Consider the following 71,921-nt stretch of genomic DNA (forward strand, 5'->3'; position numbering starts at 1 on the left):
GTTCCTTCCCCCAAGATGATGAGCACCTTCAGACTAGGGACTGTGCCTTGTTCATCTTTATCCTCAATATCTGGCACATAAAAAAGTGCCTAATAAATGTTTGCTAGATGTAAATAATCCCAAAATGGCTTTATTTTTTAAATTTTCTCAGCTTTCCATGAGAGAAGCGATCGAGCTCCTGGAAAGAAGCGGTGGGCTTTCAGCTCAGATACACCGTAGACGTGACTTTGGGGAGGCTGCTGACTTCTCTGAGGCTTGGTTTCCTCATTTGTAAAATGAGGATAATTATGACTTCGTGGAGTTTTACGAATATTAGAAATAATGTCCGTGAGAGATGTAGCACATTCCTGGATGGAAAGGCTGAATGTGGTAAAGGCGGCGATTCTGTCAAATTAATTTAGTCAAAAATCTCCATGGGATTTTTTCTTAGATCTTGACAAAATGATTCTAAGTTTATTTGGAAGAATAGCAAAAGAAGACTTTTTTTTCTTTAAAGATTGGCACCTGAGCTAACATCTGTTGCCAATCTTTTCTTCTTCTTCTTCTTCTTTTTCTCCCCAAATCCCCCGGTATATAGTGGTATGTTTTAGTTGTGGGTCCCTCTAGTTGTGGCATGTAGGATGCCACCTCAGCATGGCCTGATGAGCGGTGCCATGTCTGTGCCCAGGATCCGAACCAGCGAAACCCTGAGCCGCCGAAGTGGAGCGCGAGAACTCAGCCACTTGGCCGCAGGGCGGCGGCTGCAAAAGGAGATTTTGTAAAAGAAGAATAACCGAGTGAGAATTCTCATCAGACGTTAAAACACGCACATGAGTCACGGTCGCTGAAACGGTGCCGCGTTTGAACCGGTTGTTGGACCAGAGCAGGCCGTCAGACAGCGGTTCCCGGCCGGGGAAAGCTGCTCTGTGGTGAGGAAGCGCCACACCGCATGGGAGACTCGGGCTTCATCCATAAAAGGCATCGGGCAAACTGGGTGTTTGAGAAAAAAAGAGAGATCTTAACCTCACACTATACCTCCAAATAAATTCCAGATGGATTATTCAGTTAAATGGAACAAACAGCATACAGGGAAGTGACAAAGAGAAAAGCTAGAAGGGCAATGAGTACTTGTGCTTGTTTCTCATATTTAACTCTATAATCCATCTGGATTGTTCTCTCCTCAGAATAGGAAATAACTTTTTTAAGACAACGACAATGGAAAAATCTACACATCAAAATATGATTTAATGTGACTATATAAAATTCAAAACTATCTTTTACTTTAAAAATAGAAAATTATAAAGAAGACAAATGAGGGACATTACCAAAAAATAAAAAGGGACTAAAAGCCTTCTATGTCTAAGGTTATTACAAATCAACAAGAGAAACAGAAAAAATTCAAATAGCAAACATGGAAAAACAGTTCAATCTCCGTAATCAAGTAACAATGAAATGAAACCATCCTTAGCCAGATTGCTCCCGGGTTACTCCCCTGGTCAAAATCCTTCGACGACGACTCATTGTCTCAGAGAGAAAGTCCAGGCTCAGTAACCCCACACACAAGGCCCCTGCCGTTTTGGGGTCTGCTTGTTCTCTCCCCAGCCACGTGCCTGGACATCCGAGGCTGCCATCGCGTGCTCATCTCTATTTTCCTGCACACGACGCCCCCGTGCACAGTCCTGAGGTTTTGCACACACTGTTCCGTTTGTCTGGACCGGCCTTCCCAGCCCTCTTCTTGGTAAAGTTCTATCTACGTTTTCGTACCTGGCTGAGTCCAGATTCCACTTTGGTTTGTTTTGAAAAAGCGTTTGTAAGTGCCTGGCAATTCCTGGATTTATCACTCCTCTTAGAGGGAAGGGAAGCAGAGAGAAGGATGATTTCTCTCAAACTGAGTCATTCACTTCTATTTCCTCTTGGGAAGCGGTGGTCAACCCCGCAGTGGCCCCCAGAGCTGGGACAAAGAGACTAGCCGTGAAGGTTAAACTCCTGAGGGCCTTGCCTAAAGGTTCTCAGGGCCTGGTTCCATGATGCCCCCCTACCAGCCTTAACCCAGCTCTCCTCAGAGGTCAGCTCAGAGTGGGGTTCTCAGATAAATTCAGATCAGGTTGTCCCCACACATTGCGTGGGACACACTCATGCTAAAATCATTCTTCTTCTTTCCGTGTAAAATTGAAAGTGAACTGGATGGCCCGTGTTTTCATTTGCTATATCTACCACCACAGCTCAGAAGGAAGCTGAAGGGCATCGAGACTTCGGGAAGGACCCTTGATGGGGGTGGGGCTGAGACGGGAGAGTGACTCACTGCTTGAACCCCGCGTGCTCACTGGAATCCAGGCTGGGAGGCCTGCTCTGCACTCGTGGCCGTTGCACTCCGTGTGAATGACTCTTGCAGAGGGCTGCTGCTTCTCTTTTCTTTTTTAAAGCAGCAGAAAGGGCATGTACAGCACCTGTGTGCTGTCAGGACATATAGGGGCAGGTGCAGGGTCTTTCGAACCAAACAGATTTGGTTCTAATCCCAACTTGCTAGCTGTGTAACCTTGGGCAGGCTCTGTAACTTCTCTGAGCCACTGTTTTACCATGTGCAAAACAGGGATCATGACCACGCAGAGAGGACGAAATAAGGAATCATGCGAGTGCACTGAGCAGAGTGCTGGGCACGCCACAGGGGTTTTCCCTGGACTAGTGCAAGGAGAGGATCAGAGTCCCCTGTTACAGTTGAAAGGAGCTTGGCCTCCTATCGTTTCGTTTCCCTATAATGAGATATGTGTTATATGCTTATTGTCTATCCACTTCAAATATCATCATTATTCAAAATCCCTTTTGCAAATATATCTTCTTTGATCCTTCTATGAAAGCTCGTTAGATTTGGTTATCACCATTTTAGGGCTCAGGCAGTGGGGCTGTGGAGTGGTTGAGGTCAGGCAGTTGCCAAGATGAAACACCATCCACAGCAGCAGCCGCAGCGGGGCCACACTGTGGGGCATCCCTGAACCAGCGTCTCCACAGACCTTACCCCAGGGCACCTGTCCAGAACCCTGTGAGGTCAGAACGGTTTTCTCCATTAAGAGAAGGCAACCATCCGCGAGGGAATGGGTGTTCCCCAAGTTCACAGAGCAGGAAATGGTGGAAGTAAGGTTCAAACCTACATCTTTTGTGGTAAAAAGCCCAGCAAGCTGTGGTTGGAAGTCAGGTCCTCAGCTCCTGCCTGTTGTAACTGCCCCACAACATCTGGATTGTGCATGTGACAGGCTGTGGGGGCTGCCAGTCCAGCATGGGCACCATTTCCCCTTCCCGCCTACGGTCCACTTGCAGCCTGGTACATCATAAGCGCTCAGGATCAACAGGCATCGGCTGAAGGAGTGAATGGATCGATGGAGACGTAGGGAAATCCCTTCCACGTACAAAGCAAGGGTTTTCTGAGCCTTTGGCCATTCCAAGAAGAAAGTCAACATGGGAGAAATAAGACTATTTCATCAAAGGTGCTGTTTTAAATGTTTGATGCCAAAATAGAAATCTCCTGCCCTGGGTCTCAGAGAGCTGGGCTCGGGCATATGTGTGCCCAAACCCAGCTTCCCTGGAGAACACTGTCTGTTCCCTTGGACTCTGGCCCAGGCCCATGGGATGCTTGAGTTAACTCAGGATGCCCTAACACACGTTCCTTGGATAGTGGTCAGGACCGGGAGCAGGGGCCACATGGCCAGATGCCCCTGCAAGGTGCAGGATTTGGGGCCGGAGTGGCTGGTGGAGGTGGCAGTGTTGGGAAAGCTCTGGACGGCCTGTGCCAGCGACACGTTGCGATTGGCCAGTCCTTCAGGATTCCCCCGCTTCCTGGAGAGAATAAACACAACCAGAAAGGCCTAGGCCATGCAGACAGGAGGGTGGCAGAGTAACCAACTGTGACTCTTGTCCCTGGAGGAGCCCCAGGCCTGGCTTCTTGTCCTGACCCCTCCTGGGCCACCTGGGATGGGGCACTCATCACCTGCCAGGGGCAAAGCTGGGCCAGGTTGGGGGGAAATTTCGGAGCAGTTGATCCCTGATATATCCAGGTCAAACACTGTCACCCCAACGAAGGCCCCTCAGAGGAAGGAAAAGGAGGAAGGAACTGGCATTTAATGAGCGCCAACTGTGTGCCCTGTGATTTAACCTGCAGTCCTTCGGAGGTCCTCCCTGTCCTTCCTTCAGGTGTCCTCAGCTTGGGGCCAGCTGATGGGGGAGGTCAGAGGTAGGACAGATCCTTCTCCCTGGAGGAGGGACGGCAGGAGTCTGCATGCTACGAAAACTCCCCAGGACCCCCAGGCTCTCGGCTTCCTCTTCTAGCGTTCGGATGATGAAGTTGAGGTGCACAGACGACCTGGAGCAACCTCGCCCTGCCCACGGCAGGCCAGAGGCAGCCCTGAGCCTGGCACACAGGCGTCCAGCGACCACCTTCTGCCAGCCTCACTCAGTGCGCCCCCACCTGCTCATTTCCACCCTTTGCTAAACGGACTCCTGGACTGTCCCTATCGCCTGGGCATGCTGTGTGCAACCAGCCCCGGCTCAAGAGAGCTGCTCACCACTGTGGGGAAGTTCTCCCCTGGGCTCAGCTCCGCGGTGGCCCCCAACCTCGCCAAGACTGTCATCCTCTCCTTGATGACCTCACAGTCCCCAAAAAGAGAGTTTTTTCTTTATGACAGTTAAAATATTGTTTGTGTTATCATGAAAGAAAAGACAAACTTGTAAAATTCTCGTCATCAAACTCCAGCATCCCCAGGAGGAAGCCCGCCTGCAGCCAGCGGGCGCACTGCGGCCGTGTTCGCAGACTGTCTCCTGTTCTGGACCCCGCTCCTTGTGGCCAGGCATGAGAGGCACCTTCTTTAGGCTGTCCATCTCCCCGGGTTTCCAGGGCCCCTCGGCACTGACTTTCCAGTGGGGTAATGGATGGTTCTGGCCCGATCAGACCAGCCCCCTCAGAATTCTTTCTTCTCTCTCTCTTTCTTCTTATATTTAATTTTTTTATTTTCCATGACAGCTCACATTATAAACCAAGACTAAATGCACGGAAATGAAAACATACTTTCCACAGCATCACGCATTGCCGTAAAGACCTTTTAATATAGACAGATTAGTTGCTAGATTCAGAAACTGAAGTTACACTTCTGGAAATCTCTGTTGTATTTACAGAATAAAAAAGTTTTAGAATCAGTGAAGACTTTTTACTATAAGCATAGCATTTGCTTTCTCTTGCTAGCAATTACTGTGCCCAGGGGAATGAGAGGCCGAGGGAACAACCAACCGTTTCTGCATACCTGCTGTGTGCTGTGTTTTCACACGTCTCATTGTGTGGCAATGACAAAGGCCCAGAGGTGGGCAACCAGCCTGGTCTGGGCTCAAATGCTGCCTCTGCCACTTCCCAGCCAGGTCATCTTGGCCTACGATCTTATCCCTCTGAACCTGAGTCCATTTGCAGCAGACGGGGAAGACTGTCCCGGCAGCGTTCAGCTTCTGTTGGGAGAATGAATTACAACAAGCTCTGATGCAGGGCTAGGGCACACATGCTCAAAGCGAAATAAATAGTAGCCATTCATAATACTAGTGTTATTAATGCTCATGTCATTCAGCCAAAAGACTATTGGCCAAATTGAAGTTGAACAAATGAGCCATTTGGTCCAAACAATTTGGAAGAAAGCTGAGTGACTAACAGACAACTTGGTCAAAACAAAAGTTTGGTTGAAAATGAATAGCCCCAGTAGTTAGCATCGGAAACATCAATTGCAAATTCCTCTTCATCCGCGGAAAGCCTTTCTGCCCTTTTTTTCCTAGAATTTTTACTGTCTCTCTGTTTTGTTTCTACTTTATTTTCAATAATTTATTCTTGCCCTTCATTGTAATAAGGAAAAGTTGGGACACAATAAATATTCATTAATAAGAGAACAACTTAAATGACCAAGAAAAGAGGAAATTGTCGAGATGACCTCTCCTACTGAGTTGATCTAAATGAATTATGGAATGTTACGAAACAGCGTGCATGGCACGAGCGTACTTTTGCAGAAAGGTGTCGTGTCTGCATAGCAGGTGTGGCTATGTCTGAATCAAGGGGTTGAGGGAGGATGGAAGGAGGTGGACCTGTGGGGGCCCTTATTCCGTGACTTCATTTCTCTCTTTCAACTTTAGTATCTCTGAGATGAGATTACATTACATTTATACAAAGAAAGAAAGTAAAAGAAAAGCTAAACAAAGTTTCAGTCTTTTGATCAAAAATATTTTTAACTTTAAACTGTCTCATTTGTTTCAAGCCAGTTCTGCCCTTTCTGATTTTTTGATATTTTTCAATGCTTGCACACAGCGAGATTGCGGTTGTTCCCCAATCTGTGACACAATTGTGTCTACCTCAAATGGGGATTAGAAGGATTAAGTGAGATCTTTCATATAAAGTTTCTTGCACTGTCTTGGACACATAGTAGGGCCTGAACAAGCGATAATCAACAGTTTCTTCCTTGTGGACACTTGGTGGCTTCTAACAGGTCTCTGCTGTGCCACAGTTGGTCTCTTCCGCCTGCAGACTGTTCTGGGGAATTCCTCCAGGAGGACAGTAAGGGTGTGTGCCCTTGATTAGTCACTGGCATGACTGTGAGGTCCTCCTAACTCATATCTCTCCTCCCACTGAGCTTGCTCCCCTTCCAGGCTGTTCTGCACACAGCAGTCAGAGCTGCTCCTTTTAAAGTTTCAATTGGATCACATTGATTCTCAGAACTCCAGTGGCTTCCCATCCAGCTGGATTGAAACCGAGGCCTGACTGTGGTCCACAGGCCCCTGTGCTGTCAGGCCCTGACTGCTTCGTCAGGCTAATTTCCTCCCTTCTTCTCACTCATTCACTGTGGACCACCTGTTCTGGTCTCCCGGCTGTTCGCAAACACAGCAAGGCTGTTCCGCCTCAGGGCCTTTGCACATCTCCTCCCTTTTGCTGGATGTGTGTGTGTGTCCCTCTCTCAGTGCATTGAGGTCTCTGTTCAGTTGTTGCCCCTCAGCTGGGCTTGCCCTGAGACTTTAGCTTCTCTTTCTTCATGGCTTTTACACATGCTGTTCAACATTTAAACGTCTGTTTATGATGCCTCTTTCTCCCCTCAAAATGTGAGCTTCCCAAAGTGATGGACTTTGTCAACTTTGCTCGCATTTGTATGTCCCCCCAGGCCTGAGTAGAACACCCATCCTATTAGACTCCCAGTACACATTTGTTGAATGGATGAATAAAATAGATAAAAGAGTCCAGTATGACCTTAATATTCATCACAAATAGTATAAGAACAAACGACCTTCTGAAAATGGATTAGAAATAAACACACTCCCCACCCTCCCCCAAAAAAGAGAAAACAAATTCTGAAGCGTAGTTGAAATCCTTAAAGAACCACAACCCATTGCCGAACCCCCCGAGGATGCACCCAAATTAATCACACTTGACAACAGTGAACGAGGATAGTCACTTTTCAACTAGTCGTCATTTTGCCCAGGTATCAGGTTGACTAACTTGCTTATGGCCAAATTCAGCCACGTCACCCGGGATCAGTGTGACGGGTGTGGTGGGAGAAACAGGACAATCTCGGGGGCCCTGGGAGAGTCTATCTCTGCTCACCCCACTAGAGGGGCAAACCCCGCTTCTCCTGTTCTGGGCGTCAGGCTGCGTTTCTATAGCAACACCTCCCCTCCCTCTCCACCTCGCCCTCCCTCCCACCCCAACTAGGGTGTTCCAGCCCAGAATGGTCCCTCTCCTGGAGGTACACAGGGCACCTGCAGGCCCTTAGCTGGGTGTACGTGCTTGTATTCAAGAAGGGTTTGTGGAGTCCGCTTCGAGACTGGCAGGAAAAGTATTCTGTTGGAAGAAGAAAGGAGAGGGCAGGGGGCTGAGCGCCGTGAAAAGCTGATGGGGAGGGGTTGGGGGTCCTCTGATCCAGTTTCCATTGTTTATTTTGGAAGTGTGTGTGTGCATGTGAGGGAGAGACAGAAAGAGAGAGAGGGAGAGACAAAGAGAGAGAGACAGACATACAGAGACAGAAAGAGAGAGGCAGACAGAGAGATAGAGAGAGGTGGGGATGGCGTGTGTGTTTGTGTGTGAGTGTGGCGTGCATGTGTGTTGGGTCTGTTGAGTGTTCCTCTAGGCATCTAACGGTTGTCTGTTTATCATGTCTGTGTGGCTATGTCTGAGTGTGTGTCTGTCTGGCTGGCTGTCTGGCTGTCTGCTTGCTTGTGTGTCCCTTTGCTTGGCTCTGCCTCTCTCCCCATGTGTGAATTTCCACTTGTGTGCGAGTGTGCAGGGGTCACCTCTGCAGACACACAGCTGTGAGCTCACCTTCCTCACCGCTTGCTGGGACCCTTCAGATGCTCGTGCCAGGTTTGGAAGAAGCTGTGAAGGGGGATGAGCCTCCCCCGACATCCAGCGGTGAGGAGGAGAGAGCTGCGGCTTCAGAGTCTGCATCCTAGGCCTTGTCCAACCGGGCCCAGCATGCAGCCGACCACAGGGGCCTCCGGGCCAGCGCCTAGTGACCTCCTACTACCTGCCCTGTGCCTTCCTGGTTCTCCAAACCCCCCGCTCTTCTGGCCTCAGATCAGCACTCCAACCATTCTTTCCTGCAGGACTTTGCTGGAACACCTCCTCCCTGAAGCCTCCACTGACCATCAGGAGACAGTTAGCCTCCGTCCCCTGGATCCACAGAGGTCCTGGACACTCCTCCATTTGAGCACTTCTATCCTTGGATTGTAGGCTGTTTGGTGCTCTCCACGCTCACCTCCAACAGGCCTCGCAGCAACTGGAGTGCAGGGACCGGCTCGTCTGATTTCGTACAGCCAGAGCCGGGCACAGGGCCTGAGCAGTGCGGGGTGAACACGTGGCTCCTGTGGGGTTGAGCCCAGCAGGTCTGGGCCGCCCTGTGCTACCCTGGACTGACTCGGTCCGTCTCTTCCACTCCTTGGGCCTCATGTCCCCCATGGGACAAGGGGATTTGAGAACACAGGAGCAACACACGGCTCACACAGGACCTCAGCAAACGACTCTCATGATTGGACACGCTTAGCTATAACACACGTTCTTTCCTCTCTCTCTTAAAATTACCCCTTAGCAAGGAGGCAGTTGTCTTTCATATTGATCTCTTAGAAAGCGTCTCATTTGACGAGGAACTCTCTCAATTGCTTTATTTTGAACAACAAAGAAATGTTTGGGGAATGTACTTTAGCCTAAAACCACCTCAAACAACATGGGTTTAGAATTCTTAAAGAGATAATCTGACAGAATCTGTAAGAAAAGGAGGCAAGAGACATTTTACACAGATTTAGCAATTCCTCCTCGGGGTATGACCTCAAATTACAAGTGCTGGATGTCATGGCAAATAAGCCTTTTAAAGCTCAGCTTGAAAAAGCAATGCTGAGTGGGGCTTTTGTGCAGAGCACGGACTCACACACACCCAGAGAAAGGATCAAAATCCTGCCTGTGCTCCTGTCATGCAAATGGGATGCAGACCCGTGTTCCCAGCACCAGCCGGCCTCAGACAGAGAACCAGAAAGCACTAGACCTCAGGGTGGTTAGACCGAAGTGAGGAGAAAGGTCTGGAAAACTGGGCTGGATGTCACAAAATGTGGCTCTGGGATGGAGACACTCGTGGAAGAGCGTGGGGAGTGTTGGAGTCAAGCTATTTCATGAGACATGGATATGGAGAAAAGCAATGTTTCTAAATGTGTGTTATTCATTCTGAAGAACAGTCATGAAACAGGCCACTCAGTTCCTTCCTACCGTCACGGCGGCTGTGGGATGGCCATGAAACAAGAATTGTTCCAAGCACATTACCTGAATTATTATTTTTCCCCGTCCTCCTACTTGTAAAGTAGGTATTATAATTTCTTTTTTCACTTTATGCACAAGGAGACTAAGGTTTCAGGACTCGCCCAAAGTCCCATAATGAGGACTTGGAGCCAGGATTAAAATCCAGGCCTGACCTCTTCACCAGGGCCTTGCCCCAGATGTTAGAAACACTTTCTACTGTCTGCACAAAATGATCATATCAGAAGGGCAGGAGAGTGTTCTGGCAAGGAACTGTAACTTCATTCCTCAGGTCACTCCTTGCTTGCTGCCCTCTGTGAGTTTTCCTGCTTATTTCGTTAATGGAGAAATGGGTTCTCAAAGCCAAATGAATAGAGAGGCCAGGAATGTAATGTAGAGGAATGAAGGGGCCCGGGGTAAACAATAGGGAGAAGTGAGGGCTGCAGAAAAACAGAGAGCCTTTGCTTATATAAAGGGGGCAGGACTACTGCTCTGGCCCATTGTTGCCACTAAAACCATGGCCCCACTGTTACCAGATCTTCAATATTTTCAGAAGCCAGAGAGCCAGATTTTGGGATGAAGTCTTATCTTTAAGAGTTGATCACTAGCTCAGATTAATTTTTCAAAATCCATGTAGAGCAAATAAAACCCACTTGGCTGTTAGTGTTGCCGCTTGGGCCACTATGTTGCAACTTCCGGATGTGAACGCTGCTGCAGCCCGGGGCAGCTGGGACAGTGCTGGCTTTGGTGTGCTAAAACGCAGATTCACATCCCAGCTCTGTCTGTTACTAGCTAGGGAACTTCCTGGGCCTCAGTTTTCCTGTGTGTAAATTGGGAGACACTAATAACCTTTACCTTATGGGTTTGCAGAGAAGAGAATGAATGCATTCGAGTGTCTGGCTGACATTACACATCTAACATGCCCAACACTGGACTCTTTTTCCTAGCCCCTGCGCCTTTGCTGTCCCATTGTTTCCCATATCGGGGCACCATTAGCTTCTTGCTCCTCCCTCTGACAGAGATGCTGTCTTCTTCTAGCCCTGTTGTAACAAAAAAGCCTCTGTTTCCAGAACTTTCCATTGGTTGGTTCCCTCTTGTCATTCAGATCTCAGTTCACATATCACCTCCTCAGAAACACCCTCCCTCTCTACCCTATCTAGTGTTGCCATCTGCCTCCCATATCAAGTCACATGACACTGCCACCATGTTGCTTTCTCAATAACCCCATCATGATCTCATGTATTCACTTGTTTAAATTCCCAAGTAGAGCAAGGACCTCACTGGTTGTTGCCTTGGCAGCACCTAGAACAAAGCATGGCACATAGTAGGCACTCTTTGAATGAATGAATAAATGAAGAGAGCTGAAAGAATAGGAGATCCAGTGTGACACAATGGTTCTTAGAAGCTGGGCCTCCAGAGAGGAGAATGGAGAGAGGCTGGGCTACTTAGGGAGGGCGTGGGGTTTGTTTGCAATGTTCCTATGAATCAGCAACAGGTCCTGCCCATTCCTTACTCTTTTACCCAGTAAACTGTTATTGCTTAAGAAGTCATTAGGGAGATAGAGATAATGCCTCCTGGAGCACAGATAGAATCAGAAACACAGAATTGCCCTCTAAGCAAGCGGCACAGCTCAGAGAATCGGGCAGGCCAGCCTGAGAAAGGTAGGGAGGCTCATCCAGCTTTTTACCCAATGCGCAGGGCCTCCTGCCAGGGCAGAAGCATCCAGCAAGACTTAACATTGTTCACTTTGACAATTAGTCTCTACCTACAGCAGGTAGAGTTCCATGTCCATTAATGATAAAAAAGAGCAAACAACAAACTTCCTTTTAGAATAGATGCCCTTTAGTTTAAAAAAAAAAAAAAAGGGATTCATCTTAAAGAAAAATATGAAGTAAATAACTGCACATGCTATGTGGATGTGACGATCTGCGCTGGTGACGGAGAATGAATGAGCGAAGTCCAGCAGGTCCTGACCTGGGCAGTTAAACACAGCTGCTTCGGAGCCGCCCTCAAAGACCTCAAAGATGTGGCCCTGGCCCGACTTGTCAACTGTTTCCTTTTACTCCCCTTCATTCAGGAAACTTTGCCCCAAACTTAACTACTCCTTGCTTTGCCTGCCCCCGCCTCTGGGCTCAGTTCACGCTTCTCCCCCTCCTGGCGTGCTCTTTTCACATACCCATGCCTACAAGATGCGCTGGCTTCTCCCACCAACCTCTTCTCATTCGTTGTTTGTGCTTCTATAATAATAACAGGCATCATTTTAGCGCTTTTTGTGGGTCAGACGCTCTAGGTGCACTCATCTTTAAGGCTCCAGCAATTCTGGGAGGTTTGTACTCACTATCCCCATTTTACCAAGGGGTGAGGTGCTCTGGCCAAGATTCTCCTGCTGGAAGGGGCCAGACAGGCTCTCACCCAGAAGACCTGACCCCAGAGCTCAGGGGCTTAACCTCCCCACTGTCCACCTCCCTGGCCACTTTCTACACAGCCTTAGCCTGAGCTGGGTCTGTGCCTTCTGCCCCCAGGGCTCACAACCTCCTCAAGGGTGCATTTATGAATTACTCTCCAGCTTTGGAGAGCTTGGCGCCTACTGGGGGTTCTGCAGACATCAAGTGAACCTTGAGCCAGCTTAAGTTGACATTCTCCTGAGGGGGTTTCAGGCTGGGTAGGGCTGCAACCCTCACCGGGAATCTGGACAGAGCTGTAAGAAGGAGGGCGAGCACAGTCATGACTTCAGGGGAGAAGGCTGGACCTTCCAGATCCTTGTAAAAACAGGAGTCCCATTTGGGGGAGTGTGCCAGAGTAGTGGAACAGACAGCTCGTGGGTTTGGATCCGTTCATTTTCTCACTGTATGACCCTGGGAAAGCTTCTCAATCTCCCTGAGTCTCCGTTTCCTCATCTATACAAGGCTCCTGGGAGCTTAGGGGAAATGAAGGAAATGCATCTGACACTGGGCCTGGCACGTAGTAGGTCCCCCTAACGCCACCATTGGCTTCCTCTGCTTGCATCAGACAGGCCTGTGTGCAAGGACTGTTTGGGTTTCTAACTCTCCCACTGGTAGGATATCCCTGGGCAATTTACTGTTGAAACCTCAGTTTCCTAATCTATGAAATGGGCTGATAATCTATTTCTCCCCAAGGCTTGTTGTGAGGGTTAATGAGATAACCCGGGGCTCTCAGAAACAAACAGCACCTGGCATGTAGAAAATGCAGACTTAACAGGAGCTTCTCTCTGGCCTCATTCCTTAAGCAGATCTGAACAGTCCAATCCCCTCTTACTTCAATGCTCCGTTTCCCTTTCTTGTTTGCAGCCACAGAAACATTTCGAATTCTACAGTAAGTACCGGGTAGGAAGATGCAGAGATAGAAAAGGAAATACATGTACAGAGTTGCAAACTCCTGACAGTCATGTTGCCTGAAATACCGAACTTGGGGCAAAGACAGGGAAAATATGAGTAAAATTTAGAACCCATCTGAAGATCTCTTCGAAGTTCATTTTTTTTTTTTTTTTTACTTTTCTCTAAATGTTATCAAGGTAAATAGCTGCTCCTAATCTGGAGAAAATCCAGGTTACAGAGAAGAAAGAGAAATGCTCAGCTAAGGTTGGCAGGTAACTAACTCTTCAGCACCCACTGAGGGCCGGCAGACCCAGAGACGAAGGAATATCATTCTGGTGTCCCCAGACTTAACGGGGATGACGGGCCGGGGGGGGGGCGGGGGGGGGGAGGGCACTGGGGCCGCTTGGTAGGCAGGAGAGGCAGTGCTGCAGGGACCGAAAGAGGGCAGCTCAGAGCACTTCCAGAAAAGGCAACGGGCAAGGCAATCAATGAGGCGAAATGGGCATTCCTAGTCAGATCTTCAGCGGCTGGCATTGGAAACCATGCGCCGGGGCATCATCCAGGGTTTGTTCTTTGCACGCAAAGCAACAGACATTCACTGGCTAATTGAATGTCTGCAGAGAAGGAACGTATTGGAAGGATGCTGAGCAGTTCACAAAATGGGTAGGAAGCTAGAATTGGAAAAGGATAGAAACTATGGTTCTCTGGAGGTGGAGAGAGCCAGAACTAGTGGACAGCCTCAGCGGCGGCGGGAGGAAACGTGGTCTAACTGTTCCTTTTTTTTTTTGCTTTCTCCGTGTCACTGGACTTAAGATTCCAAGTCCAGGGAGAGAGAACTTGACTCTCCTAGCCCAGCTCACACGTGCACCCAAGACTACGAGGCCAGCGGCGGGCACTGTGGGTGACAGCCACATTACGACTGTACCTGACGGAGGAGTTGGGGTTCCCAAGTAGAAATGAAAGTGACGTGACGAAGGACGATGGCATCCGTGACGTTGTCCACTACAGTGAGTATAGTGTTACAGAGAAAGACGCTCCCATCCCAGTCAGTCCTGTGTGCATCTGCATTTAGTCTGTCCCAGGCCCTGCGTTAGGTACGAGGAGAAGCGGCGAGTAAGACGGGCCCAGAAGTCATGGAGCCAGGGTTGGGAACAGAGACTCTTTGATGCCAAATTCCCGCCTCTAGCAGTGAGCGGTCTAGAGGGGAGGGAGGCATGAAAGCAGAGATGGCTAGAGGAACAGAGGGACCACCGGGTAGCTTGTGGGGGTGGGAAGAGGGAACAGGTCCTCACTGATGTCCGCTGAAGGAACGGAGGTCAGAACTGCCAGGAAAAGGAGAGCCTTGTTCAGCGCCTGAAACCGCAGGAAGTCGCCCCCTCGTCCCCAAGCCATTTGGATTTCCATTCAAGTCACACTCAAGGCTGGTTTGGCAAAGACATCTCTAGAACCATATCACCAAGCATACACTTTTGGGCCAACACTGGGACAAGTCAGGCACAGGAGGCTGGCCCAAAAGCCCCGTCTGAGGAGGTTGATCACAGATAAGGGGTCTCCTATCTCTTTTCCCAGAAGCCATCTGTCAGGAGCCCCTTGGCCTGATGTCCTGGTGGCCAGGCACCCAGTAGGCACTCAGTAAAGGTCATGGAAGGGAGAAAGAGACAGGAGGACAAGGGAAGGATAGAAGGAATGCATAAAAAGGGGAGATGGAATTTTTCTTTTTCGTGAGGAAGATTGTTGCTGAGCTAGCATCTGTGCCAATCTTCCTCCACTTTGTATGTGGGACCCTGCCACAGCATGGCTTGACGAGCGGTGTGTAGGTCCACACCTGAGATCTGAACCCGCGAACCCCAGGCTGCTGAGGCGGAGCACGTGAACTTAACACCACCAGGCAGGCCCTGGGAGACGGAATTTTAAAATGAACAAGTAATGGGAAAGTAGAAAACTGAATAAATAAGTAAATGAATTCTATAGGGATAAGGAAAAATGGAAAAATGAATGCTTGAAGGTTTAAGAGAAGCCAGACTCTGCCATTTACTAGCTGTGGGATCCTAGGCCAACTACTTAACCTCTCTTGGCCTCGGTTTCCTTATCTGTAAAATGGGGCTGACTTGGGCCCTTCTCCCAGAGGCTCATTGGGAGGATTAAATGGGAGGACGGTTGCAAAGCGCCTGGCTCAGTGAAAGCTCCAGGCAGGTCCGCTAATAGAACGAATGGGCTAAAGGATGGAAGCGAATGCACGAAGAGTGAATGAATGAACAAAGAAAACGAAGAGGAGGGTGAGAGGATGAGAAGACAGCGGGGGGCCTTCATTGGGTCCCCGTCCACCCTTTGGTGGCCAGCGAGGGCCGAGGACCAGACCGTCTGCCTTGCAGACGGGTAACGCTCTCCCTCCTGGCCCCGCACGGCCTGTTTGATTTCAGCAGGAAGATAAGATGCCTGGGCTGCTTTTTCATCTTCTGCATCTCCAGGCCCTCCCCCAGCTCACCGCCCCCTTGGCAATTGGGGCTTTCAAAGTCCCTGCTGGCTCCAGATCTACAGATAATCGTTCACTGTAATCTTACCCAGGAAAGACGCTGATAAAGTCCAGATGGACGGCGAGGTCTTCAAACCCGCTTTCTCTGCCTACATAACCCTGGGGCCTCTCAAGAGACCCCTTTCTCTCAGCCAGAGGGGCAAAGTGGCCAGTGTTCCCACAGCACGTGTGTTGTGGGAATGGATTCTCACTTATTGGGGAGCTCCTTGCTTTCCCTGGGGTGGGGAGGGGAAGGAGTACAAGATTCGGAGTCAGGTCAGCCTGGATCCCAATTCCATCTCTACCCTTAATTAAAATGGTAGCGTGAATCCCCATTTGCCAGGGTGCTGCGAGTGTTGAGATGCCCTGGGTGTGAAAAGACCTGGGCCAGGGGCAGGTTCAGGCCATAGTTTGGTCAGACTTCCCCATGTGGCCCAGGAAGGCTACTCCAGCATCTCAGGCGCAGGATGGAGACCAGCTGGGACCTGCCCTTAGATGGTAGCTGTAGGTCCCTGCCCAGGAGTCAGACAGGCCTGGGTTTGAATTCAGCTGTGTCACTGACCGGCTGTGTGACCACTGGCAGGTTACCAGTCCTCTCTGAGCTTCAGTTTCCTCATCTGTATAGGGTGTGCTAATAATCCCCATCTCACTGGTTGCAAAGGGTGAAATGAAATAGATAAGAAAATGTGCTGTGATTAGAACAGTATGCAAAAGCAAAATGTTACTCTTCTTGCTGAACTGGGCCCATGCTCCCTCAAAGGGGAGGGGCCATGTTGTTGGACCTGATCAGAGAACACTAGGAAGGTTCGCCCCAGGACCTCATTTAGGAGGGATCCGTGTGGGACTCCCCGATCCCTTTACTCAGGATGCAGTGCTCTGGGCCACACTCACCACCTATCTACCAATCTGATCTCTGAGCATCAGGGCCTGAGGGGGTCCCCAGGCCAGACTGCCCAGATTGGGGTGTGGCCCAGGAGTGTGCGCATGATGCAGGCGCAGCCTGGCTCTGGACACGCCCTGCAAGGGGGGCAGGGATCAGGAACGGGCTGGGGCCTGAGGGAGAGGCCTCACACTTAGCCTGATCCCCTCCATGACTTATTTTCATAGACCCATTACGTAAATCCATCTAGATTTAAGATCCGACCCTACCTACTTCTAAGAGGATTTAGGGTATTTTAAGATTAAAACTCAGAGCAAAATAGAGATCGTCTGCTGTTCAATCTCATAATGGGAAAAGCGCAATCAAAACTACAAGAGATGCTCTTGCAGCTATCAGATTGGCAGAGAATTGGAAGACTGATAATTCCTCTTGGGCGAGTTTGTGGGGAAACAGGCAAGCTCGCCTCGGTTTGAGGAAGTGAAACCTACTCACCATCTCTTAGGAAAGCCACCGGGTTCTGGCTGTTAAAATTAAAATGTGCTTGTCTTTTGATCCAACGATTCTAGGAATTTCTCCCCACTTATACTTGCAACCATGAGCAAAGGCATTAATACAAGAAGATTAATGCTAAGATTAAATGTTGAGTAAAATATGGAAACTATCTAAATGTCCATTAATAGGGATCAGGTTGAATAAACGATCTTATAGTTATTCAAAGACAACAGTCTAGGGCTGAACAGCACGGATAGTACTCGCTTTGTGTTTGCACAAAGCAGCCTGGGACTGAGCATGATACCCGCCTTTAGGGAGGGGAACTGGCTGCCTGGGGCTCAGCGGCAAAAGGAAGAGTTGCTCATCACTGTAAAACTGTTTGAACGTTTTACTACATGCATGTATGAATTATAAAAATAATTAAATGTCTAAGGATCGAAAGACTCCCCCATCAAAATAACAAGAAAGCATTAATAACCACACCAAAAAAAAAGTACGCATGGAGAACCCGTGTGAAATTCACCATAGAACTAGCCCAGCAATTTGCCTACCCGGACCCTCAATAAACATTGAAATAAATAACTAACTTTGAATTAGCACAGGAAGGAAGCAGAGCAAGTGCTTTCTGGTACATGAGCTGAATAGGTTTATGATACCTGTGTAACATACTTTGCTGTCAGCTTGCTGATGCAAAGACAAAACGGCAAACAGGTTGCACTACATAGCTTGCATTTTGTGCCGTCAGAAAGCCCTGACAGCAGTGTAAAGAGATAACATTTATCTGAACCAACAAGCAATTAGCAGTTTCCACTGGCTCTCTGGGACCCTCTCGAGAACCTGCACTCCTTGGTCTAGCACACATGTCTGCTCCACTCCAGGGGGAACGTGGCCCTGTGCCTATGAGCCTTATTGCCTCCTCTGGGTGACTTTGACAGAGGTGCTCTGTTGCCAACTTTCAGGGAGGAGAAAGGAGCTACTTGGTGGTGGGATGGGCGCTGGAATAAGAGACCAGGGCTTGAATCCATCCCGGAAAAATCTGCCTCTAGGAACTCAGTGGGTTTTTTTTCGTTTGTCTTTTTTTTTGTTTTAAGGAGCTCAGTGGTTTTGAACAAGTGACATAACATTGCTGAGCTTCAATCAACTCATCTGTGAAATGGAGCTAATGACAGCAAACGGGATAAGGCACCTGGATGTGATCTCTGAACTTCAATGGCCTTAAAATGCTCAATAAGAGGCTCAGGCTCTCCTTGCTGGTGCTTGGGTAGGACATTCTCACTCCACTTCAGGTCTGGGGAGTGCCATCCAGAGGAAACCATCCTGGGCCAATCACGTCCTAAAACAGAGCAACACATTCTGAAAGGACAGAGAATGTATGCTGAGTGGCAGCATGCTCTGACGTGTGTGTGTGTCCTCCTCTGAGCCTGAGGTCCCTCATCAGCAAAACAGGCAAAATAACCTTTGTGTAGTATGGTCAGGAATAACAGAAAGCCTATGTAAGGGTCCCAGCACATAGTAGGTACTTTGTAGGCATTCAATAAGCCTTAGTTTCTCTCCTTTCCTCTTAAGAATGAATGAATTATTTCTGGGCCAGTGACATTTATCTTCATGTCTCACTCAATATAATAAATTTCCAGTGCGGTTACGCTGACTATCCTGCCTCTAGATTAATGGAGAATGATCAGCTCGGAAGGCACAGAAGAGTGCATTCTGCCTGCAAACAGTTGGCCTGACCTGATTATATGCAGGAGCTATAAAGTACCGTAGAGTACTGACATTATTGTCCAGTTCCTGCCCACAAAATATCCCATAAAAATGTAGCCAGGTTAATCTATATCTCACTGATGGAACTGAGGATTTTCCATTCAAATGTTGCTATGGGTCCCATGCTGTTTTGCCCTAGGAGAGTCCTATTGTATTAAGATGCATTTGGCTGCAAGTAACAGCAAACCTAACTCAAGGTTTAACAGATACAGAGTGGGCTTTGGAGATGGTGCATTCAGCAGCCAAATGATGACATCAGAGATCTATGTTCTTTTCACTTTCCATCTTTCCATCCTTAGAGCTAGCTTCACCCTCAGGCTGGCATCAAGATGGTTGCTGCAGATCGAAGGTTTCAACTAAACGCCAAAGCATCCTGAGGAATTAAAGAGAGACCATCACCCTCCCTAGTTCCATTTTAGGAGTAAGGAAATTTTCTGCAGAAATTGCTCAGTAGACTTCTCACATCGTTGTAGCCAGAGTTGGGTCACATGCTCTCTCCCAAACCAGTCATGGCAAAGGGCTGTCTTTGGACTGATCAGACTCACCCCTGGAGTTCAGGGCTGGGATAGCTGCTGGGGAATAACCAATGATGTCTCGTACATTGTCGTGTGCAGACAGACCTGAAGGTGCCTCGCTGTGATCCCTTCCTCCCCTACATCTTTGCGTAATCTCCTCTGCTTGAGTGTGGACAGGACCTGTGGCTTCTTTCTAACCAATAGAATGACAAAAGTGATGGAGCATCACTCCTGTGATCCCATTACACTATGTAAGATTCCATCTTGCTAGCTGACTCGCTCTAGAGGTGCTCCTTGCTGGTTTGATGAGCTAAACAGCCATGTGGGAAAGCCCACATGGCCAGGAACCACAGGGGGCCTCTAGGAGCTGAGGGCAGCTCTCAGCCAACAGCCAACAGCCAGCAAGAGGCTGGGGCCCTCAGCCTTCCAATCAGAAGGAAACAAATCCTGCCAACAACCCAAGTGAGTTTGGAAGCAGATTCTTCCCCAGCAAGCCTGCAAATGAGAACACAGCCCAGCCAACCCTTTAACTGCAGCTTTGCAAGACCCTCAGCAGAGGACTTAGCTAAAACACACGTCTGTGCTGTTTTAGGCTGCTAAATTTGTGCTAATTTGTTATGCAGCAATAGAAGACTAATATGGTCAATATTTTCCTTGTTTTAACGAGATTGAAAAGAATTGATTTTCTTAATAATTTGTGCCAATTAGGGAGAGAATAGCTTTGCCTGGAGAAATATGTTTAAAAGAGTTTGGGAAGAAGGAGACTTTCCCAAGGAGCTAGGTGGCATCAGGTGCCAAGTCCTCAGAGGCTGTGAGAAGCTGCTCTGTAACGAATGTGCAGAAGAATTTGCTCTTCCAGGGCACTTTGGGAGCCGAGAGGGTGCAGGAGGAGAGCGCCCGGGGGCAGGGGTCCTGGAGAAGCAAAGCTCCCTTAACCCCGTTGTCTCCTCTGTAGGGGTGGAGTGGGGTGGAGAAGATTGTGAGGGGTGCCATAACAAAGCACCGCAACTGAGTGGCTTAAGCAACAAAAGGCGTCGTCTCACAGCTCTGGAGGCTGGAAGTCTGAGGTCAAGGTGTCAGCGGCATCGGTTCTTTGTGAGGTTCTTCTGGTGGTTTGCTGGCCATCTTTGACATTCCTTGACTTATAGAAGCATCACTCCAATCTCTGCCTCCCCACGTGGCATCCTCCGTGTGTGTGTCTGTCTCCAAACTCCTGTTTTAGTAAGAACATCAGTCATATTGGATTATCAGATTGGAGTAGTCGTCCCCTCTATTCCAGGATGGCCCAATTACCCTTGTAAGTCCCTATTCCCAAATACGGTCACCTCCTAAGATACGGAGGAGTAGGATATCAGCATACACACTTGTGGGGGATGCAAATTGTGGGGGTGAGTAGAAATCTGGGCTAGAACTAGATTTTCATCAGCTGTGGGATTGCAACGTACAAGGTAATTTTAGCTTCATTTGAAGAGGTTGGTAGGCCCCCAACTGACATACCGTGTGAAGAAATTCCCCAGGGTCTACCCACAATCACTCAGGCATGATGCGCTGTATTCATAGAAGAGGTCGCTTCTTCCAAAACACTCTGCAGGATGCCCATCACTCACTTTCTCAAGAACAGTATCTCCAGTTATTTCACAGCCTTGCAGTGCCATGATTTTGCTGTGACTTCTGGCTCTCCTATCCAGTGGCAAGGAGCAAGGCATTCGGATTTTGCTCCTTTTGGTGGGGAAAGAATCTTGCAGGTTAGGCCAGGGCTGAACACCCCAACTTCCCCAGAGAGACAGCTAGATGCTGTGACACATCTTGGGTGTCACTGTCAAAGGCTTTCTTCTCAGAGATGAGGAGCCTGCTGGCTTTTCCCATTCTTTTCCTATCTGGAAATCCACCCACGCAGCCTACAGGTCTAACTGACTGCAGCTGACAGTTTCCATGTTCTTTTCAGAAGCAGTCTTGTTAAGGTCCTCTAATTGACTTATTTTCTTTGGTGACAACACAGGCTAAAAAGTGGCATTTCAGTGGGAGGGTGAGGCAGGGCTTATTAAAATGATCAACAATTTAATTCAGAGCATATACTCATTAGAGAGAGGCAGTGTCCTTGGAGGTAGAAATGCGAATGATGGAAAATACACTCAGCCTTGCCTCTATGAAAGGCAGATCTGCAGAGATGGATTGATTTCTTCCTCCTTGCCTCCCTCCCTTCTTTCCACTTAGTGTCTACCAGGCACTGGACTCACAGAATGTTTGAACTAGAATGGTCTTAAAGACTATCTGACAAGATTTCCAGATAGGGAAACTGAGGCTCAGAGATTTGGGTGAAGCAACTCACCCAAAGAAACACAGTTTTGAGAATAACAAAACTGAATCCATTCCAGGCCTTGGTTACTCCACGACTGTCGGAGTCATCCTGCGTGGCTGTTGCTGTGAACGAGCTGTGAAAGCTGTTCTCTGCTCCTCTCCTCGCTGTCCCCCCAAATGATGATCTGCTCAGTAGATTGGCTCCTGGCTCAGCTTTCGAAGACTCTACCTTTGTTTGTCTATTTGTTGTTTGTTTATCTTATTGGAATCAAGAGGCTTTTTTAAGGGGCAACAACTTTTGTGGTCCACATGGTGCAGACCCAGAATAAAGGCAGAGAAAGGGCCAGTGGCAAGGAAATTCATTACAACCCTACCACCCGACGTGCACCAATCCCCGCCCCCCACCCCAGCCCCGGCCAACAACCAAAGAAAGAAACAGCAGCAGCAGTAACAAAACCCTTGAGTTTGGTGGCAAAAGCTGATGGATCTCAGTTTCTGATTTCAGATTCTCTGGACAAGTGGTCCAACCTCTGTGAATCTGGACAGAAGTCGCTCAAAGCCACCCACAGGCCAGCGAGAGGGCTCAGCTACTATTATCATATTACAAATTATTTTGCCAAAACTTCATGTCACATGGCACTGAGCGGTAATCCCCAGAGCCGTGAGTCCCTGGCATGCTACGGAAGCCAGGCTTAGTGGAGGTGGTTCTGGATGCCAATGTATTCTAGGCTCACCACTTGGTCCTGAACTTCAGTTGCACAGATTTATCTATTACACGTCAGTGCAAACGTGGCTCCCCTCTCCTGGTTTGCTTTCAATTACAATTTCCTTCTTGGTCTCAGCTGGAAAGGGAAGATATTAGCAGCTGTGTTCTTACGCAATAACTTTGGAGTCAGTCCCAGGTGTGAATTCCAGCTCCGCCCCGAGCTGCGTGATTGAACACACATTTCTCCATCTCCTTGTGCTTTAGTTTTCCCACCTGTTAAATGGTGGTAATAATAGTACCCAACTCTTGGTGTTGTTGTGCGGATGAAATGCAATGATGGATGGAAAGGGCTTACCACACTCCCTGGAAGATGGGGCAGCCCATAAATGCTTCCCTTCCTCGAGGCCCCAGCGAGTGCGTTGGATTCGAGGTCTCACAGCTGCAAATCGCCATGGAGCATCTTTCCCACCGATGCTTCAAAGCCTTTAATGTGGTGAAGAGGTCCCCCTGGGGAGTTTGCTAAAAATGCAGATTTCCGGATTCCACCCCCAGACAGTCTGATTTAGCAGATTTGAGTCTGGACGCAGGCATTTCTGCATCTTAACCAGCATCTTCACGTGACTCTGTTAGCAGGCGTCCATAAAACACACTTCGAGAAACCTCTGCGTGCTTTTCATCTGTGACTGTTAGGAGGGAAGCGGCTACGCCACGTCTACCTGTTTCACCTTTGTCTTTCTAGGGCAGTCTGTGGTACACGGTAAGGGCTCCTGCAACACATCTCTTGAGATAAAATGAAACTATCTAGTCTAGGGGCCCCAGACTCAAATGGTTCCTTGGCATGAAAACCCCAGGCTGGGGTGGGGCTGTCAATTGGAATTTAGGTTTCTTGCAAAGGCAGCAGCTCCCCAGCTACTATTCATCTCGTGCCCAATGGTCGCCATCTTGGATAGCACGCCCTGCACTGCCACGTTTTCCGTTCTTTGCAAAGAATCCAAAAATGTAGAAATTAGCATCAAATCTCCTAATTTTTAAAAGTTGGAAATAATTTACAACTTTTCTTTTTTCTTTACACCCATGTGGACAAAACAAAACAAGTCTGTGGGCCTGAGGTGGCCCGTGGGCTGCCATTGATCATCTCGGGGTCGATCCCACCTTCTCATTTGACAGATCAAGAAACTGGGGACAAGAGAGAGGAGGGGAGTTGCCAAAGGCTATGCACCTGGGGGCTCTCCGAGTGATCAGCACCCTTCGCAAGGTGCGGGGACACAGGGCAATGCCCTGGAAGCATCCACAGGCTTCCTCCCAGGCAGGTCTCCAGGCTGTCTGAGCTGAGCTCCCTGATCCGGCTCCACCGCCGGCTGGGAGGCCGGGAGAAGGCCTCTGAGCCAGGGCAAAGTCTGCAGCTGAGCTTACTCATCGCTCCACTGCCACCTTCGCTTTTGATGTCTTGATGTTCCAGTTCTGGCACCCTCTGAGGCAACGGCACCGGCTGCCTGCCCCAGCAGCCTCCTCAAACCAGAACAGCTCTTGGCAGGGCTTTCCGGGGACTTCAAAGGTGGAAAATTGCCCTGGGATAGCTTCTCGAAGGCGCCGTCCCAGTGTGAACAGCGAGAGGGAAGAACAGAGATCAAAGTGAGGCCAACCTTTGGTTACAGGGAAAATGAGGGGCAGGGCCTGCTCTCTGCTGAGCGGAGGGCGTGAGCCTGGGCCTGAGGGCTGTCCAGAGTTCATGCGGTCAGAGTCAGGGCTGTCTTACTCTTCTCACCTGCCCCCCTCCCGGGATACCCAGGAACCTCTGGTCTTATTGGCAGGGACTATGCCGAGTGTTTCTTACCGTGTCTCCTGAGCCCGTGACCTTCTTTTGGTTTTCTTGGACCTCGTCTGGCACAGCCCTGTGTCTGAGGAGGAGGAACCACCGGGCTCGACCTGCTGGGAGCCTGCGATTGCGTGAGCGCAAGGCAGCCAGCCAAACGCTGATAAATCTCTTCCTCTTGGGAAGTGCCAGGCAGCGCCCCAAAAGGGCAAGTGATCTGTGGGCCGATCTGCTAATGATTTATTGCTGACTCCTTAGGCCCGGCACCTGTGGCACCAGCTGCAGCCAGGGCTGTCTGGAGAACCCTCCCAGAAGGGCATCGGAGCCGAGGTAGGAAATCAGGCTCCCGGCTGCCAGCCGCTGCTGCCGCCCACCTGCCCTCACCACCCAGAAAGGGCTGCTTTTGTCTGTTTTGTTTTTCGAAGCGGCTGCAGTGGTCTGGGGAAGGCATGGGGAATGGGCCAGGATGGGGAAGCCTGCTGAACGGCATGTTGGCCCTCAGCTCTGGGCCTGTGCGGTGCTGTCGAATGATCTGGAGCTCAGCACTGGGCGTCTAGACTGAGGGGAGGAGCTCTGCTCTGCTCCTGCTCACCGACTGACTGCTCACCACCAGCTGAGCAGCATTAATGAATTAATTATTTACAAAAGTAATCCACGCACATAGTAAAAATTCCAAACCAGCTTAAAGTGAGAAGTACATCTCTCCTCATTTCCAGTCTCATCCCCAAGAAAGAAACACGGCCCAAAATTTCCTGTTTTAGAAAATGTGCATTTTTAAAGTGAGTGCTTACTAGGTACGCTCTTCTTCAGCTTCATTTCTCTCTGACATAGCTTTCTGTCACAAGGAGCTGCACGTTTTTAAGCAGCTGCGCGGTCCTGTGTTGTGTGGATGTGCTGTGATTGGTTAATCAGCTCTCTGTGCGTGATGTTTTACACTGCTTCTAAAAGTTTTCACTTCTATAACGTGACAGTGGACATTTGTACACTATACGGTGGCTTTCTTGTTTGAGTATTTCTCTGAATGTCTTTTTTTTTTTTTTAAAGATTGGCATCTGATCTAGCATCTGTTGCCAGTCTTTTTTTTTGTTTTCTTCTTCTTCTTCTCCCCAAAGCCCCCCAGGACATAGTTGTATGTTTTAGTTGTGAGTGCCTCTGGTTGTGCTTTGTGGGACACCGCCACAGCATGGCCTGACGAGTGGTGCCATGTTCGTGCCCAGGATCCGAACCGGTGAGACCTGGGCCGCCGAAGCGCAGCACGTGAACTTAACCACTTGGCCATGGGGCCAGCCCCTCTCTGGATGTCTTTTAAAACTTATACTGAACATACGCAAAAAAATTTTTCTCCATAACACTGAGGGAGGGATGATGGCACCCATTTTACACATGAGGAAAATAAAGCACAAATGAGTAAAATGACTTGTCTGGGTCCCTTTCCCGGCATTTAGAACAGTCATTCACTCTTCAGGTGTTTACTGACTGACTACTCTCCTTTCCAGGCACAGTGTTAGACTCTGGATGGCAGGTGAAGTCCCGCCCTCCTGGTGCACATGGTCTAGCGGGGAAGAGTGTACACATAGAGACTGTGCTAAATGCTTTGAAGGAAAAACCGTGGTGTTAGAAAAGAGAACGGCGAATGGACTGAATACTGATTGTGCTGTCAGAGAGGGCCACATTCGAGCTGAGGTGGTGTCATAGATGAAATGTTTGTTTCTCCCTCAATATTCATACGTTGAAACCTAACGCCCAATGTGATGGTGTGTGGAAATGGGGCCTCTGGAGGTGATTAGGGATTAGTACCTTTGTAAAAGAAACCCTAGAGAGTTTCCTTGCCCCTTCCACCATGTGAGGATGCAATATGAAGATGGCCCTCTTTGTGACAGGAAGTGGGCCCTCTCTAGATAGCCAATCAGCCAGCATCTTGATCCTGGCCTTCCAACCTCCAGAACTATGAGAAATAAATTTCAGTTGTTTGTGAGCCATCCAGTCTATAACAGCCCAAATGGACTAAGACAGGTGTGAAGGGGGAGCAGAAGTTAGCAAGCTAAGAATGTGAGAGTGAGAAGTTTCCAGATGGAGACAGCAGCATGTGCAAAGGCCCAGAGCAGGAAAGGTTCCTCTTGCAGTGTTGAAGGACTGTTGAAGATCAGGGTGGCTGGTGAGGGTGAGCCTGAGGGGGCGTGGAGGAGAGGCGGTCAGTGAGGTCAGTAGGGGCAGGGGTGCACAGGGCCCCAAGGACCACAGACGAGGATATTCTGCATTTGCTCAGAAGGCAGTGGGAAGACTCTGGAGCTATTTTAACAGAGGAGCTATTTGACTGGGGAGCCCTAAGGACACCCTGGCGGAGCCCAGAATAGAACCAAGCTTGTTTTCCTCTAGTAGGATTTTGACCTTTTGAGTAAGAATAGTACTGATCATAGAGTTAACATTTATTGAATGTGCATTATATGCCAGCCACTGTGCTTGGTACTTTTCATGTTACCTGTTTTAATCCTCATACCAGCCCTTTGAGGTAAATACTATTGCCATCACCCCCCTTTATAGATGAGGAAACTGAGACCAGAAAGATTAAGTAATCATCCAGCTAGGGATGTACCCATGGTACATTTGTCTAGAAAGACCTCATCCTGGGCCATAAAACAGGTCTCAATAAATTTAAAACAAAAAAAAAATCATGCAAACAGTATTTTCTGACCACAATGGAATTAAATTAGAAACCAATAGTAATAAGATATCTGCGAAAACCCCAAATATCTGGAAATTAAATGACACATCACTAAGTAATTCATGGACCAAAGACTAAATTACAAAGGAGATGAGAGAATACTTTTAATTAAAAGACAACAAAAATATGACATATCAGAATTCATGGGTTGCAGTTAAGCAGTGTTCATAGGGAAAGTTGTAGCTTTAAATGCTTATATTAGAAAAGAAGAAATGTCTAAAGTCAATGACCTAAGGGTGCATCTTAAGGAAATAGGAAAAAAGAGCAAAGTAAATCAAATAATATAAAGCAGGAAATAATAATGATAAGACCAGATGCTGGTGAAATACGAAACAGAGAGACAACACAGAAAATTAGCAGAGCCCATATTTGGTTTTCTAAACATAATCAACAAAATTGGCAAACCTCTAACTAGACTAATCCAAGAAAAAAAAGACTATCCTCACCAATATCAGAGATGAAGAAGGGAGTATCACCACATTAGAAGGATAATAAGAAAATACTATCAACACCTCTATGCTAAAAAATTCAATAAATTAGATAGAATAGATAAATGTCTTGAAAAATAGAATTTATCAAAATTGACAGAAGAAACGAAAAATCTAAAATGCCCTATACCTATTGAAAAAATTAGTTATCAAAAACTTTCCTAAGAAGAAGACTTCAGGACCATATGGTTTCACTGGTGAATTCCACTGAACATTCAAGGAAGAAATAACACTCATATTACACAAATATTTTCAAAAAATAGAGAAGGACGAATCGCTGCCCAGCTGTTTTGTGAGCCCAGTATATCCTTCATACCGAAATCTGATAAAGACACTGTAGAAAAGTTACAGATACTCCTCATAAATATAGACACAAAAATCCTTGACGAAGTAATACATCGAATCCAACAATATGTTAAAATGATAATACATCACAACCAAGTAGAGTTTATCCCCAGAATGAAAGCTTGGTTTAATATTTGAAATCAATATGTAAATGTAATTCAACAAAGTAACAGAATGAAGGAGAAAAACAGTCCGATTATTTCAATAGATGCAAGAAAAGTATTTGAAAAAAAATTCCACTCATTCAAATTAAAAATGCATAGCAAACTAGAAATCAAAGGAAACTTTCTCAAACTGCTAAAGGGCATCTATAAAAAATCTATAGCTAACATCATACTTCATGATGAAAGACTGAATTATTTTCCCCCGAGATGCAGAACGAGACAAGGATGCTTGCTTTCACCACTCCTGTTCAGCAGTATTCTAGCTTCTGCAATAAGGCAAGAAAAAGAAAGGAAAGGCGTAAAACTCAGAAAGGAAGAAACAACTCTATCCCTGCTCCCAGGTGCTGTGACACTTTACGGAGAAAATCCAAGGAAGTCTTAAGAACAAGCATGAAAACTGATAATAAATGAATTTAGCAGTGTTGCAGAATACAAGGTTAATATACAAAAACTAATTGCATCATGTCTAACATCAAACAATCGATGAAATTAAGGAAACAATCCCATGCATGGTAGCATCAAAAAAATATTAAATACCTAGGAAGAAATCTAACATAAGACATCCAGGACCTCTACGTTTGAAACTACAAGGTATTGCTGAGAGAAATTAAGAAAGGCTTAAATAAATGGAAAAATGTCACCTTTATGGTTTGCAAGACTCAATATTATTCACATGCTACTTTTCCCTAAATTGAACTATAGATTCAATGCCATCCCAGTAAAAATTCCAGAAGATTTTTAGTGAAAATTGACAAACTGATCCTAATATTTATGTGGAAATACAAAGGGTGTAGGATAACAAAAGCAATTTTAAAAGAGAAAAAGAGTTGGCTAGCTTATCTTACCTGCTTTCCAGACTTACTATAAAGTTACAGCAATCAAAATAGTTTCAGTATTAGTGAAAATATAAGCATGTAGATCAATGGAACAGATTAGAGAGTCCATAAATAGACCCACATGTATTTGGTCAATTGTTTTGACACAGATGCCAAGGCAATTTTGTGAGAAAAGTAAAGTCTTTTCAACAAAGGTGCTAGATGTCCATGTGAACATGGAAAAAAGTGAATATTGACACTTAACCAAAACCATCAATAAAAAATTGACTCAAAATGCATTATAGACCCAAATGTAAAACTTAAAACCTATAGGAGATTATTTCTGCTTCCTTAGGGTAGGCAAAGTTTTCTTAGCTAGAACACAGTAATCACAAATCCTAAAAGAAAAAAACAATAAATTAGACCTCAATTAAAATGAGAACCTTTTCCTCTTTGAAGGAAAGTACAAGGACAAGTGACAGATTGGGAGGAAATGTGTGCAACATATATGTCGGGAAAAAGATCTGTATTCAGAATAAAAAGAACTCTGACAACTCAATAAGAAGAAGATAGACAACCCTCTGAGAAAATGGGCAAAAGATTTGAACAGATACTTCTCAAAAGAAGAAGTGAGAAGGTGCTCAACGTCGTGAGCCATCAGGGAAATGCAAATTAAATGGTAATGAGCTACCACTCGACATACCCACCAGAGCGGCTAAAATCAGTGGCATGGCTTGCAGGTAAATTTTTAACAACCAGCTCTGGGTGGGGTAGAGGTGGAGCAAGTTGGATCAGTAGCATTTCCTGATTTCTATGGTGTAAACACTTCACCATGATCAATTTCAAGCTACTGACAAGATATCATTGAACTCAGAACTCCCACAAGCTGGTGCGAGCTGGCTTCAGCACACCGCTGGCTAAAATGTTTAAAGCTGGCAGTGCCAAGTTGGCAGAGCTGTGGGGCAGCCGAAACACTCTCCTAAGTGCTGTTGGGGATGTAAGATGGTAAAACCGCTTAGCAAAAATGGTTTTGCAGTTTTTAAAAAGATCAAACATCACCTGTGATTAAACATCGCAGCAATTCAACATCTAAGCATACCCAAGTTACGGCAGCTTTATTTCCAATAGCCAAAAATTGGAACCGACCCAAATGTCCATCAGTAGATGATACACTGTGACATATTTATACAATGAAACAGTAATCAGCAATAGAATGGAATGAACTGTTGATACATGAACCATATGGATGAATCTCAAAATTATTATACTGAAACAAGTCAGACAAGAAAAGAGTACACACTGTAAGCTTCAATATATAAAGTTTTTTCTTTTTTTTGAAAAATGTACACTAATCTATACTGACAAAAAATACATCGGTGGTTGCCTAGCCAGGAAGTGGAAGGAAGGATGGACTGTAACGGTCATAAGGTAATCTTTGATGGTTAAGGAAATGTTTATAATCCTAATTACGGAAAGGGAGTCACGGGTGTATACATATGTCAAAACTGATCAAACTACCATTTTAAATATGTGTTGTGTCGTGTACTTCAATTGTATCTCAATAAAGTTGAAAAAATATTTTACAAAATGCAAACTCTAGGCCTTGACTCCAAAGCTCAGAGTTGGGAAAACTGAGAGAGGAGCTGGGTCTGCAATTTAACAAGCTCCTCGAATGATTCCTATAAAGTGTGAGACCTACTGGAGAAGGAACCCCCAAATTCAATCAGGTGTGACAAATTAAATTTTCAAGATGGATAAAGGATATTATGTTTACACTTCAAAGCGGAGGCTGAGGAGTTTGAACACACCAACAGCAGCATCTGCACTAATTGTCCTAGCTTGAGCTGGGTGTCCCCTATGCATTCAAGTTTGCCTGACGTTGCCCAGCTAGCAGGTGGCAAAGATGGGATAGCTGACTCTCAGTGCAGCTGAAAAGCAAGGGGCTAGGTTTAATCTCCTCTCCACCACTTCTAGCTGGGTGACCTCCTGCACACGTCTCTCTGTGTCAACTATCTGCTGTTGTGGATTCAAGCTACTCCAAGGTGTTGTAACTTAAGACAACTGCATTCGTTTATTTTGTTCATGATTCTGCAATTTGGGCAGGGTTCAGTGGGATGGCTAGTTTCCGCTCCACGCAGGGTCAGCTGGGGTGAGCCACTGAAGCTGAAGGATCCATTTCCAAGCCACCTGCATGCTGGCCATCACCTGAGAGCGGCGCAGCTATAGGCTGAGGCCTCTGGCCCTCTCCACATAGGTCTTTCCATGGGCTGCTCTTTGGGGCTTCCTTTCACATGATGTCTGGGTTCTAAGAGTGAGTGTCAACAGGAACCAGGCAGAACTTTTATCCCCTTTTATAATCTAACCTCGTAAGTCACAAAGTATCACCCTGCCCAGCAGAACAATTTCTTCCTTTAACATCCTCCCTCTTGTTCATCTTCTTCTAGCCACACTGGTCTTTCTGTTCCTCTAAAACAGAAGTTCCAGCATGTTTGCACCTGAAGTTCCTTCTGCCGGCAACGCTTCCCCCTGCCTCGCAGATCTGCATAAGACCGCCTTCTTATCATCATTCAGGTCTCAGCCAGGCGTCATCGCCTCGAGAGGGCTTCCCTTCTGCCCCTCTTTTCTTCCTGCCACCATTCGATAGAACTTTCTGCCGTGATGGAAATCTCTGTATCTGCGCTGTTCAACCTGGTGCCCACTATCGAGCACTTGAAATGTGGCAGGCGTGACTGCAGACCTGGATTTTAATGTTTCCTTAATGTTAATAAACTTAAAATTAGATTCAAATAGCTATACATACGGCTGGTCGCTATCGTGTTCGCGAGCTCAGCTCCATCCCATGATCCCATTCTATTCTCACAGCAGTTGTCACTATTCAAAGTTATTTGTTTTTGTGTTTTCAACTTTTTCTTATGACAAATTCAACTCTATAGAAAATTGCAAGAATAGTAGAATGAACCCTTCTCCTAGATTAGTTAAGTGTCAGCATCTTGTCAAATGTGCTTCATCTTCCACATGGGTGTATAAAATTTGGGGGGTGAGGTGGCTGAACCATTTGAGTCAGTTGCGGACGTCATAGCATTTTGCCCCTAAACACATCACAGCATTTTACCCCTAAACACCCCTAAGAACAAGGACCTTCTCTTTCATAACCACAAGACCATTAGCACACTCAAGAAATTTAACATTGACCCAATACCATTATCTAATATTCAGGTTTTACAAATTGTTTCAAAATGTCTTCTGTGGCAAATTCTGTGGCAATCCAGAGTCACGTATTGTGTTGCTCTTGTCTCCTCATTCTCCTTTATTCTGCAATTTATTTCTGGCACAAGAAGATGCTCCAGGCTTATCTTAATTAATGAATTTAAATATTTATTAGCTGTTTCTCTCCCACTAGAAGATAAGCTCTTCTCTCTCTACCACCATTCTTAGCACTGAAGTCCTTAGCTTTAAATTGGCAAGAAGTTGTCCTAGAAATCTATTTCTAGAACTGATAAAGATCATTCTGCATGAGCAGCAGAGAAGGTTCAAGTTCCATGCATTTCTTAGCTGTTTGATCATAACAGCAGCGCGTAGAGCCAGTGAGGCAGCATAAGTGGTTAGGAACATGGCCCACGGGGCTAGACCTTCCCAAGTTTCTCTCTGAGCTTCATTACTTCTTAACCACTGACCTTAGACAAGTCACTTCTCTCTAAGCCTCGGTTTCATCATCATCAAAATGGGACACCTGGGTCCGGCCTGGCGGTGCAGCGGTTAAGTGCGCACATTCTGCTTGGGCGGCCTGGGGTTCGCCGGTTCAGATCCCGGGTGTGGACATGGCACCGCGTGGCAAGCCATGCCGTGGTAGGCGTCCCGCATATAAAGTAGAGGAAGATGGGCACAGGTGTTAGCTCAGGGCCAGTCTTCCTCAGCAAAAAGAGGAGGATTGGCAGCAGTTGGCTCAGGGCTAATCTTCCAAAAAAAAAAAAAATGGACACCACTAATAGAACCTAATTGCTTTAAGGACTAACTAAGAATATCTGTAAAGTACTTAGTGCAGTGCCTGGAACATGGTAGATGGCTAATAAACGGTAGGCATTACTATTTTATACATTTTCTCATCTAATATTCCCAGCAGCTCTGTGAGGTATCTCCATCTGTCGATGAGGAAACTGAAGTTCAGAGTGGTTAACTAAACTCCATGTGGTCACACAGCTGGATGGTAAGGAAGCCCAGGTAGGAAGCAATGGAGAGGCTTTCTGATGATAGCGGAGGGTGAGGGCTGGCCCAGGTGAAGCAGGGCCCTTTCCACCTGGCCTGGCTGTGCACACCTCCCCGACCCTCCCGCAGAGTGAAGGCACAGTAGGGGAGTGACCCGTGCCTGGCAAAGGAGTGACAGCCATTTTTACTGCCAGAGGCTCATCGTGAAGCCACAGACCATATGTTGCTAGACCGAGAAAGGGAGCAGAACAGTGCTGAGATCTGAACCCGTGTCGGGCCTGGGTTTCCATCCTGGGAAACTTACCTCACCTCTCTGGGCTTTAGCTTCTCTGTAACACTTCAGGGCTCCCGCACCGGTGGTTCCCTCTGCCTGCAATGCTCTTCCCCCCACACCCACATAGTTAACCATTTTATCTCCCCATATCTTTATGCATATCACCTTACTTAAAAGTGAAATGCACCCTTGCCACCCCATCCCCGTTTCCTTGCTCTGTTTTTTCATGGCATTTATCACCATCTAATACTGTATCGTTTACTTATTTATTATCTTCAATATTCATTGTCTTTCACACCTCACTAGAATGTCACCTCCACCAGAGCAAGGACTTTGGTTTGTGTGGGTCACTGCTGTAGCCCCAACCCCTAGAAAAGTGCCTGTAAGTAACAGTAGCTCAATAAATCTTCCTGGTTGTTGTCACCGTAAACAAACCACCCCACAGTGCTAGATTTGTAGGAAAGGCCCAGAACAAGCAATGTTATCAAGTTATGCTGATGTTTAAGTCCCTCTGGAATTCAGTTACGGTTTTAATGTCACATTCTTACCATTTTTAGTTCTAGCCGAAGGCCTCCAAGAACATCCTGGACTTCCTCCCTCCTTACCCTAAATCCTGCTTTCCAGCGTGACCAGCCGTGTATCCTCCCCCGGGAGCTTGTAGAAATGCAGGACCTCGGGCCCCACCCTCTCCTGACTGAGTCAGAACATGCTTTGGAACAAGACCCCTGGGTGACTCCGGTGCACGGTCAACTTGGAGAAGCGCTAATTTACACCACTCTCTCCCACTCTCAGGAGACTCTCTCTTGCAGCTCCCCAACCTTCATTTATGGTTCTTCCCCTCCCTTCTAACTTGGCTTACAGGCTCTTTGCCACTTCGCTTCTACTACTCTGGGGAACTTCCCACATTCCTCTGTCCTTTCTTGGAGATGTCTGTCTACATATCTTTCCTCCTTGAGGTGCCCCTTCATTAAATGGTGAGCTCTGGGGGGGCAGGGCCTCCCCCTCCTTATCTCCAGATCCCACGCTTCCCCTGGCCATGGCTTGATTAGGAGCTGACCGAAGAGCAAGGGAATCATTTCATGTCTTTGCCTCCCTTGTTTGTTCGAAGGATCTAAAGATGTTTAACACGGCATTACTTTCATGGGTTCCTAGGTCTTAAACTGCATGCTTCCTAAAGGCCAGACCATTTAATCCTCCCAGGAACTCAAACGAACTTTTGTTTTATTCAATGAACCTTGAGAACAGCCCATGTACCAGTCTCCAGATCAAGCGTCTGCCAGGGAAAGAAGTGTGATTCAAACACAATTCCTAGAAACAAGCTCACAGTCTTTTTTTTGAGGCAGATCAGCCCTGAGCTAACATCTGCTGCCAATTCTCCTCTTTTTGCTGAGGAAGACTGGCCCTAAGCTAACATCCATGCCCATCTTCCTCTACTTTATATGTGGGATGCCTGCCATAGCATGGCTTGCCAAGCGGTGCCATGTCTGCACCCAGGATCCAACCCTGGGCCGCCCAAGCAGAATGTGTGCACTTAACCGCTGCGCCACCCGGCCGGCCCCATACCACATCTTCTTTATCCATTCATCTATAGATGTGCACTTGGGTTGCTTCCACATCTTGGCTATTGTGAATAACGCTGCAGTGAGCATAGGGGTGCATAAATCTCTTGGGATCATTGATTTCAAGTTCTTTGGATAACTGGACAGCTACACGCATAAGAATGAAAGTAGACCATTATTTTGCACCATACACAAAAATCAACTCTAAATGGATTAGATTTGAATGTAAGACCTGAAACCCTAAAACTCCTAGAAGAAAATATAGGCAGTACACTCTTTGACATTGGTCTTAGCCACATCGTTTCGAATACCATGTCTACTAGAGTAAGGCAAATAAAAGAAAAAGTTAACAAACGGAACTACATCACACGAAAGAGCTTCTGCAAAGCAAAGGAAACCATGAACAAAATGGAAAGACAACCCACCAAATGGGAGAAAATATTTGCAAATCATTTATCAGACAAAGGGTTGATCTCCAAAATATATAAAGAACTCATACAACTCAATGAAAAAAAACCCAAAAAACCCATCAAAACATGGGCAGAGGATATGAACAGACATTTTGCATTAATCCTTCTTTAAATGAAAGCTTTTGTCCCCGGTCTTCCCTTCCGCAAGATGATGGAGACATGGCAGTTTCCTCTATCCCTGAGGGCAATCACCTCCCCTTTGCTCCCTTTTATCTGCTTCCTACAAACTTAGATCTTTGGCCTGACATCTGCTGCAGCTGTACGAAAGGAACTCTACAGATCACTCTCCTACTTCCTGATGTCATGAGCTGTAGCCCAGAGATCCAGATTACCAGCTCCTTCTCCAAGGCCTCAGCTCCACCCTAAACCCCAACCCAGTCACCACACATGTGGGCAAGACCAGTCTCCTTGGCACAGGTCTGACGGGTATCACCTCTGGGAAGCCAAAGTCTTTTATTTTTGAAGACTCTCACAGACTCCAAGGAAATTGCAAAGAATTTGTTGGGAAGGCAAGCAGAGTATATAGAATTAAACGACATTAACAACAAAAACAGACTTGATTTCAAAAATGTCTATATATTCATTTCAAAAGACTATAGATCTGAAAATTATTCCCTGGGCAATAAATGTCAGGAAGTGACCAAGCTAGAACAAGATAGTAGCACACCTTGCAGAGCGCTCAGTGCACAGTGAATGCTGGGAAAGGGGCTTTGAAACCCATGAAGATTGTTCCTCAAAGGGGCCATGTATAGGTGCTGAAATGAACTGAATCAAATTGAACGGAAGAAGGTTTTCATGTTTCTCAAAACCAGGACATCTAGGGCGAAAACATCAGAACATCATAAAAGGCTGAATGTGTAAATCAACTCTGCCCTGCACGTTTTTCACCAAGAGTGAGTGCAATAGAGATGGAAGAACCAGATTTGGAAACGGCATCTCTAATTTTGTTTGGCCAAATTTGCCAAGCATAATAGGTTAGGAGCCCATATGGGTGTACCCGAGTAATGCACTTAATTGTTTGTGCACATTGGCTGATCGATCAGCAACAAGCCCAATTAATTAAATGCAGACACTCAAGTCAGATTGGGCAGGAAGGAGGAGGGCTGGGTTCATTTCAAAATTAAACCTGTGTTATTTTACTTTATTTTGGAAAGCCGCAGAGTGAACACACCTAATAACAGTAGCTTCTATGGAATGTTCCAACAGGATGTGGTAGGGAAGCTTTACCCTGACTTTCCGGGACCCTGTCAGAGCCCTGAGGTTCAGAATGCAGGAGACGGAGGGAGGGAGGGCGGGAGGAGAGAGTCCAAGGCATTCCTCAAGTGGAGTCTTTATCTGGCCTTTATCTAGGAGACCTCAAATCCCATTAGGCAGGACAGAGGGAAAGGATAATTTCTAAAGACAATCTTTCCCACTTCTCCCCCATTCATGGACACTTTCACAATTTTGCAATGTTCAAGCGCCACTTGTCTTACTATTTACTGTTACTGTTTACTTTACTTGTAAAGATTTTCTTTAAATCGGTCAGCGGATTTTAAGAGTTGTGCCATTTTACACCGCCACCACCGTTTCATATCGGAGTATTTTCACCACCTATACACGAGCATCATCTACCAGACCCACCTGCCCACCCAGTAAGGGCCTGTGCGGATGTGTCCCCAAGTTTTTTGAACAAACCACAGAAGACACAATGCCCCGAGATCTCATTTACCAGTTTTAAAACACTCCCTTCCCTTTTCAGTCTATGCATTCTAATTTTCTTAATAATATCCTAGAATTATTGTTCACAAAGTCGTTCATTCTGCAAACGCTCTCTCCTCTAGAGACCTCCTCATTCATAGCTGAAACTCAGCTCAGCTCTCCACCAGAGGCAGACGAGAGTGCCGGCAGGGAAGAGCCACAGGGGTGGCATGTGCTTGCTAAATGCACACCTTCTGGATGCCCTGGCAGGTCTCCAGGTAGGTTGAGACAGGCTTTCTTGGTTGAGTCTGGTCCAGCAGCCCTCGTTGGGAAGGCCTAGCCCTGTAATTGCCTTTAGAGGCCACCTTGATTGCCTCACTGAACTTCTGCAATTTACCTCAGTCAGCAGCAGGTCCCTACTCCTGTCTGGCCTCAGAACTGGTGCTAAAGCCGCCGGCCTCAGAGACCTGCCTGCCCGTTAGTGGTGGGTATGCACCGAGCACTTCAAGATCCGGTGGGGAAAGATGGAGATTTCTCAGAGATGTTGATTCAGTGTCTCCACTGACAGAAGAAAGGCAGCCCAGTCAGAGCAGATGGAGGCGGGAAGAAGCTGAGATGGGTGGGACCAGAGGGCGTAACATTGTCAAGGACCACATGGGGGATGGAGACCCTTCTTGACACCCATTTCCATCTGCTCGATCCACTCGCAACCCTACAACTTCTTCCTCGGCTCCAGAATGGGTTCGGGCCTAAGACCTACCTTCTGTCTCAGGAACCAAAGGTAGGGATAGCAGAGCTATGACCAAAATAGGAGGGATTAATGAAGTCATGGCACCAGATAGAGAGGCAGCTTTATGATTCAAGCCCAAATGGTGACACAATAGTGCCTGAAAGCTCTTGACACCTTGATTGGCTGCTTATTTGTTTTAACAAGAATTCCTTTCTCAAACCAGTGTCTCTCATTTATCCTAGCTGGAATCTGCCTGAGATAGGCCAGCTGCCACTACTCCCCATTCAAAATGGCGGCCAGTTACTGAGAGCCCGGAATGAGCCAGGCTGGGTGCTAGCTATGCATTCAGATGAGTCTGAGTTTAACCTTGCCCAGTGTTTTTGGCTGCTGGTACAACCAATGCTCCTGCATTATGGAGGCCTGTTGGTGGTTGGGGCTTTCCTTATATCTTTGTTCCTTTCAAGGCCTAGAGGTCAGGTCCATCTGCCCATGTGCAAAAGATGATCTAGTAGCCATGTGTTGTTTCTAATCACAGGGCACCTCAGAATGAACCATCACCCTTAGAAGTTCTTGGCTACTAAATTCAATATGCATAAACATGCATAGTGTAGGAGGGGAATAAATAGCAGCCTTGGGGAGAGAAAATTCTCATTCTGAAATTCCACTTCGGCCACTAACTAGCTTATGACTCTGACCAAATACTAATAACTATTAAGTGTTTTGAGAATTTGCTATGTACCAGACGCTTCCTGTGCATTATCTCAGTTTATCCTCACAAGAACCTATGATATAGGTACTATTAATTGCCCCAATTTATAAATGAGAAAACTGAGATAAGAACCCAAGGTGACATAGCTGTAAGCATTAGAGTCAAATTGCTTTCAACAGGGTCAATTATTTTTAGGATGACCAACCATCCTGGTTTGCCTGGGACTGAGGGGTCTCCCGGGACGTGGGACTTTCAGAGCTAAAGCCAGGAATGTCCTGAGCAAACTGGGACGAGTTGGCCACCCTAAATATTTTCCAAGTATGTTTTACTACAAACACTTGGTTCATCTGTAGGTATTTTGTTTACATCATTTCATTAATCATAACTTTGAGTTTTCTTTATCAAATCTAGTTCTCTTCCTCATATTTTGTAAGTCTCAACTTTGCTGGGTATAGATTTAAGTTTAATTTGTATAGGTATTTTTCTATTGGTAATATTCATCGCGAAGTGGAGTTTTAAAAAAACAATATGTAATTATTTCTTGGCTAATGCGTGATAAAGCCACATGCAATTCTTATCAGTGATTCCAGGATTTTGTTGCGAATCACATTAGTAATCTGATTGTTCCATAAACTTGTCATGACTTTGCTTACTAACTGGCCACATCATTGACAGTGCAAAGAACAAACAGCAGTCAATGCTGTGTAGTTAGACTTGCCTGTGGTCAAAATAGTGGATCAAAATGGTGGGGATAAAGAATCTGGCTTTGTAGAGAGGAAACCTCCACACATTTAAAATGTTTCATCCTTCTAACATTTATCTTTTTTTTTTTTGAGGATTAGCCCTGAGCTAACTGCTGCCAATCCTCCTCTTTGTTTTTGCTGAGGAAGACTGGCCCTGAGCTAACATCCACGCCCATCTTCCTCTACTTTATATGTGGGATGCCTATCACAGCATGGTGAGCCAAGTAGTGCCATGTCCGCACCTAGGATCCAAACCAGCGAACCCCGGGCCACCGAAGTGGAACGTGTGAACTTAACTGCTGTGCCACTGGGCCGGCCCCTATTCTTCTAACATTTAACAAATATTATTAATTTCCTACCTTGCGCCTAGTCCTCTACAAGATGCTGGAATCCAGTGTTTAACACAACATGGTCTTAGCCCTCATAGTCAGCAGAGTAGATTTTAGCAACTAATTATATGATTAATTATCTGATTTCAATGATGATCCAGACTACATAGGAGAAGAATGGGGGCTACCAGGGCATGTGGACAAGGGTGCTTGGCATAGCCAGGTGACAACTCCAGGAAACTGTAAAGGTAGAATTAGAACTCTGTTCCTGAGTCGGGGGTGACCTACAACATTCTGGGGGCCACTCCCCTTGGTCAAGGCGAGGACAGAATGGGACACCTGCCTCCTGCATGTAGTTCTTCCAAGGGTCACGATGAGGGTAGGGGTGAATCGAGAGTTGGTTGGAAGGGAGGTGTGGAGCCTGGGAGGGTGAGGCACGGCATGGCTGAGAACCTCAGTGTCATCTGACGGTATCACCAGTTGGAAAAGTGTGGCTGCTGTGAAGGCCCCTGGGAAATGACCCTTGTGCCACCGTTTCTGGGGCAGTAAACCCTCACCCAAGTGAGGATATGTACTTGTGTCTATTTAAGCACTAGGCATTTTAATTTTATCCTCGCTACAGTCTTTCTAGTTAGCAGGATTACCGCCATTTTGCACGTGAAGAAACTGAGGGTCAGAGAGGGGAAGCTGGAAGGCTACCCTGCTAGAAAATAATAAAAATCACAGGAAAGTATGGACATTGGGTCATTCCTCCTAGGCACACTCAAACACGGGGAGCTCCAGTTTTTCAAGGTGGGAATAATATTCCCTTTGTGTTAGGGTTGTTCCAATGAAAAAGCCAAGATCACATATGCTACTTACCAAATAGGTCATAAAGCACATAGTAGGCGGCTCAAGACAGAGTGGTTTCCTGCTTCCTGTGATGTCTCTTCTATATCTCAGTTGCCTCTCTAGTGTTGTCTTCATCTTGTCAGCGGCTTTTCTTGGAGCTTCCGGTGGATAAAAAAACAGAAGAGAGTCTCTGAGCTGTGATCTTCGATGGAACAGAACAAACTGCAGTCTGGCTGGGTTGCTCAGGGAGGCACAGCAAGTGGCATCTCCCACAACCTCGTGCTTAGGGCTCAGCGCTGGACTAAGTCTGAAAGGATACAGGAATCAGCAGGGAGCAGCTGCTGGGGCTGTGTGATCAGGACAGGCTTCCCAAGGAGGTGAGAGACAACTCAAGACAGCAACGTCATTTCCTGACCAACCTGCTCGAACAGGGGCTAACATGGGATCTTTAGAGCATGCCAAAACATGTGCACATAGGACATCTTGCACAGGGAGAAAATTCTGAGTGTCCTCCCTCGGTCAATGTTTTCGAAGCTGAATAACAACCATGTGAGAAATAGTTCTTAATATTAAAGCATTGTAAACACACTCACACAAAACCAAAACCCCAAACAAAACCAAATCAAAACAAAAACTAGCCTTTGGAGTCAGACCAACCTAGACCGGAATCCTGGCTTTGCCACTTCCAAGCAGTGGGACTTGAGGCAAGTCCCGTAATCTGCCTAGCCTCAGTTTCCTTCTTTCTGGAATGAGAAGAATAATGCCAGCTTTGCAGGGCTCCTGGGACTGAGTGAACTGACATGCGTACTGCACGTAGCTCAGAAAGTAGCACATGGTAAACATTTATTATCTGATGTTTGCTATTTTGAGCTTTTGCCTGGCACTGGAACATGAGTTCAGCATTCTCTGGGCTAAAGCCCTGTCTAAACTCATAAGTTATTTGTTCAACTTTTTATTATGGAAAATTTCAAACATATAAAGAATGAGAGAGAGTGGTATAATGAATACCCACCACGCAGCTCCAACATTTATCAACTCTCGCTTCATTTTCGCCCCTTCCCTACTTGCCAACCTTGGTAGATATTTTTTAATTAATTTATTTTTTATTGAGTTATAATTGACATGTAACATTATATTAATTTTAGGTGTGCAACATGATTCGACATATGAATATATTGCACCACAATCGTCACCATAAGTCTAGTTAGCATCCGTAACAACTTTGGTATATTTGGAAGCAAATTTCAGACATTTTATCCACAGATATTGGAAGTTATTTTTAAGTCACTTCCTTAGTTATCTCTTTGTGAGGGGAAATAATCCAAATTTCTTTTTGTGGGTGAGGTTTATTAAGGTCAAATTTACATACAGTCAAATTAAAAGTTATAGTTCTGAGTTTTGAGAAACCCAAATTCTCTTGACAATTCTTCAGCGTTCCTTTCTCAACTTTTAAAAATATATATTCTTGCATTAAATACATGAGTGAATATCCAAAGTGTTTTGCTGTCTATATTAACCTTAACATAGGCAAAGAGGAAATAGCCTCTCTCAGTGGTGTCCTTATTCATAGTTTATTATGACTTGGAAACCCAACACGTTTGATTGGCTAGAATGTAAGCCACCCAGGAATAGATTTATTAGCATCAAGTATTGTTTAGAGCAACTGAGTTTATGTTGATGCTTTCATCCCAAATGACCATAATAAAAGAATTCTAAGAAGCTTGATTATTATTGGGTTCATTAATAACAAACCCTAAGCATGCCCCTATTGGGACTGTGATTAATCCAAATAAAAATAACTTTGTTAATTAAAAAGAGATGTTTTTCTGGTAACTGCTATATGCTCAAAAACACAGAAACAAAGAACCAAACAAAATCCAAGCGCAGATGCCAGGAATAATACTACTTCCTTCTTCCCGGATCCTGGTTGACAGTTTGAGAGGACATGCCAGCAAGAGCGCCCTCTATTGTTTCCCAGTTACTTTGACATCTTCTTGGCTAGTCTTGAAGGGTGGCACAGCTTCCTGGTTGGGAGAGCCTCTGTGGGCCACTTGATAATCCAGATGAGTGTAGCAGTACAGTTCAGAGCCCCTTCTTTTCAGGCCATCTAGATGAGCAACCTGTGCTCACAGCAGCACTTGCCTCGGGGCTATCAAACTGAGTTGTGTCTCATGACAACTAGCTCTAAACAGTTGAAGCTGTTAACCATGAACTTTGATTAACCCCATACCCCAGATCCTTACAGGAACTAACTACAAACTCTTTCCTAACCAATAATCCATGGAATTTATCTAACCAACTGCGTACAGGCCTATGGGCTCCCTCTGCTCCATTCAGAGGGCCAGTTCTCAATGCCTAATTAGCACGACAGCCATGAGCTCCCTTTTTCAGCACTTAAATATCCCTGATTTTCTTCCTCTTGGAGAATTTCTTTGCTGACGTGGGTTTCCTTGCTTGGCAAGTTGATAGACTCATTTTTTTGCTTGTTTGTTCATTATTGTCTCTGTTTTGTTTTATGTTTCAGCTCTCGTGGTCTTTGTTCTACTTTTAGGCATAAAGAACGGAGGTTCTACGGAGACTGTCTTGACCAGCCGCACTTGCAGACACCCCTGATCCTGAACTGGAAAATATGAACCCCCTTGCTCCTGTTTAATCTTCCCGCATTGTGGGTGGGTTCCTGCAGCAGTGCGCGAGCTCTGAGTGTGGGATGGTGTGCGTTGCATCCTCGCTGAGTTTTCATTGTTTCATCTAGGCTGTCCTAGTGACTGCACCCCGCACTGGTTTCCTCACTCTGGCCAGCAGTCTCCTGATTTCAACTCAAGAGTTTTCCAGCGGCACTTTCCGTCTTGGTTTGTTGTGCGTTCATTTGTCTGAGATTCATCTGGCGAAGAGAAGCAAATACCGTCTTTCCTTGAGCTGACTTAAGTCTGTCTTTTAGCTAAGGAATGAATCCCTTCTATGTCTGTTTTTGTTAAACACAGGGCCTGCCAATTCAAAAACAGTTAATACATCTGCCCCCCGCAACAACATAGACTATTTCAGTCCCACAATGGTCCATCTTTTAGTTGACTGTAAACTGTTCTCATGCACCTTCTAGAATATCTGGTCCAGACAGGAGAAAGCCAGTGAATCAGATTATAAGTTTCCAAATGCTATAGGAGCCCTTAAGTGAATTGGTTTATAGAGACTTAAAATCACTTATATAAATTTAAAATAAGAGAACTCAAGAATTTCCAGAAGACAAAACAACTTAACTGCTAATGCTTTAAATATTTTAGTTCTTTTAAGGAAAATTTTCCTGTTGAGATTGCAGCTCTGAAAAAGAAAGATTTAGCTGTGAGCTGACAGTGTTGGTTACTGGGTTACACACTAAGATGGAGTGCACTTCATTCAATGTTTTTAAACAATTTAAAGTGTTAATGTTGTTACATAATGTAAAATAAGAGAAATATTTATAATCAAGGTGAATCTTTGAAAATTTGCCCATTTGGATAATTTCTCTCTGATTTTACCACAGTATAAAAATGTTAGCATAATATTTGAGTTTATGCTAAATAACTTATTTAATCTGAATTTTCTGAATTTCCTATACTTATCTTAAGCTAATAGTGCTCTTCATAAATGTTTAAAATTGCAAACATGTAACTACATCTTCAATTAGATTGAGTTATAATGATCGATGTCTTCATAAAAAGGGTTGATTTTTGTAACTTCAGTCAAGCCACAAATTACATGAGTCTCCAGAATTACTCTACTTAAACTACTGTAAATTCTAAAACGGTGTTTTTCTGATATTTTTAATATCCTTAATGATTGTATTGTTTTTGAAGGATGATTTGAATTTAATCTCTAAGATCTCTAATGGACTTTGAAACCTTGAGAGTCAGCAATGAGTAATTTTTATTTCAAATTCCTCAAGCAGAGAGAAAAATGTGTGCCGAGTTATGATAGGCATTAGTTTCCTATTGTTGCTGTAACAAATTACCACAGATTTACTGGCTTAAGAAAACAAATTTCTTCTCTTACAGTTCTGGAAGTCAGAAGGCTAAAATCAAGATGCTGGCAAGTCTCTGTCCCTTCTGGAGTCTTCAGGGGAGACTATGTTTCCTTGCCTTTTCCAGCTTTCAGAGGCCAGCAGCATACTTTGGGTCCTTCCTCCAACTTTCAAAGCTAGCAGCCAAGCATCTTTTCTCCTCTTTGACCTCCTACCTCCCTGTAATTACATCAGGCCAACCCAAACGATACAGGAGAATCTCAAGAGCCTCAATTTAATCACATCTGTCAAGTCCCTATTGCCACGTAAGGTAACATGGTCTCAGGTTCCCGGATGTGGGTATCTTTGAGGTGCCATTGATCATCCCACCACACACGTAATCATTTTAACTCATATTCATGAGTATACATGAACGCCTTTGCTTTTTTATAACATTTGAATCAAAATGGTAAAATCAATATGACATATACATTGTCTTACATTAATAAGAATAATAATGTAAAAAATTGTATAGTATACTCATTTATATATGTCTTAATATATAAACACAATGGTATAAAAACATCAATAAGCAAAAACCTTAAATATGACAGAAAAAAGAGTTCTGATAAAGGAAAATTATGACCTTGCACTATATATCTTCTTTTCACATGAGGAAATAAGGGATTATTCTTGTCTTTCGTGGACTCAATTCTTAAGAGTTCCATTTTTTTAATTTATGCTTCCTCTTACAATGCTTCTGCGTTGTTTTACCTGAAGCAATAAGGATTCTTCACTGACACCTGAATGATTATCTTCTGTTAATCTTTCTGTTTAATGAGGAAGCCAAGATGACAACTTTCCCTTGTTCTTGTGACCAACCTGGTGACTCTCCTGGTGACTCTTTTTGATATTGCGGTCCCCAAAATGAAGCCCCAAATTTAGAATCACACAATATATTTTAAACCTAAAACACCTTTGAGTTTTCCTAGATAGCCATTGAGTAAATACAAAGATTTGCTCTTTCACTTTATAAAAAGAAAAGATAATAAAAATCATTAAATTCGTGTGGCATTCTTTAGATTTTAAGTAACTCAAAATTATTGTGAGAGCTTATTTTAGTCACCAAACTCAGTTTGAGCTTGTCACCTTTCTCATGGAGCTCCTTGGAGCTCCCTTCTGCTAAGGTGTTGTGCTGAAAATGTTCCTAGCTGCATCAAGATAAGACATTCATGGAAATGAATTTGCTTCTGATTGGTCTATAATTAATACCCTTATGTGTAAGAGTGGCATCTTCCTGGTTAATATTCAGCCACCAAATTTTGGGAACCACACTAGCTGTAATGGTCAAAAATTTTCCCAAGTGGCATGTAAAATTTTACTGATGGTAAACTATTATTTCACAGGAAATAAATAATAAAGCTTTTTTACTTAATTCTTTTTGAGAGATTAAAAGAAAATATCTCTGTGCTTGTTGAACTCGTTACACTATTTTCCATTAAACTTTAGGTGTATTTAGTTGTAACGGGGCTAAGATGCCTGAGAAGTATACTTACAAAATGTCGGGGGTTCCCCTTGTGGCTTTGTGTGTTTCTGCCCAGGTAATGTCGCCCCCCAACGTGGGCCTTGGCGAAGGGAAGGAGTCTACCGACCTGGTAGACTTGGATGGGTTTGTATCAACGTTGAGTTTTCACTAAGGGATACGCCCATGCAAGAGCAGATCCTCAGAGGTGGGAGAGATACCAGTCCCAGCACATGGTGCATGGGTTTCTCCCTTTGTTTGGGGTTCCTGATTAGAACACTGCATTAGAAACTGTGCCTAACAGTGGCAATCACAACGAATGAAATTGTCTAGAAGGTGTCTGCTGGTCAAACACAGCCGTGAAAGCCTTGCTCACTCGCTCAATTGCAATGACTTGGACAATCGAATCACTCTGGCTTATTTACTGACCAAACAAGGCAGCTTTTGTGCTCTGGCTAACACCTCCTGTGGCGTTTGAACTAATGTTTCAGGATAAGTCAAGTGGTTCCCACATAAAATTCAAGAACAAGGACTTCCTTGTTCAAAGTGGGATGAACCGACCAATGGAAAGTTTCCTCGTGACTTGTCTGTATAGGGCCTGATTAAGGGGCACCTTCGTGTTAGTTACATTGTGCCTAATTGTAGCTGTTGTCAAGTATATGGTTGACAAGGTCCTAAACACTGTTGCACAGCTATCCTCTTGTTGGTTCATACATCAGGCGATTCTATTTCCAAAGGAGACGTAAGAGACAAATAAACACAATGGGATCTGTGAGAACGGCACTGAAATCAAGATAGTGGTGTGGACCTGAAAACCCAGTAATCTGCCTGTCCCTTATGTTCTCAGCCATCATCTCAGAAGGGGAGAACCATGATGAGGGAAATTTCCACTTACAGCAGCATTTGCCTAGGTGATAAAACACTGAATGCTGTGTGTCATTACAATTGGTTCTAAACAATTCAAAGCTGTTTTTTTGAGCGACCTCGTGTCCCAGATCGTTAGTGGACATAGCTGGAGATGCTTCTGACCGATGACAACAGGACTTGTTTTAACCAACTGTGTTCAGACCTGTGGCCTCACTCCGCCCCATTCGATGTGTCCATCTTCAACGCTAAATTGCACTAAAGACCAGAAGCTCCCCTCTTCTAGAACTTTCAATGCTCTGAGTTTTTCCCACAGAGAACTATTCAGTGAATTTCTCTACTGCTGTGTGCTCTCTTGACTGTCAAGTTTATACACTTAGTTTTGTAATTTTCTTCCCCTTTTTTTTTTTTTTTACCTCTGGTGTTTCTGTTTTTGACCCAACAATACCAACAGTAATATGTATAGTTTCTGAATCTAAGTGATCAATCTGGAATCAGATTCTCTTTCTTTATGAAAATGAAATTAAAAAAAAAAAAGAGACTAACCTCTGGCTAATTAAGGTTACAATTCTCCAAAACCTACACACCTGGGTAACTGAGTTTGAGGTGAGAAAGTTTCATCTTGGCTTATTCAGATTTAGTTATACCTGCTTATCACAATTTGTGGGAAACTGCTGTGATGGACCAGGCAAGGCCTTTAGAGTTCTTTAAACCAGGCCAACCCACCGCAGGACCACAAATTCAGAAGTCAGTGAAAACAAGCATCCAGCAGGCCGGCCTACTGTCTCCATTGTCCTAGAGCCACTTTCTCCTCTAGCAGGTGCCTTTTATACCTTTAGAAATTCTAGTCCTCTGGCTTGTCGCTCTCTGCTTGCCCTGTGTCCCCCCTTGGACTTCATCTTAGAATTTGGTTTCCAGTTTTGATCGTCTATACTTAGTATACTCTACTGTAATAGGATTCTGTAGTTGTAAGCAATAGAAACTCAATTCTGCCTAGCTTAAACAAAAAAGAGATTTCGTGCAAGGATGGAGGAGCTTGCAGAACTGAGTGAGAGGCTGAAAAACCTGATTCTGTAAAGGGCAAGAACAGGCCACCTCTGAGGTTCAAGGGCGCAGCAGGGAGGGAGGCGACCTCCTTAGGAGATGCCCACTGTCTGTAAGCTCTGACTCTTCCTCTCTTGGTTGTTGGAGGTCAGCACCAGGACAGATCCATCTTTGGCTTCTGGAACACCATGCCCAGCCCTTTTGGGGGGAATATTACAGAATTCCAGCCTCAGCACTCAAGGGCTTGAGTCACTTTTGGCAACACTCTTGGCTTCTCTTGGCCTCAGTTTTCTCACCTGTTAAAGGGGACTCTTCACGGCGTTTGGAGAAAATAGTTATGAAAAGCAAAAACCATTACAGTGGAGTGGATATAAGCAAAGCCATAGAAGCCACATAAATCTGAATTCAAATTCTGATTTAAATGTAGCTATGTGTCAGTGCAATTTATCACACTTCAGTTCCCTCACCCGTAAGGTGGGGATAATAAATATTTACCTTATTGTAATTAGCCTTGTATCTAGCACATAATAAATGTGCAAGAATGTAAGCTGTGCAAGGAAAAGAGGCAATAGATGTGATAATAGCTTTGTGAAGTTATTATTATCAATCATTTTCTCTTGTGGGCGGGTAGTGAAGCCTCATCCCTCCCCCACATAGGACAGTTATGAGAAATTTCTATTTTGCAGTAAAATTCTCACGTATGAGAAGGGAAGCCCTTGGTTTGGACGTGGTGCTGGATCTTGCCTCTGTGTAATCAACAAGGCTTTGCCTGCTCCAGGCTCATGTCTCTTCTGGAGCCTGAAATGTTCTTGGCACATCTTTTATAAAAGTCAGCCTTGCTTTCTTCCTGTTGCAAATTGCATGCACATTTCTGCTCCCTGCCATCAGCCTCCATTTCTCAACCAGTCTTCTCCAGCCTCCCCCTCCCCCTCTCCTAATGAGAACGAGTTGACTTATAATTAAGGTCATATTTTATTTGCCGGGAAAAGTGGTGGCTGGGCCGCTGCAGCTCCGCTCGGTGTTCCTCTGGTGGATTACCGGTGCGTTGATGACCAGCAGTTGTTGTTTTAGGCTAGAAATGGGAGAATGGTTATGATGGCTTGAAATTAACAACCGGATTTATAGCTTGTAAATAGTCCTTGTGGCGAGATTTTCCTTCTCTGCCTTAATCCCCTCTTCCCGTTCAGACCTCATTTATGAATCCTTTGCCAGGAGTATTATTCTCAGAATGGAAAAACAAGAATCTTTCTAGCATTGCAAGCTGCTTCTGCTGAGAAGGCAGTAAGTGGCCTCCGTGGGTCTTTGATGTGCACCAGTTCCACGCTCTGGGATGGGAGGGAGCCGCTCCACTGGCTCACGGCAGCCTGGCTGCCCAGCTCCCCACAAGATGTTGATCACTCACCTCTCCTTCTTTATTTTCTTGGCTCAGAGGAAGAAAGTTTCCGACCCCTTCCTATTATTTTTAATCTATCTCTTAACATAATGGCCTCTACAAAAAGACAGGCAGTTTTCCCAGACACTCTGGCTGTTATGGTGATGGAGGAGCTGGTTTGGAAAAATGTGAACTTCCTCCAAACCGCTAAAGTCAATCGAGGCTATTAGAGGGATACTGAGAAGCCTGGCTCACTTTGCCTGTATTCAAGTTGCACTTGCTTCTCTGGCTCAGACAACGCTGCAATGAGAAAGAAGCAGAAGTCGCCAGAGAGACCCTCTCTGGGAAAGGAAGTTTCCTATTAGAAGCAAAAGAAAGAGCAAACCATGTCCAAACAGCTTTCTGATCCACTGCTCTGGGACTGGATGGGCCAGTGCTCATGAGCAAATTGGACCAACTTGGCAGGGAGGGACCCCAACTTCGCTCTGTCTAACTCGTGCAGACGCTGTGCAGTCGGTGGAATGACTCACCCCTAAACCAGTGCCCCAAGGGTCAAGCATGGGAGACGTTTAGTCCCTCCCTACTTATTACCGACAGGAACATAATAGTCCCCCTCCTTCTGCCCTCCCCCACCCCACTGTAGAACCAAAATGTTTTAGATTAACATCAGGGTTTTAAATGTGAATGGCATGTCAGCCAGCCCCCTAGACAACATTATTTAGTCTCTGAATGTTGGACGTTTGCAGTGACTGTACATTGTACCAGCACCTTCCTCCGAGTGACATTGACATCACTCTGTTCGAATAAGTTAATTTTCCCATCATGGACTGATTCATTGGGCAGAAACCACAAGTTCACATGCCAGTGCATGGGCTGAACTCCATGACCCCTCCATTGCAAAACTGAAAGTCTATCATTCCGTTTTCTTGCAAACAAGCACTGGGAGGCAGTTAGTTTTTATTTAGTTAGACTTTTATTTTTCCTTTTCATGGCAACATGACATTTCATGACACTAGACTACAATTTGCTCTTTTTGTAGCATTCTCATGTTGGAATTTGCCTATTACAGCCAATATTTCTTGAGCTCGTTAATGTGTTGGACTGTGCTGAGCAATTCCCATATGAGATTATATTTTATTGTTAGAGTACTTATTGGAATAGGTGGTATGGTCCTCACTGGACCGAAGAAGAAATGGAAGTTCAGAGAGACTAACCGTCCAACTCATAGATGAGCTCAAAACGTATTGGCTATAAAAGGCAAATTTCAACAAATCACATACAGGCAGATCAAGTGTTTTTTTCTACTCTTCTTCCCTACACCAAGATCCCTTTTCGTCTCCTTTCTGGAAAAGTCTCTGAGTAGGTTGCTCAGGAAGAAAGTGCCCTGAGGCTGGAGATATCGGGAGAGAACAGAGGCCATGCCGATCTTCAGAGTCGAGTTCGGCAGCTAAGACTCAGGCCTCAGCACAGCAGGCCTGGGCCTTGCCCTTTAGCGTGTCTGCCTCGAGTTCAAAAGAAAGAGATGGCCAAGCATGCTGGCACCAGGGAGGAACGAATGGGCTTCCACAAACGCGAACCCACCCAGCAGGCCTTCCACTGATTATTTAAGCCCAGCCCAGACCAAATGCTGCTCTTTGAAGCCTGCGAACTTTTCCTCATTACTCATCTCTTCTGATTTCCAGCCAACTTTCCACCATGGAAGCGCCTGAGGCCCAGAAGAAAAGTGCCTTCTTATCCTGGGGAGGAAGTATCCTGGAGAGCTGTGAAAATGCCCCTCGGGAGATGTCCCTGCTGGCTTTTCAGATCCACCAGCTTGAATCCTTGGGGAAACATCCAAAAATTCTAGGCTTTCCTCCAAATGGAAACTGAATCCTGAATCTTTGCAACCATGTCCACATGCGTTTCAGACCACTTATTGTGAAATCGGTTGTACTGTGGTGTGAAGTTTTGGACTGATGGCCCACCATAACACTTTGGTAAAATATGAGATTTCATGCTTTCAGATTACAGTTCCCACATAGCTTCTACCTCCCAGATGCCCCTGTCTTTCGACAAGTCTTTGTAAAAACTGTTCCGCAGAATCAGCAACATTAGATCACTGGTTCAACTGTCTGAATCAATGAAGTACCTCTATGTTCAAAAACCCAACTCAAAATGGCTTTAAAAGCAAAGAGGAATTATTGGCTCAGGAAGCTGAAAAGTCCAGAAGTAGCTGACATCAGGTGAGGCTTGATCTAGGTGCTCACAGAATATCATCAAGGCTCAGTTCAGCTACATCTCTTGGCTCTGTCTTTCAAGATGTCAGCTTCATCTTTAAGTCTCACATGGTGGCCTCCTGCTACAGTTTCTGATGCAAGAGTGGCGTTTCATACCAAACTCTCCAGGAGAAAAAGGAGATACTTTTCGTAGTTCCCATGGAAGAGACAGCCTCACATCCTGGAAGCCCATGACCACTGCCTCCTTTTCCCTCCTCTGTGTTGATTTTGTTTTGTGACCATCATCAAACCAATCCTCCATCGTCAAAGGGAGGAGGTATATATTCACTGGTTTAGGGCAAAGAGCGGCCCGCTGGAGCTGGGGTGGGGCCTCCTGGCTGAGGAGCAGGGAGGGGTAGATTGCCAAGGGAAATTCAGGTCACTGTTTCCAGGAAGAAAAGAGAGATAAATGCTGAGAAGGCAAGTGACAAAATTACAGAGTATGCTCTGGATGGAAAAACAGAGAAGGGGAGAAAATTGCCCAAGGTGTTTGACGCTCTGGGGACAGACAGAAGTCTTGACCACAACCTACAAGGAAGGCCCTGTGTGATCTGCTCCTCCAGCCACTCTGAGTCCCTCCCTTGCATCCTCAGTGCTCCAGCCACACTGACCTTCTCAGTTTGTTGACTTTGCTGTTCTCCTGCCCACCGTGAGGCCTTCCCACGGGCTGTGTCCTCTGTCTTCCTCTCCACTTCATTAACTCTTGCTCAAGTCTCACCCCCCATGGCCATGTCCCCAAGGCCTCCTCACCAAGGCAGCCTCCTCGGGTACAGTGTTCTCAGCCCTCCGTTCCCTCCTACTGCGCCGATCAAGTCTGTGCCCCACTAGGTGAGTCCGTTCATTCATTCCTTCAAGTAAATGCTCCGTGTGCCTCCTGCAGGCCAGGCCCCATTCTGGGTGCTGGGAGCAGAGCCAGGAACAAGGCAGGCTTTGAGGACTGAAGAGGCTGCATCCCACGTCCATGGCTCCTGGGGGAAAGCAGGCATTACTAGCGCAACTGACATTGCGGATGCCAAAGTGCAACACACAGTAATTTATGGAAGATTACATTTGAGATTCGACTCTCTGGCAGGGCTCTGGGTGCTGTTACCAGCCCTGGAAGCTACTTTGTTCTGGGCCTGTGTTAAAAACTCGTACTCCTCAGGCCAGGACCTCTGTGCGGTGGCTGAGTTGCACTCAGGTCAGCCCTCCTGTCCTCCCCCTCAGCACCTGGAGCCAGTCCTGTCCACCAAGCCCTCGCTCCTGAGCAGCTCCTGAACTCATTCCCATCAGTCCAGCCCATGGCACAGGGTCAGCGGAAGCCTCCCCAGCTCTCTGCTGTGAATTTGAAACGTTCTGTGAGCTCCTGGAGAGCAGACACTGGTGCTGTTGCTCTCTGAATTCCCTGCGCTCTGCAAGGGGTCTGCAGGTAGCGAGTGCCCCGTAAAGGCCAGTTCAGCGAGTGAGTGCTTTCCCTGCCCCCATCTGCTTCCCCGTCTGGTCCACTCTCCAAGTGGACTTGGAGCGCTGGGTCCTAATTGATAGGGCCACCCGGTGAAGGAGACGTTAATACCCATTTTCCAGCAGAGGACTCCCAGGCTCCAGGAGGCGAGGCCTGAGGTCACAGATGTAAGGTTACGCCATGGAAGAGTCAGGACACGACTGGGTCTTTCTGGCACCATGTTCAGCCTCTTTTCAATACCCCACTTTGCCCTGTAGAAGAGATCCTTAATCCGGGCCAAGCGGGGGTTCCACGGTTGAGCATCAGGAAGCCAGTGAGCACTCTGGATTCCATGCAAACTGTGGCTATGTGTGCACACGTCTGCGGGAGACAGATCACAGCTTTCATCAGATTTGCAAAGCTATCTGGAACCAAAAACCCTTAGGAGCAACTGGCCTGGGGATATTTTCTTTCTTTCTTTTTCTTTTGACTGACACAAATGCTGACACACCACTGCCCCACACCAAATCATCTTAATAGTGGGTTTCACGCGGAGCAGGGGCCTCTCTCTTCCTGGGGCACTGCCCCAGCCGACCGCCATTGGCATCCCCTGCCAGTCCAAACAGCGTCTGCTGCCTCAGTCACATTCCTGAAGACTCTGAATATTAGAAGGAATTGAGGATACAATGAGGTAAATTTCCAGACAAGATAAATACAGACAGTAATATAATCCTTACGTGAAGAATAAGGCTACTGTTGGAATCTCCATACTAAAAAAATTTACTGAATTACAGGGGCACGCCCAGTTGGAATTCTGGTTTTCACAGTCTCTTTGCTTGTCAAACTTAATATCAAGGAAAATAAGCTAATTTGATTTGGCAAAGGCTCATGCAATATGGAACTGATATCTGTGGCAGCGACCTTTGATGTTTTGTATAAACAGTGTTTTCCCTGCTGTGGAAGCGAGAGTTGAATAATAAACAGCGTCTTCCCTTCTCCGCTTGCCACCTCCCCCCCTTCGCTGGTACCTGCTCCTCCCCCAAAAGTAAGGAAATAGGTCTTGTCTGTGGCTCGCAGAACTCACGAAGGCAACGTTTGTTGGCCAATTTCTCAACCTCGGCGCTGACACTGTGAGCTGGATAATTCTTCGTTGGGGGTGGGGTGGCATCCTGCGCACGGTAGGATGTTTAGCAGCATCCCTGGCCTCTGCCTGGTAAATGCCGGCAGCCCACCTCAGTCCAGCTGTGACAACCAGAAATGTCTCCAGACATTGCGACGTGTCCCCTGACGGGTAGGACACCCCCTCCTTGACAACCACTGCCACAAGGGTAGGAAAGAAGACTGAAAGGATCTTCCTTCCTCTCTCAGTCTCAGGCATTGGCTGCCTTGATCAGGGCCTTCTGCCTTGAGGCTCTGACCCATCATCCACCAGCTCCGTGGGGGTCCCTAGGAAAGAGCCTTTGGCGTGTTAGCTCTCGCACCCCTCTTTGCCCCCAGGGGCTTCAGGTGTGTCTTCCACACATCCGCCTGGAAAAGGGAAGCTCTCAGTCGTCTCTGCCTACTCACACGCTTGTTGCATCTGTGCACATGGTGGCCTCTGAGCCTCCACACGTTTCCAAAGTTCAAGAATTGCGTGGTCCCTGCGCACACTTCACGCTCCCTTCTCTGTGTCCACAGCGTTTGGTAAAGTATCACGGGAAAGAGCGCTTGCCTAGAGTCAGACAGGTTCAAGTCACCGATGTTCTGGAGATGGCCTGCACCGGCTCGTGGGAGCTGGCTGTTAAATCTTCAGGAATTCTGTGAGCCATGCGCAGGCACACCGGTAGCTTGACATTCCCCACGAGGAGCGTATTTACACCACGGAAATTGGCAAATACCACAAATCAGAGCTCCCCCATCCCCTTACCTACACCCCCCCAGGACGGTCGCTGTTTACTCGCACACCACGAGTTCAAGTGTAGGCTTCAAAGTGGGATGGCAGATGCTGCTTGCTGCTCACACGATATCCATTCTCTCCCTCGTTTCTTATGCAAGGAATTCCAGTTTTGTTTAGCCTGGCATTGAGTTCATTTATACAACTGCATTTCCTGCCTCTCTTGCAGTTTGGCCTGCTCAAATGACATGGCTCCGGCCAAAGGCATAACGATGGAGTTTACTGGTCGGGCTTCCCAGAAACTCTCTAACAGAGGGCAGACTAATGGACCTGTGACTTTGACTCTGCCTTTTCTCTACTTCCAGTTTAGATCATAGATGCTGGGCGGGGTGTGGGTCCTACCTCTCATAGTCACGAGGGGACAAGCAAGAGGATGAAGGTGACACACTGAGAACGGCTGAGCCAAAAGACAGGAGGTGCCTGGTCTCTGATGGCATCATGGAGTCAAGTCGTCGGCCCTGGACTCCCTGCCCCAGGCTACCTGTTGGTGGCCGTCAGTAATATACCACTGATGCAACCCCCAAGCAGGACCCCAGCCAGGTCGTTGACTTTTATTAGCTCCAGTTTCCTTATCTATGAAACAGAAAGAAGAAGAACCTAAGTCGTGGGATTGCTCTAAGGGTTAGATGAGACAACGTGTAGAGAGCCCAGCACAGTTGTGGAGCGTGGGGGGCACCCGGTGAGTGCCTGCTGCTGTCATTCTTACCTCCCTGGCGGAGCTGACCAGCCCGGCAGTTGTTACGTGCTTGGGTGTCTGCCTGTCCCTCTAGCCTTTGTCACTTCAGACACAAGGTCAAGTCTCCTCCACTCTCTATCCTCAGCTTCCACTACGTGGTTCCATAACCGTGAATTGAATTCAGTTGGTGCTAAAGGGCAGGCTAGAGATACGGTTATACTGAAACAAAGGATAGTTAATTTATTTTTCATTGTTTGAGTATAACCCATATCTCTAGCCTGGCTTTGAGCACCAACTGAATTCAATTCATGATTATAGGACACAATGTTGTATTATTAACACAATGAACACCACAAAAATGAATAAAACATTTATGTCTCCACCCAACTCTAAGGAATTCGTACTCAAGTTGGGAACAGAAGAAAAGTCCCTACATGGCTGTGAGGCGGGGAAGAGAAGCATGAGGGTTCTCAGACCCGGATGAAGCACGGTGCTGCAGGTAGACGAAGGGAGCAAAGGGCTGTCGAGAGAAGGCTTCATGGGAGCGGAGGCATTCGGCACTGGCTTTAGGGGATGGGGGATGGGGTTTCTATTAAGAAGACATTGTGGGCATCACAGATCATTACAGATAAGGGCAGTGCCGTGGGAAATCCTGGCTCTTGACCTGGGAATAGGGTCGGGTGCAAGGTTGGAAAACTGGAAGCATCTCCTGGAAGCTGTGGCTGGCAGGCTGAGGCATCTACCGCTCTCTCTGGGCCGTGGGGAGCCCCTGAAGGCACAAGAGCTGGCAGAGATGTTGGAATTGGCGTTTAGGTAGATTACTCCAGCAGCCAGACAGAGATTGGTTAGAAGGGGGGCAGGGAGGCAGGAAACCAAGGAGCGGGCTGCTAAATAGACTGAAGAGGCAAATACTCTCTTTGTGCCAAAAAGAGGAGAAACCATGAAACCATTGTAATTTATATTTCTTTCGACAATCAGTTGATTAATGTCTGTCTTCCCTTCTAGCCTGGAAGCTCCGTGGGAGCGAGGCCTGGGTCTGTCTTAGAGACTGCTACCGATCCTCAGCACCCAGGTGGCTGGTGCTCCACCAATAGCTGTTGAATAACGAAGTAAGTCAGAGGGAGCTCTGGTCAGACTGGTGTCTTCCGCAGCACTGGGAGTGGTCTGTCAGCCTTGGAAATGTAGCCATACACCAAGAAGGCCAGTAGGTGCCTGGTCCCGGGAAGAAGGGTGAAGAGCTCTTAGTTGGAGCCAGGCATCCCAGAGAGCTCAACACTGCTGCAGCGTGGGAAGTCACTGACGCTCTCCAGGCTCCCCGCTAAAATGAAGCTGAAAGCCATGACCTCGAAAGTCTCCTAGAACCCTGAGCATCTCAGTGGGAAGGAAGAGAGAACTTATTGGGGACAGGTGACATTTGGTAGCCCACGGAGCCAGGGGCTTTCCCTGCATTGTCTTAGTCAACCTTCAGAAGACTCTCGAGAGTGGTAAACATATGCCAGTGACTCAGAAGGCAACCAGGCCACCCTCCCTCCTAGACCGAGTCACCCAGGCCTAGGGAACAGTCTAGGCTCCACATTTTCATATCTGGGTATCCTTGGGCCAGTGACTTAGCTTTTCTATGCCTCAGTTTTCCCATTTGTAAAAAGGCCCCCGAAGTATTACTTTCTCACAAAGGAAGTGAAAGAACTAAATGAAATAATACATTTAGTTGATGTACGGTCCCTCTGCCTGGTCCTTGGAGGTCAACGACATCAGCGTTTAATATAATGATATACCCAGTGGAATTCAAAGCCATTTCCAAGAATTGTATGAATTTGTAGGGGGCTCAGAATCTCATGATCCCTTCTCTGTAACTAGGTGCACCCATTTCCTGGAAAAAATTTTTTGCATCACTTCACTTTTTAAAACTTAAATAAATCTATTTCAAAAGGACTTCAGATGGCTACTGCAATGGAATGTAATGCCGCTTGGGATAAGAAGGAGGTAACCGAAAAAATACCTGCAATAAAGACGGAACAAAATCCGGCATTCCAGCTAGATCCGGCGGCTGCAGAAGGCTATGGGCACGTCCCCTTGTTAAAGAGAGGGCTCTGCGTGTGCCAGGGAGGGTTCAAGGCCAGTAGCATCAGTTCAAACAGAATTGAGAAGGGAATAACGTCTTTTAATACAAAAGTGTCGTTTAATACTATGCTAAATCCTACCTAACGTCAGCTACGACGCTCCTGCCGTTTGGAAATGCTGCCTGCGCAGGTCCTGCTCTGGCAGCTCGGGTGGAAGGCCGTCTCCCGGCTAATACACAGCGAGGCGCGCAGTCCGGCCGAGATCTCGAGCGCGCGCCTCTTCACTCTTCCTGTCTCCTCCTTCTCTCTGAACTTCCTCGATTTGCCGCATTATTGTGGTAGCGGGAAGAGCAGCTGGCTCCTTCAATCCGCTGCGTCACGGCGGAATATTTTTTAAATCTTACGGTTTTCTTTTCATCTCTATTACCCGTTTAAACTACTTAATTTGCCGAGTTCCTGTGAGCTGCTTATTGATAATTAATAGATTGTTCCTTCCTTTCCAATTTCCTCTATTAGTTATCCCAGGAAGTTTACTTGTGCTTTGCATGTAACCCAATAGGTTGGAGAGAGCCCGGCTTGTTTGCAGGCCTGTGTAAACTAATACTGTCCAGAAGTGCGGAGGCGAGGCCAGCAGGCCCTGCGACCAGGAAGCTATCGGGTTGCACCCTGGCAGGCTCCTCTTCATTGAAACGACCTGTGGAGGGAACGAGGACTTCCCCTTGTTCTAATGGCTTTGAGCTGTGGTCTGGGGAGATCATTGCTGCCAGGCCTCTCTCCTCCTTTTCGACCCCAACCCCACCCCCCAAACCTGGGGCTTTTGCAAGGCGGGAGTGGGGGTGTCTCCCTGTTAAGAACATCCTGTTTCAGAGATTTCAGTTTCTTAGCTTTGTCCAGGTTCTCTTGTGGTTTTTTTTCCTGTTAATTTTTTTCTCTTCTCCTTCTGGGTTAATTAAGACGGGAAACATTCGTTGTAAAGAAGTGTCTCTAGGTAGGATTTTTTAAATTATTTTTTATTGAGGTCATATTGGCTTATAACGTTGTGTAAATTTCAGGTGTACACTATTATATTTCATTTTCTGTGTAGACTACCTTATGTTCACCACCAATAGTCTGGTTTTCATCCATCACCATACATACATGCCGCTTTACCCCTTTCTCCCTCCCCCAACCCCCTTCCCCTCTGCTAACTGATCTGTTCTCCTCATCCATGTGTTTGTTTATCTTCCATATATGAAGGAAATCATGTGGTATTTGTCTTTCTCTGTCTGACTTATTTTTCTTAACATAATACCCTCACGGTCCATCCACGTTGTCACAAATGGCATGATTTTGTCTTGTTTTTATGATTGAGTAGTATTCCATTGTACATGTATACCACATCTTTATTCATTCATCCATTGATGGGCACCTGGGTTGCTTCCATGTCTTCGCTCTTGTGAATAATGTTGTGATGAACATAGGGATGCATAAATCTTTTTCAATTATTGATTTCATGTTCTTTGGATAAATACCCAGAGGTGGAATAGCTAAATCGTATGGTATTTCTATTTTTAATTTCTTGAGAACTCTCCATATGGTTTTCCATAGTGATTGCACCAGTTTGCATTCCCACCTGCAGTGTATGAAGGTTCCCGTCTCTCCACAACCTCTCCAACACTTGTTATTTCCTGTCTTGTAAATCACAGCCATTCTGATGGGAGTGAGGTGATATCTCATTGTAGTTTCAATTTGCCTTTCTGTAACAATTAGTGATGTTGAACATCTTTTCATATGCCTGTTGGCCATCTGTATATCTTCTTTGGAAAAATGTCCATTCGTATCCTCTGACCATTTTTTGATTGGGTTGTTCATTTTTTTGTTGTTGAGTTGTATGAATTCTTCACAGTTTTTGGAAATTAACCCCTTGTAGGATATATGATTTGCAAATATATTCTCCCAGTTGGTGGGTTGTCTTTTCGTTTTGTCAATGGTTTCCTTTGCTGTGCAGAAGCTCTTTAGTCTGATGAAGTCCAATTTGTTTATTTTTTCTTGTTTCCCTTGCCCGAGTAGACATGGTATTTGAAAAGATGCTGCCAAGACTGATATCAAAGAGCATAATGCCTCTTGTATTTTCCTCTACAAGTTTTATGGTTTCAGGTCTTGCATTGAAATCTTTCATCCATTTTGAGTTGATTTTTGTGTATGGTGTAAGATAATGGCCTACTTTCATTCTTTTGCATGTGGCTGTCCAGTTTTCCCAACACCATTTATTGAAGAGACTTTCCTTTCTCTAGTGTATGTTCTTGGCTCCTTTGTCAAAGATTAGCTGTCCATAGCTGTGTGGTTTTATTTCTGGGCTTTCAGTTCTGCTCCATTGGTCTGTCTGTCTGTGTTTCTGCTCCATTGGTCTGTCTGTCTGTGTTTCTGCTGGTACCAGGCTGTTATGATTATGATAGCTTTGTAGTATATTTTGAATTCAGGGAGTGTGATATCTCCAATTTTTTTCTTTTTTCTCAGGATTGCTTTGGCTATTCCAGGTCTTTTGTTGTTCCATATAAATTTTAGGATTCTTTGTTCTATTTCCGTGAAGAATGTCATTGGGATTCTGATTGGGATTACACTGAATCTGTAGATTGCTTTAGGTAATATGGACGTTTTAACTATGCTTATTCTTCCAATCCATAAGCATGGAATATCTTTCCATTTCTTCATGTCTTCTTCCATTTCTTTCAATAATGTCTTATAGTTTTCAGTGTATAGGTCTTTCACCTCCTTGCTTAAATTTATTCCTAGGTGTTTATTCTTTTTCTTGCGATTGTAAATGGGAATGTATTCTTGACTTCTCTTTCTAGTTCGTTATTAGTGTATAGAAATGCAACTGATTTTTGTTTATTGATTTTGTACCTTGCCACTTTACTGTATTTCTAAGAGTTTTTTGGTGGATTCTGTAGGGTTTTCTATATGCAGAATTATGTCATCTACAAATAGTCACGGTTTTACTTCTTCCTTTCCGATTTGGATCCCTTTTATTTCCTTTTTCTTGCCTAATTGCTCTGGCGAAAACTTCCAATACTATGTTGTCTAAGAGTGGCAAGAGTGGGCATCCTTGTCTTGTTCCTGTTCTCAGAGAAATAGCTTTCAGTTTTTTACTATTGAGTATGATGTTGGCTGTGGGTTTGTCATATGTGGCCTTTATTATGTTGAGGTACTTTTCTTCATACCCATTTTATTGAGAGTTTTTATCATAAATGGATATTGGATCTTGTCAAGTGCTTGCTCTGCATCTATTGAGATGATCGTGTGATTTTCTTTCTTTCTTTTGTTGATGTGGTGTACCACATTGATTGACTTGCACACGTTGAACCATCCCTGCATCCCTGGTATGACTCCCACTTGATCATGGTGTATGATCTTTTTAATGTATTGATGTATTCACTTTGCTATTATTTTGTTCAGGATTTTACATCTATGTTCATCAGCAATATTGGTGTGTAATTTTCTTTTTTTGTGTTGTCCGTGTCTGGTTTTGGTATCAGGGTAATGTTGGCCTTGTAAAATGAGTTAGGAAGTGTCCTGTCCTCTTCAATTTTTCAGAATAGTTTGAGAAGGAAAGATATTAAATCTCCTTTGAATGTTTGGTAGAATTCACCAGAGAAGCCAACTGGTCCTGGGCTTTTGTTTCTTGGGAGGTTTTTGGTACTGTTTCTATCTCTTTACTTGTGATTGGTCTATTCAGATTCTCTATTTCTTATTGATTCAGTTTTGGCAGGTTGTATGATTCTAAGAATTTATCCATTTCTTCTAGGTTATCCAAATTGTTGGTGTATAGCTTTTTATAGTGTTCTCTTATAATCCTTTGTATTTCTATGGTATTCATGTAATTTCTCCTGTTTCATTTTTAATTTTATTTATTTGAGCCTTCTCTCTTTTTTCTTAGTGAGTCTGGGTAGGAGTTTGTCAATTTTGTTTGTCTTCTCAAAGAACCAGCTCTTAGTTACACTGATCCTTTCTATGGTTTTTTAGTCTCTATGTCATTTATATCTGCTCTGATTTTTATTATTTCCTTCCTTCTACTGACTTTGGGCTTTGTTTGTTCTTCTTTTTCTAGTTCTTTTAGGTATAGGTTAAGCCTGTTTATTTGAATTTTTTTCTTGTTTTTTTTTTTTTTGGTTGTTTTTGGCTTTTTCTTGGTTTTTTTTTAAAGATTTTATTTTTTTCCTTTTTCTCCCTAAAGCCCCCCAGTACATAGTTGTATATTCTTTGTCATGGGTCCTTCTAGTTGTGGCGTGTGGGATGCTGCCTCAGCGTGGTTTGCTGAGCGGTGCCATGTCCGCGCCCAGGATTTGAACCAACGGAGCGCATGAGCTTAACCACTTGGCCACGGGGCCAGCCCCAATTTTTTTTCTTGTTTTTTGATGTAGACCTGTATTGCTATAAATTTCCCTCTTAGTATTGCTTTTGTTGCATCCCGTAAGAGTTTGTATGTTGTGTTGTCATTTTCATTTGTCTCCTTTTGATTTCTCCTTTGATTTCTTCATTGAGCCAATGATTGTTCAGTATTTCTGAACAACATATTTGTTTAGTCTCCACATATTTGTGATTTTTCCAGCTTTTTTCTTTTAGTTGTTTTCTAGTTTCATACCATTGTTGTTGGAAAAGATGCTTGATAGGATTTCAGTTTTCTTAAATTTATTGAATCTTGCTTTATTTCCCAAAATGTGGTCTCTCTTTCAGACTGTTCCATGTGCACTTGAGAAGAATGTGTATTGTGCTGTTTTTGGATTGCATGTTCCATATATATGTATCTATTAAGTCCATGTGGTCTAGTGTTTCATTTGTGGCCACTAGTTCCTTGTTGACTTTCTGTCTGGATGATCTGTCCCTCAATGTAAGTGGGATATTAAGGTCTCCTACTATTATTGTGTTGCTTCCTTTTGGTCTGTTAGCAGTTGCTTTGTATACTTTGGTGCTCCTGTGTTAGGTGCATATATATTCATAGGTATTATGTCCTCTTGGTGGAATGTCCCTTTTGTCCTTATACACTGCCTCTCTTGTCTCTCACTGTCTTTTTTATCTTGAGTTCTGCTTTGTCTGTTGTAAGTATGGCAACATCTGCTTTCTTTTGTTTGCCATTTGCTTGGAGTATTGTCTTCCATCCCTTCACTCTGAGCTTATGTTTATCTTTAGAGCTGAGATGTATTTCCTGGAGGCAGCATATTTTTGGCTCTTCTGTTTTAATCCATCCTGCCACTCTGTGTCTTTTGAGCAGTGAATTAAATCCATTTAAATTTAGAGTGAATATTGATATATTAATATTTCCATTTTATCTTTTGTTTTCTGGTTTATCTATATTTCCATCATTTCTTTTTCCTTGTATTTCTGTCTGCCATTTCAGTTTAGTGGTTTCTGTGATGTTTTTCTCGGTTTTCTCTTTGTTTGTGATTTGCGACTCTGCTCTGATTTTTTTGCTTAGTGGTTACCAAGATGTTTGTGTGAAACATCTTATAGATGAGATAGTCCTTTCTTTTTTTTTTTCTTTCTTTTTGGTGAGGAAGATTAGCCCTGAGCTAACATCTGTGTCAATCTTCCTCTATTTTGTATGTGGGATGCCTCCATAGCATGGCTGATGAGTGGAGTAGGTCTGCACCTGGTATCTGAACCCACAAACCCCAGGCCACTGAAGTGGAGTGCATGGAGCTTTAACCTCTCAGCCACAGGGCTGGCCCCGAGACAGTTCTTTTTCTGACAGCCTCTTAATTCCATTTGCTTGTGCAGGTTTTATCCTTTTCCTCTTCCCATTCTGTTTTTGTTGTCACAAATTATTCTTTTTTGTTTTGTGAGTTTATAACCAAATTGAAGTGGTTATAGTTGTTTTTGATGCTTTCTTTCCCTTATCCTTTATACTATAATTAAAAGTTTACTAACCTATTCTGATTCAGAGCTGCAATTTTCTGATTCTGTCTGTCTATTTATCTCCTTGTTCAAAGCTTTGTAAACCTTTGTCTTTTTGTTTCACGTAGGAGGGCTCCTTTCAACATTTATTGAAAGGCAGGTCTAGTGGTAATGAGCTCCCTCAGGTTTTGTTTGTTTGAGGGAACTTTTATTTCTCCGTCTTTATTACAGCTGAAGGATAATTTCACTGGATAGAGTATTCGTGGCCAAAAGTTTTTGTCTTTCATATTTTAAATATATTGTTCCACTCTCTCCTAGCCTGCAGAGTCTTTGCTGAGAAATCCACTCAAAGCCTGATGGGGGTTTCTTTGTAGGTTATTTTCTCCTCTCTTGCTTCCCTTAATATTTTTTCTTTATCATTGACTTTGGACAGCTTTAATATTATATGCCTTGGAGAGAATCTTTTTGCATTGAGGTAATTAGGAGTTCTATTAGCTTCATGTACTTGCATATCCAGTTCCTTTCCCACGTTTAGGAAGTTCTCAGCTATTATTTCTTTGAATAAGCTCTCTGTTCCTTTCTCCTCCTTTTCTCCCTCTGGGATACCTATAATCCTTATGTTAGTCTTCTTAATTGGGTCAGATATTTCTCAAAGAATTTGTTCATTTTTTAAAAATCTTAGTTCTCTTTCCTCCTCCAGCTGAATCATTTCTACGTTTCTATCTTCAAGCTCACTAATTCTCTCTTCCATTTGGTCTGCTCTACTTTTAATGCTTTCTACATTATTTTTCATCTCATTAATTGTGTTCTTCATCTCCAGAATTTCTGTTTCTCCAGAATTTTTTTTTTTTAGAGTTTCAATCTCTTTGGTGAAGTGCTCTCTCTGTTTATTAATTTCATTCCTGGGCTCATTGAACCATCTTCCTTGTTTTCTTGTAACTCATTGAGTTTCCTTATGAGAGCTATTTTGAATTCTCTGTCAGTTAGATTATAATCTTCTGTGACTTCAAGTTTGGTTTCTGGGGAGTTGTCATTTTCTTTCTGTTCTGCTGTGTTACTGTAGTTCTTCGTGGTGTCTGATGAATTGATCCTCTGCTAGCACATTTGTGGTAGTAACCACCTGTCTTATTTGGGTAAGGGTTTGTTTACTTTGGTTCTGAGCTGCTTCTGGTTGTAGTTGAGAACCTGCACTTCCCACCTCCACTGCCTCTGCCAGAGGCATCATCAGTGCCCTCCTTGTACCGTTGGTGCCCTGAAGTTGCTGGTGCCTTGCTGCTTCGGATGTCACTGCAGTCTCAGGTGTTGCCACTGGGATCACCAGGCAGCCAACACTTCTGCTGCTTCCAGGTTCGCCTGGGTCTCATGTTCCTCCACTGGCTCTCTGCAGGCTTGGATGCTGCTTCCCCATGCACCACCTACTCTGCTACTCCTGGGTTGTCCGGGGATGCTGGTTGCACTGCTGCCAGGGGTGCTGGATTCTTGGGTGTTGCTGTTGCTGCCAGGGGACCAGGGACCCAAGGACTTGTATGCAGCCCCTGCTGCTGGTGAAGCTGGTATCAGGGTGCCACCACTGAGGGCTGGGTCACCAGTTCTGCTGTGGCTCCCGAAGCCTCTGGTCACAGATTCCACCTGCCACCACTGCAGTGGAGCAGGGGCTAAGTAGGGAGAGGTTGTTGTTGCTGCTCACTAGTGCTGCCTCTTGTCTCTGGCACTAGCTGGTGAGTTTTGAAAACTTAGGTCAGGGCGCCTGACCCAGCTGGCAAAATCCAAATTTTGTATACCATCCTCACTGTTGGAAAGACCTGGCCACTGCTAGGGGAGGCGTGGGGGCATGCACACTAGATCCTCTGGGAGATGGCCAGGGAGCAAGCTGCACTTGCTTTTCCTGCTCCTGCTGGGTCTGCTCACAGTCTCGCTGGCCCTCATGCCTGCTGTTTCCACTCTACTCACAGTTGCGCGGGCCTCGGCACCTGCTGTTTCTGTTCCTGCAGTGACAGCTTGCAGGCATGCGTGCTGGTGTGAGGATCAGTCCTCTGGATCACTGCTGCCAGGGGATGGAGAGGGGGCTGCTCCCCTAGTTCCACTGCCTCCCATGGGTCCACTCTACCCATCTTCAGATGTATAGATGCGTGGACCTCTTAGGCATCCTGTTGTGCTGTGTAGTGAATCCTCTGTTGGTCAATGGATGTCCGGTTGGTTGTAACCTAGAAGGGAGAGACAAAGAGAGCAGCTCACTCTGCCATGATGCCGATGTCGCTCCTCTAAGTAGGATGTTGATTTGTGCCTGGATCAGTACCAGAAGTTGCAGGTGATTACCTACAGACTATTTTTATTCGACTAGCAACTGAACAACTGAACAACTTAGAACAACTGAATTAGTGAAAATCTGGAGATTGGATTTGGAGCCAAAAATTTGGAGCCAAATTTTCTAATTTGGGGCTTCTGCTGAGAAACTGGAAAAGACTTGATCCACTTTCCTACAGGGAAATAAGTGGAGGAGCTGAGAAGAAGAGCTTCCTGTCACCCGGTGTCCACTCTCTTGTGGATTACAGCTTCCAAAAAGGGGCAGCATAGGACAGTGGTCTTGTCCCTGAAACAAGTCACGTGTGCATATGACCTCCTGGGCCCCTGTAAGTGACTGCATGTTAAACTCCTGTCTAAACAGCCCAAACTGAGGGGGCGCCACCCTTCCAGGGAAGTTTGAGTTTGGTCAGGCAATTGTCAGATTGCTGCTTGAGTTCATTCATTTCATAGTGATCTAATCAGAGTGCCCAATCCCCAGCCTGACAGAAAGGAAGTTCCTGGCCTTCTTGTCCATTCACTTCATGGACTTGATGAGAAGTCATTCTCCATCAGACCTTCTGCCTAAGCGTGGGAATCTGAAACTGAGTTCCTTTTTGCCTGCCTTCCCCAGTGGAATGTGAGTGCTATGAGGATGGGACGGGAGCTTGTCTGTAAGAACCACTGCTAATCCCTGGCATCTAGCACAGTGCCTGACTCAGCAACGAGTGAAGGGTGGAAAGTTTAAATGAAGGAATGGCGTGATCTCTGCCCTTAAGGAGCTCACCATCTGTAACACATCGCTGTAATGCCCTGTGGTAAGGGCTATGGAAGGGGAAGAACAAGGCACTGTAGCAATTAAGGGAAGGGGTAATCGGCCCAACTGGGCATGAGAAAAGCCAGAAGAGGCTTTGAGGAGGAAGCAGTGATGGATGAGCAGGGACTTGAAGGGTTAGTGTGGTTGGTCAGCCAGAAGCAAAGGGACAGATATGGAGAAGTGGAGGGAACAGTAAGCACGGAGGTAGAAGAGCAAGACATTCCTGCAGCTACAACATGGATGTGGCTCCCTCACTTGACTGTGGGCTCCATCTTGTTCACCCTGTATCCTCAGAATCTAGAATGGTGACTGGCACAGAATAGATATTGGTAAGTGTTTGTTAAATGAATACATGAAGGAATGACACTTTAGGTATGACGTCGACGTGAAGTTGAATCAAGCGTGAATGTGTTTGCCTGCTGAGGCCAAGGATGGAGAAGAAGGGACAGATCTGAGGGTGGCTTGGAATCAGCAGTGATAGTAAAGGTGGGCGGCTTGGGGGACCACGTGTTGACAGGCTCTGGCTTTATCCTGTCCTGACGATCACCAGACTGTCATGAGGGCCCTGAACCCAGCCCCTGGGGTCTTCCAGTTCAATCTCAGGAAAACCCCTCCACCTCAGGCATTTTTCAGCTGGGCGCTAAGTTCTGCGTCATTTGTATTCAAAAGATGGTGTCACACTTTCCCTGAATAGAGCCTACAGCCCAACTTTCGATGTCGGTGGGGCAAAGGAGGTCAACTGGTATCTACCATGTTGCTCCGTCCCACTTAGGGGTAATGATTTTATTGATTCTGCTCAGTGCTTGAGGCTGGGAGTAGGAAGGGGAGGGACAGAAAACATTCTTTCCTCTACTGAAATCCATGAATACATCTCTTGTTTGCTCAGTGAGTTCTGTGGGACAGGACTGTCCCCAAATGCTTTTCATGCCTTGTCACATTAACCGCATCTCTGTGAGGCGAGTGCTATGTGCATCAACGCCTCTTTACTCCAAGAGCTGAGCCTTGAGCTGCCCCCACCCCCGGTGATGGTGCTGTATTGCACCCTATAAACCAAGTCTATGACCCCCCATAGGCTCCCCCTGCTTCTGAGGCCCCCACTAGGACAGAGAGAAGAGGCGCTTCCAGAGAAACTACCGTCCCCATCTCCCTTTGTCGTAAGCCCACCGCTCCCAGAGAAACTTAGATCAGTGCCTTGACTGAGGGAGAGTTCTCCCCTGAAACCTGGAAAGGAGCAGGGGAAGCAGGATAGGGCAGGGAAAGAAGATCAGCAAACGTGAGGCTTCTGGAGGATTCTAGCTGTGTCTGGATCCCATGAGGAGCTCTGGAGGGTGGACTGCACCACAAAGGTTATCCTGCCCAAAGGCAAGGGGACAGGGCTGTAAGGCTCCCTCATCGGTCATGGCCAAGGATGGACACAGGGCCGTAGGGGAGGGAGCGGGTGGGGTGGGGCTCTGAGGCAGCTCTGGTCAGCCCAGGGTGCAGCGGTCAGCAAGGGTGTCTGGGTGGGGCGTCCGTAGTACGCGCTCCTCACCGTTTACAATCAGCTGAAGGCAGGTGGTTGAGAGGGTGCCGTCTTAGTAAATGAACCCAGCTCCTCCATGCACAGTGAGGCGACTCAGGCACGTCACTGCACCTCACAGAGCCCCGGTTTCCTCTCCTGGAGAACCGGCATCATGTTAATTTTTATCTTCTGGGATTGTTGCAAGGAGTTAACAAGACAATGCCAGAGAAAGGGCTTAGCATGGAGCCTGCTCCCCAGTAAGTCTCACGTTAGCTATTTTGTAGCTGTTGCTGCTGCTTCTGTCCTGACAGGCCCAAAGTTAGAAAGGGTTCTGCCCAATTGGTGTTCTGATCTTTTGGTGAAAGATTGCTTATTCCTCTGAAGCACGAAGGGATGTTTCCTTACAAGGTAACAGTAAGAAATAGATATGTGTCTGTAGAGCGTGCATGTTTTCAAGAGGAGCCTGGTTACAAATCCAGTCGGCATGTGGCAGGTCATGACTCAGCCCTGGGGTCCGAAGCCTTCTGAGAACCGCTTGGAAAGGAATGAGTTTCGGACAGCCTTCGCCAAGGAAGTATGTCAACAATCATCACCTTGTTTTCCATGTGAACATCATGCAAATACACAGCTGTAAACTGCCTGCAAATTGCCCTGCTGTCAGTTGCCAGCGTAATTTTAGGATCAGCCTCCCTCCCTAAATTCTTAGCGAGCTTTTGATGTGAAATACAAAGGTCACAATTATCAAATTAAAAATTATTAAAGTAAAAAAAAAAATGAAAGCCTCATTCTAGAAGGATCTATTCCACCATATCTTGATTGGTTATTCTTCCAAATGGAGCATCTGCTTCCATTCCTTCAAATGGACCCAGGATCTGAAAATGGGTGAAATTTGGAATTTTCTCAGTAACGTTGTGGAGCCCCATCGGGCAAGGGAGAATTTATTAAGTGCAATGTCTGGCCTAACTTCTTGGGTCCCCATTTTCATAGGGATTATTTGCTCATAGAAACCAACACAATTCCCTTGGCTTGCCTGCCCCCCAACGATGTTTCCTGGACTTCAGTCCCATCAGAAGCCCGTGGGTTACCTTACTGCTTCCCAAAGGAGGACGACTTCAGGCTAAAAAGTGTGTTAACTTTGCTGCCTTCTATAGCATTCTTTGCAACTGTAGAAAAAAAAGGGAAGTGCTAGAAAATACCAACTAAAAAACAGCAAAACTCTGGAGGCAATGAAAATAGCAGTGGTTACCAGCGATTGGGACAAGGAAGGGTGAGTAGGCAGAAACTGCTCTGTATGACGTTATAATGGTGGATACAGGTCAGTGTACGTTTGTCCAAACCCATAGATTGTACAACACCGACAGGGAGCCCTCGTGTAAACTGTGGACTTTAGGTGATAACGCTGTGTCAGTGTAGGCTAGTTGATTTTAACAAATATACCCCCTGGTGGGGGACACTGATAACAGGGGACGCTGGCATGTGTGGGGCACGGAGTATATGGGAACTCTCTGTACCTTCTTCTCCATTTTGCTATGAAACTAAAACTGCCCTAAAAAATAAAGTCTTAAAACCAAACCAAACAAACAAACAAAAAAACCCTATGTGCCTCAAAGGTTCCAAGAGCAGGGGTTCTTAAGGATCTGCGTACCCCGGCACGCTGGGTATGTGGCAGGGTTCTGGGAAGCTGGTCATTTTCCAGCTTAGCCTGAAGTTGAAGGGAAATGTGTTGAGTTCTCCCAAACCCCTTCAGCCCTCGCCAGGTGGCTGGTTGGAGGAGAGGGGTCAGACATTGAGCACTTCAGTGAGGATAGGCTTCAGGGCCAAAACAGACACCAAGGGGCCCCCTGGACGCCTGCCTTCTCCCTGCTCCGATGTCGTCATTCCTACATCCTGGTCTGTGTCCCCCTTTCTAATTTCAGGCTACAAACACGTGACACACACACACATGCTGCCATGTACACACAATCATGAGGTTTTATTGAGAGCAAAATCTTGCTGTCATCCATCCATCCATCCATCACTTAGCCAAGAGCTCTTTGCTGAGCATCTATTTCAGGTAAACTGCAAAGAACTGCATGGGTAATCAAAACAGACACAGTGCCTGCCTTCAGGGACCTTACCTTCTAGAGGGATAGACGCACAGTAATCAAATAACCAAAAACTAAAGATAAAACTACAACTGGAGAAGTGCTATAAAGCAGAGATAAATGTAAGAGCAAAAAACGGGGAGATTTCTCTCATTCATAAAGACAGGGAAGGAAGGCTTCCCTGCAAAAGTGGCAAGTGAGGTGATTTGAAAGAGGTAAAGGAGTTAACCAGGTAAAGAAGGTTTGCTGGAGTATTTCAGACAGGAGAAATGGTATGTGCAAAGGCCCTGTGGTTGGAGGAAGCATGGCAGCATCAAAGAACAGACTAAAGGCATCTGTGGCTTTAGAACGCGAGGAAGAGAGAAGCCAGTGAGATAACTAGAGGCTAGAAGGCATGTGACTTTATAGGCCATGGCAAGGAAATGTCAACTATCAGTTCCCCCCAAAACCATTCTCCAAATCCCCAAACAAAACAAAAAGCGCACTGATCAAGCAAAGCCTATAGATCTACTCCAGTGAAGGAGAGCACAGCTTTGACGGAGCTTTAGTGATGTCTCGGAGGTGGAGCTCAGGAGAGCCTGTTTAGAGTTTTAGGGCCCCGGCTTGATGATTTTAAGGCTGGTTTTACCAGGCAGAGAATGAGTGGGGATTAGGCAGAGTTTACGATGGGGGTTTGCTTATGCCTGGGATTTGTAAACGCAGTGAGGAGAGGGTCTGGAAGTGAGTCTTGCTGTCAATCTTCGCACATGAGCTGTTTCAGGCGGTTCGCAGACTCGTCTTCCAGTACGCGGGTCTTTCTTAGAGCGCACAGCCAAGTTATCTTTGCTTATTCTCAGCATCGCTTAAACACGGAAAGCGTGCCTGGTCGTCGTGTTGTTTGACCCGGGGGCGGGGGTTACGGGGCGCGCAGTTCTGAGGTCTGGCGGTGTCCTCGGTGCAATGGAAACTCATGAGTGGGTTTCCCCTTCCCTCCCACCTGCAATTCCCTGGGGATTGATGGAAAGAGCCAACATGAGCCACCGTCACTGTCATCTGGCCAAGTCATCCTCTCACTGTGGAACTCAGTGTTCTCGGCTGCCCAGAGGGAGCGCAGGACAGAGGGCTGAGAGGGCCGTGGCCAGCGTTGCAGTTACCGTCTGCGCGTGTCCCTCTGTGTTAGGAAAGGTTGAGGAGGGGCACTTTGGAGCAAAACTACCCTGGATTCCTTGCCCGGCTCAGCCGCTTACCATTTCTGGCCCTTGCCCATTCTATAACCTCTGAGCAGCTTTCTCATCTGCAAAGTGAGGATAATAAAGGTGTGGACTTGATTAGGGTAGTACTGGGGACGGGCAGTCTTAGTCCTGCCTGGCACGTGACAAGTGCTCGAGGCTTGGTTACTGTTGTTGCTTTCACATTTGACCACAGAGCTGAGAAGTTCTCCAGAAGCCCCTGTGTTCATTCCAAGGTCCTGTAAGAGGCAATCTAATTTGCCGAGGACTCTCGTCGTCCAAGTCACTGCTATGTTTCTGCTCACGAATCTCCATTACTGCGTTTGACCCATAGCATTGCCTCCCGTTGCCCATATCCAGGAGCTGAACTGTCTTCCCGTTCCTGCTGGGAGCGTGTCTCAACCGTCCGAGTGTGCCGGTCTTTCCTCTAGGTCAAGGCTGCAAACAACCTGAGGACGGGGAACACGCTTCCAGGCCTTCCTTTCTTCACCAGGTAAGAGCTCAAGGACTCATCATTCCAATGTTGTATACTGAGACGCACTCTGGCTCCGGCTGGCTGATGTGCATATGGGACGAGGCAGACACCGAACTCCTGGGGGTCCCCCGATTGGAGAGAAAGAGCCCAGATAATAGTCTTGCAGGTGGAAAGCACTTGCCAATAGATGGACGTTTAAGGTGCAGACTAGGGAGTCATTAATTCTAGCCTGGGGCGTTAAAGAAGGCTTCTCAGAGAAGCTGATGCCTCTACGGGGTTTATTAGAACATACTTAGGCTTATTCTTTAAGAAGTAAAATGTGCAAATGGAAAAAATTGAAACAGTTCCGAAGTAGTTTGGAGTGAAAGTAAGTCTTCCTTGCTATCCCCGGTTTCCTCTCAGGGCCCCACGTTTTTAGGCTCTACCTACATC

General features: G+C 45.9%; 1 long non-coding RNA gene across 2 annotated transcripts; it reads right to left on the minus strand.

Annotated features, from left to right (window-relative positions):
* Positions 1 to 5,062: 5,062 nt before the first annotated feature.
* LOC139046273 (uncharacterized) lies at positions 5,063 to 40,952 on the minus strand. 2 transcript variants are annotated; one of them, XR_011506116.1, is made up of 3 exons: positions 40,792 to 40,925; positions 40,165 to 40,292; positions 5,063 to 5,460 (listed from the first exon to the last, which is right to left on the minus strand). It is a non-coding gene; the product is annotated as an uncharacterized lncRNA (long non-coding RNA). The 2 variants fall into 2 exon arrangements; XR_011506117.1 differs by lacking the exon at positions 5,063 to 5,460 and adding an exon at positions 26,876 to 28,057 and having other exon boundaries at positions 40,792 to 40,952.
* Between the last annotated feature and the right edge of the window lie 30,969 nt (positions 40,953 to 71,921).

This window comes from Equus asinus, chromosome 9, assembly GCF_041296235.1.
Source record: "Equus asinus isolate D_3611 breed Donkey chromosome 9, EquAss-T2T_v2, whole genome shotgun sequence".
Lineage (NCBI taxonomy): Eukaryota > Metazoa > Chordata > Mammalia > Perissodactyla > Equidae > Equus > Equus asinus.